At 40.7% G+C, this 63,095-nt stretch overlaps 1 protein-coding gene across 1 annotated transcript; it reads left to right on the top strand.

Annotated features, from left to right (window-relative positions):
• Positions 1 to 11,975: 11,975 nt before the first annotated feature.
• On the top strand, positions 11,976 to 50,974 carry Rheb (Ras homolog enriched in brain). The gene is made up of 5 exons (XM_068363844.1): positions 11,976 to 12,444; positions 26,524 to 26,615; positions 30,599 to 30,786; positions 42,052 to 42,181; positions 46,326 to 50,974. Exons 1-5 carry the CDS (start codon positions 12,396 to 12,398, stop codon positions 46,413 to 46,415), a joined length of 549 nt encoding a protein of 182 aa, XP_068219945.1. The 5' UTR covers positions 11,976 to 12,395; the 3' UTR covers positions 46,416 to 50,974.
• The last annotated feature ends 12,121 nt before the right edge of the window (positions 50,975 to 63,095 follow it).

Below are 63,095 nucleotides of genomic sequence, written 5' to 3'. Positions count from 1 at the left end.
CCTGGTACCTTGCCAGCTTCATTTGCTCAGTGGCTTACCTCTTCTGCCATTCTATGCCAGTCCCTAACAGTTATTTCCAATGTATATACGAGTTCCCTCCCTGCACTTTCCATGCTGACAATAATTTCTTTACCTTCCATTTCTGTTTTCATTGACTGACTTACTCATATTAATATCATGTTCAACCTTTCTTCTCTCACAACTCCCATAACATTAGAGTTGTTGTGGCCGATGTTGTAACGTCCCTTACTGGTGAACGCCAGACTGGGGATAGAGTTCCGCTCAAACTCGTTAGTTCCTTTGGTCGCAATACCTCACCATCCTTATGAGCTAAGGATGGGGGGTTTGGATCAGCAGCCATTACCTGGCCCTCCTTAGTCCTAGCTTGGGTGGATAGGGGCCTTGGGCGCTGATCATATGTGTATATGGTCAGTCTCTAAGGCATTGTCCTGCTTGATAGGGCAATGTCACTGTCCCCTGCCTCTGCCATTCACGAGTGGCCTTTAAAACCTTTAAACTACCTTTGCACTCTTTTACCAGCCTTTGCAGCTTCTGTTTACTGTCATAGAGTAACCTTGTATCTTTAGCAAACTTCAACCACTCTTCAGTATCAACAACCCTTTATTTTTATCCCATAGCTTTGCTCATACAACTAGTCTTTAATTTCTCTCATATTTTAAACATCAAGATATTTTCGCTAACTGGATGTAGTTTGTGAAAATAAATGACAGTGATCACAGGCACTTTCATGCTTATTCATTTAAATCATGGATGTAACTCCTGTGCAGAAAACTTCCATAAACTTAGCCATTTCAAGCAGTTAAACAGAATATTCCTTTATGGGAATTCCTCTCCTCCTCCTAACACTTCGATATTGCATATTCTTGACTCTACATCTTCAATCCTTTTCAAATGTACAAACCATCACAAAAGACTCTTATCTATTCTCTCACCATCTTGACATATCTTAACATTTCTTAGACTTTCAACTCTCATCTTGCCACATATAAAAATCCTCTCTCAAACTTCTAACTTTTATTTTACTTTTCGCGTCCAACATACCCAAAAATCCAAACCATTGTTTTCTAGGCATGGGTAGTGCCATAGCCTGTGTACCATGCTCTTCCACTGTTTTTGGGTTAGGCTTCTATTTGTTTCCTTATTTCATTTCCTCACTGGGGTAATCCCGTTTGGAGTCCTTTGGTTTATAGCCCCCTGCTTCTCCAACTATGGTTGTAAGCTTAGCAAGAATTAATAATAATAGAATGGTGTTGGGGCAATAATCTTTTTGTACATTCCAGTCTTGGCTCTCAGAGATGCTCAAAGTTCCATCTTATTCATTTGCACATAATCTTCTGCCCTCAAAATATGTACTTCCAAGTACCTGTACAAATCTGTTTATTCTGTTCTTCCTTCTATATTGACAATTGTTGCTTTCTCTTCCTATGTCTCAATTACCGTAATTTACTTCCAACTTCTCCTATAAGAAAGTTTAAAAGCTCTTTCACTACTATCTGCAGTTTCTCTTCACTATCCCCTGTTAGTTCATTCTTGCATCACACTCATCAATATAGATATTGAGTAACCTTACAGACATAAGCATATCTTTGTCGCAGCCCTATTTCTTATACCAATCCAATCCCTCTGCCTTCTTTCAAATCTTAAAGTAGCTTCAATTCTGGCATTAAAGCCTTTTATTGCACTCTGCAACCTATCCTCCATGCCATACATTTTCAAAAAAAAAAAAAAAAGAAAAAGAAAAAGAAACACTATCATTTCAACCATAAACTTTCTCTAGGTTCATTTGTCACATGCAACTTTTTTCATTTACGTTAAAACTTTCAAGATATTTTTTTTTTATTACAAACATTTGAGCCACACAATTTCATTTTGAAAAATCATCTAATCTTCCACTATCAATTCTTATATCATCTATTCTAGCTTCATAATCTAAATGATTTTATATTAAGTAATATTGTGCCCTTACTGTTGTTACAATCTCCTCTATCAGCATTACTCTTGTACATTGAACAATTACTCGTCATGTTCATTCCTTCAGAACACCTACCCCATCAAACTATACTGCACAAATTATGATTGGTCACTCAATCACACCTTCATTTTTATATCACTGCATAGGTAGTAGGTTGGGCAAGGCACCAACCACCCCTTGTGATACTACCACTGGAGAGTTATTGGGTCCTTTGACTGGCCAGACAGTATTACATTGGATCCCTCTCTCTAGTTACGGCTCATTTTGTCTTTGCCTACGTATACGCTGAATAGTCTGGCCTATTCTTTACATATTCTCCTCTATCCTCATACATTTGACGACACTGAAATTACCAAACAATTCTTCTTTGCTCAAGTGGTTAGCTACTTTCCTTTTGGTAAGGGTAGAAGAGATTCTTTAGCTATGGTAAGCAGCTCTTTTAGAAGGACACTCCAAAATCAAACCACAGTTCTCTAATCTTGGATAGTGCCATAGCCTTTGTACCATGGTCTTCCACTGTCTTTGGGTAGCTTCATGCTAAGAGCACACTCGAACACACTATTCTATCTCCTTTCTCTTCCTCTTGTTATTTTGAAGTTTTTATAGTTTATATATGAAATATTTAATTTTAATGTTATTGTTCTAAAACTTCTCTTGTAGTTTATTTCCTTATTTCCTTTCCTCACTGGGCTATTTTCTCAGTTGGAGCCATAGTATCTTGCTTTTACAACTAGGGTTGTAGCTTAGCAAGTAATAATAATAATAATAATAATAATAATGATAATAATAATAATAATAATAATAATAACAACACCTACCCCATCAAACTATACCATAATCATAGTCACTCACTCACACCACTATTAAACCACTGCATCTCACTCGTAATCCCATCAACCCCTGGTGTCTTTCCAAGCTTAACCCATCAAGAAACCTCCTTATGTCATCATCAGTAACCCTCAGATGAATTCTGAAACTTACAACAACCCTTTCCAATCCTTTACCACTTTACTTCGTCTTCTTCTTTTTTCCATATTCAACACATTTTCTAAATACTCACTTGATCGATCCCAGATATTATTGCATTGAAAGGGCCTCTCTCCATTCATATGTTTCATTTTGAATTATATTTGCCTAATATTTTCATGTTGAATCACTAAAATATCCAAATTGAAGTCCTTTCTCGCCTTCTTTATGCTTTTCATATGACATCCTTGGTTAGGTTAGGTTAGGTTTTAACCCTTTTACCCCCAACACTATTTGGAACTTTCCATCCTTTAACCCCCAGGCTCTTTTCTTAAAGCACATTTTGTAATATATTTATTTTTTCAAATTGCTCTAACAGCTTTAATTTTCGTCATAGAGAGGTCAGGTTGGTCTCATTATTTTGGAAAATGACTGATGTTTCTCGTAAAGTTATAAAAAATATGCAAAAAAAAAAGTAAAAAAAAAAACGTTTTTTTGCAAGGACGTACCGGTACATCCTTGTGGGTAAAGGGATGAGTTTTTTTTTAAACGTACCAGTACGTCCATTGGGGATAAAAGGGTTAAGTTTCGTTTTTGACTCTCTGGGCCACCATAATCTTCTTTTGTTTCCTACAATTTTACCTCATATTATATAAATCTTACTTCACAAAAGATCTCATATCCTTCTCCCACCATCTCTGGTTCCATTTCATAAAACCACAAACATTCTTAGCTGACGTGGAGACCAATCCTGGAGATCTAACGTAGGCCTACTCATAGAATTTTTTGGTTTTTTAAACCTAACCATTTTCTCCTCCACTTCATGTTTATCTGTTATTCATATTTGCTACTTCTCATTCAAGCTTTTCTCTCTGGTCCTCCATCTATAATGGTCAGATAAATCTCCTTTTACTCCTTCGCTTTTTATAGTTATAAACTGACTCCACCGTCTTGGCAGATCTAAGCACAGTTTGTAAACTCTTTTTCCACACCATTTTCTTTTTCATAAGAATCTTTCAGTTTTTTATTTAGAAACAGTTTTCATTTATCAAGCTCCTTTCTCAACACAACTTTCACCATTTTTATTCAAATAACTATCTCTGCTCACTGTATATCTCTCTGTCATCTATATTTGCCTTTAAATCGCCTTATTATTGAGTTTGGAGACCTAGGGATCACAATCAAACAAAAGTTAACATATTTATACTATCTACAGACACACATACAATTCCATACATTGACTTATAGTAAAACTCAAACCTGATATTATTATTTATTTTCTATTTAGCTTTTATGAGATTGGAAACACCATAGCGAAATCACAAATTGAAATCTACATTTCTCAATTTCTATGAAGCTAATCCTCTTTTCTAATCAACTTTAATATTAAATTCCGCGTGTTATTGCAAACAAAAGCTGACACCTATACTTCTTGCTTGAGGGTACACTTGGGCACACTGTTCTATCGTATTTCTCTGCCTCTTGTTTTTTAAAGTTTTTATAATTCATATATGAAAATTTTTTTTTTATATTGTTATTGTTCTTAAGATATTTTATTTTAATTTCTAATACTTCTCGAGATTATTATTTCCTTATTTTCTTTCCTCACGGGGTTATTATTCCCTGTTGGAGTCCTTGGGCATATAGCATCCTGCTTTTCCAGCAGGTTATAATAATAATAAGTATTATTAACATTAGTACTATACTCAATTATTTTTATTGAGGCACATTTGCACCGACTCACAGCGGGGCCCTTCTAGCTCGGAAAAGTTTCCCGCTCTCTGATTGGTTAGAATTATCTTGTTCAACCAATCAGCGATCGGGAAAATTTTTCGAGCTAAAAGGGCACCCCTGCAAGTCGTTGCAAATCTGCCTCACTAAAAAAAATTGACTATAGTTATGTTACAACCCTAGTTGGAAAAACGGGATGCTATAAGCCCAAGACTCCAACAGGGGAAAATAGTCCACTAAGAAAAGGAAACAGATGGAGTAGTGTGTCCGAATGTATTCTCAAGCAAGAGAACTCTAACCCAAGACAGTGAAAGACCTTGATACAGAGGCTAGAGAGCAATGGTTTGATTTTGGAGTGTCCTCCAAGAAGAGCTGCTTACCATAGCTAAAGAGTCTCTAACCTTACCAAAAGGAAAGTTGCCACTGAACAATCTTAGTTCAGTAGTTAACCCCTTGAGTGAAGAAGAATTTTTCACTTATCTTAGTGTTATCAGATGTATGAGGACAGAGGAGAATGCGGAAAGAGTAGGGAAGACTATTCAGTGCATGTGTATACTAAAGAAATATGGGACATAACCAGAGTGGGATACAATGTAGTACTATCTTTCCAGTCAAAGGACCCAATAACTCTCTTGCGGTAGTATCTAAACTGGTGGATAGTGCTTTTGTATCAAGTATATGCACGTTCCGAACCAAAGATGAGTTATTTTGCATCTATAGTTTTTTTTTTTTTTTTTTTTTTTTTTTTTTTTTTTTTTTTTTTTTTTTTTTTGCAAGTAAAGGCTGGTTATGTACAGTAGCTGGTAACCACATGCACTAACACATTTGGTGGCTTCCACGTCATGCTGGAGTTTGTATGTACTTGCCAGTGGTCTGACATGAAAAGGCTCGCCTACTAAGTGAAGATTTCATCCTACCATTGGGTTCACAAGCTTTTCACAATCCCTTATTAGTTCCGGAAGTTTTCTGGAACTATTTTGACAAGGAGCACCTCTTGCATAACATCAAGGGAGGATGTATGTTAAAAATGGCAATATCCTGAACTTGAAAAAAATTATACAGAGTATTGGTTTATATCATGAACTTTAAATAATTTTATTCATTTATCTGTTAAATCCTTTTAATCCCTCCTTATTTTGCATTCAGATATTATTGTATGAAAGTTGTGTGATTGGGTTTAGATGTTAAAATGATGCCAAATGTAAGAGTACGGGTATGGTTGATTAATTTGCATTATACAGCGCTGAATTGCCTTTGATGCCACAATGCTTGGTTTAAGGCATCTATTTTATATTCCATTCAATTCAATGTAATATAAGTGAGCTTCTAAGAATGCGAACGCAGTACTAAGTCTGAGGGTGTTGAGTAAATCTATGGGAGTTATTACGTCCTGGAAGGGTGGTCTGGTGTTCTTGTTTCCTAGATAAAGCTTTTTGGCACAAGAACCCCATGGAAACATCAGGATCATCCCAATTTAATAGTGGGTTAATGGACTACTTTTGCCTTTTTGAATGCATTTTGCACACATTGGACTTAGTTATTTTGCACATGAGTCTGAAGGTTTTATTATTCGTATAGAATCCAGAGCTTATATTTAAATGTTTAAAGGCCTCTCATGAATGGCAGAGGCAAGGGACAGTGACATTGCCCTATCAAACAGGACAATGCCCTAGAGACTGACCATATATACATATGATCAGCACCCAAGCCCCCTCTCCATCCAAGCTAGGACCAAGGAGGGCCAGGCAGTGGCTGCTGGTGACTCAACAGATAGACCTCTTGGCTCGCCAAACCCACATCCTTAGCTCACAAAGATGGTGAGGTTGCAGCGACTAAAGGTTCGGACAAGTTTGAGCGGGACTCGATCACCAGTCAAGGACGCTACCCCCGGCCACCACAACGTTTGCTTAGCATTAGATCTTATTTGTAGACAAAGGCCAGAGAGGTGTACCATTCCCTAATGGTCTTCAGGATTAGATTAATCAACATTGACTTTTACTTGGGTGCACCTATCTGGCTTATAAAGGGATGAATGCAATCCTATGAGGTGGTAACTCTCCATTCATATTATTATTATTATTATTATTATTATTATTATTATTATTATTATTATTATTATTATTATTATTATTATGTGAGCTATATCCCTTGTTGGAAAAGCAGAATGCTATAAGCCCAAGAGCTCCAACAGGGAAAATAGCCCCCGTAAGGAAAGGAAACAAGGAAAAACTACAAGAGAAGTTTGTGAACAGTAATATTAAAATAAATCTTCCATATATAAACTATAAAAACAAAGATAACGAGAGAAAGAGAAACAAGATAGAATAGTGTGCCAGAGTGTACCCTCAAGCAAGAGATCTCTAACCCAAGACAATGGAAGACCATGGTTCAAAGGCTATGGCACTAAGGCTACTCACTCTGACTATTGAGACAGAGGTTCAAGTTAGTTCTATTCATGTCCTCAATGTCTAAACAATTGTTATTTTGGAAAATAAAAACACCAAGGAAGGAAATTTTCCCAAAAGTGGCTGTCTTGCAGAACAGTGACTCAACGATTTTTTTTCCATATGGCATTTCCCTGGCTAGATTCATCAAAGGATAGCCAGTTCCTTGTGATACGCAGTGCCTATCTAACTAAGGCAAGTGACCCCTGCCGGTCCATACTAATTCCAGTAAGATCAACCACCAGGCATTAGAGGAGTAGAAGCCGAAGAGACATTTTGTTCATCGTCTTAAACCCAATCCATCCCCCTGCTACCAGTGACTTCCTCGAGATTTAGGGGGACATTTTCTCCACATCCAAAAACGACTGGCGAAATCTAATCAAGGCCTTTAGCGTCAATGGGCGTAGGAGAAGATGATGATGATAATGATGAATGTGTTATTTTTGTATCATCACACCAAATTAGTATATTTTACACTTGTGGGAAAGAGAACATTGCCTAATCTCATAACTAAAGCACAATCTCGAAAACGTTGGAATCATTTTGAATAAATAATCTCTCTGCACAGAGAGGATACGTAAAATTGGAATTATACGAAACTTCTACTTTTTACAACAATGGTCGTCAAAGAAAACTGGCTCAGATAAACAGGAGAGACTTATATAATTCATATTTTCACCTTTCAAAATTTTGTTACAATCTGTTTATTTCACCTAATCAGGTAGTTAAATCGGTAGAACTTCATAAGTTCAAGCTTGCAGCAAATATTTTGATGTTGAACAGGTTGACATAAGTCTTTTTATAGAATATTCTTACCTGCTGGAGCCTTTGGGCTTAAAGCACCCTGCTTTTCCAACTAGGGATATAACTTAGCTAGTAATAATAATAATAATAATAATAATAATAATAATAATAATAATAATAATAATAATAATAATAATAATAATAATAATAATAATAGCAGCAGCTACAGTGGCTTGGTAAAATAAAGCACACTTTAATTTTTTTTATTCCATTCTAGCAATGATATGCCTATCAAGCTAAATTAAATAGTTAGGATAGAAGAAAATTTTCTGAAAAAAAAAGAACAAGACATTGTGCCAGGAGTGCTGCACGATGTTTTAAAATTAAAAACACAAACTTGAATAGAGCTTAGAATATACCAACTTCTGCATTAGCTACAGAAATCAGGGTAGCTATGAAAGGCTGGTAGGGACACCAAAGTAACAGAACATATAGGTTTTGGGAGATTCAATGGAAATGATATTAGACCAGAGGTCAAATGGACGTGAGAAAACACTTGGGAAGACCTACTTAATGCGTTGGAAAAGAACAGATATTTGTGGAAAAGCAAGTAGCACTGTAGGATATGATGAGAAATGCAGGTTTTAGTTTAACACTGCCAAGTTACAGAGATCTTAGAACTGTGCAACTTCTGTGTTAGTTGCAGAAGAAAGTAACTTTTGCAAGTTATTGGGAGGAATAGGAAGAACACGAACAAAGCAGAATGCCTGGGGAGATGGTATTAGACACGGAATGATATTGAAATTAGTCAACAGTTATATAACAAATGCACAAAGACAATTGGGCACAAAAAAAACTTGTCAAATTTAGTGCAGGAGATGTTTTGACACTAGAGTTTGTGCATCACTATAAAGTTTGGCAGATATTTTAAACTGAACGAGGACATGAGTATCAATATGTATACTTACTCAATTACTATCTCTAAATTTGTTAGTTACATGATGGAAATGAGATCTTGCTGACATACTACCGCTAGAGAGTTAGTGGGTCTTTTGATTGGCAAAATATTACTACGTTGGATCCCTCTCTGGTTACAGCTTATTTTCACTTTGGTTACACATACACCGAATAGTCTTGCCTTTTCTTTAAATATTCTCCACTTTCCTCATACAACTGACAACAATAAAAAATTTCCTCTGCACTGTAATTGTCTAGTGGCTACTTTCCACTCGGTAAGTGTAGAACCAAGAGGCTCCTCAGCTATGGTAAGCAGCTTTTCTGGGAAGATGACACTCCTAAACCAAATCACTGTTCTCTAGTTTTGTTTAGTGCCATAGCCTCTGTACCATGGTCTTCTTCCACTGTCTTGGGTTACAAATCTCTTGTTAGAGGGTACACTCAGGCACACTATTCTATTTGTTTACTTGCTTTCCTTCCTGTGCTCTTTTCCCTGTTAGAGTCCTTGGGCTTTTAGTCTCCTGCTTTTCCAACTAGGCTTACAGCCCAGTTAGTAATATTAATAGTGTTGATCAACGAATTTAGAAAAAAACTGATTTAGAAAAGCTTTACAAAGAGTCAAGCAATTAGGCGTTTTAACAATATGAATGACTATCTCCTTTTTCACATTCCTCAGCAGCAATGTATTTCCCCCTGAAATTTGCTTTTAAATTGAGCATATTTAATCTTACCTTTATTATAAGGATTGCCTTATCCAGATCCATTTCTCTGATATAAGGCTGTGAACTATTTCCTTCTATTAGTCTTAATTTTTTCATCATTCTTTTTTTCTTCAATAGTTTCTTCTATTTTTTCCATAATTCTTTTCTTGATTTCTTTTTTTCAGGGTCCTTTCCCTCAAATTCTCATTTCTCCTATTTTCAACCCATATTTACAACAAATTTCTTCAATGCTGCTACTCCAGCACTTTCCATACGAGTTAGCAATTGATTTTTTATGATCTCTCTGATTAATCTCTTTTCTATCAGAGTTTATGGTGTTATGGAACAACATTATATTCTTAAAGTCTATTCTTCAAGACACTGGATATGTTCCTGTTTCTGCAAGGATGTCCTATACTTGGTGTTGTTCATCATCATCTCCTCCTACGCCTATTGACGCAAAGGCGTCAGTCGTCTCTATCATGAGCTTTTAATTCAATAAATCTCCATTCTTCATCTCGTACTTCACGCTTCATAGCACTCAGCCATGTAGGTCTGGGTCTTCCAACTCTTCTAGTACCACGTGGAGCCCAGCTGAACGTTTGGTGAACTAATCCCTCTTGGGGAGTGCGAAGAGCATGCCCAAACCATCTCCATCTACCCCTCATCATGATCTCATCCACATATGGCATTCGAGTAACTTGGAAATTGTTTCATTGTCATACCATGACTCATGTTCATAGAGTAACACCGATGTCACTAAACTGGTTGTTCATACATATTTCTTATTAATCTGTGTTGAAGGTTTTCCAGATCTTCCATATTTTTATCTCTTGTTTCACTCAAAGTCTCTACATTAGCAAACACTGATGGAACAATCGATATTTCATAAATTTTCTTTCTCACTTCCAATGCCATTTTCCTACTTATTCATTCATTCTTACGTCTCCACATTTTGGCATTTATTGTGTCATGTATCATATCCTGTATGATATAATCTACAATACCAATGATTCAATTTATGTGACCCCTATCAATGTCATACTTTTCTTACAGATGCTATTCACTTTGTCACTCACTATACTGCATAGCTTGGGTCAAAACGTAGTTCCTTGTCTTACCTTTCCTTCAATCTCAAATTTCTCAATGGTTTCTGTTGCCCCCGTGAGACAGTTAACGACTGCTATACTTTTTTTCATTAATGTTCTTCACTATCAGTACACCTTTCCATTCAATTATTTTCCAATCTTTTTATTACAACCATCCGTATCTGACTTATGGAAGCACTCGTATGCATCTCAAAACGAAATATACGTCGGTCCACCCTTAGAAGTATTAATTATAGTCGATTACTGCATTCAGAATTAGCAGATGATCTGTAGTCGACCTTCCTCAAATGCATCCACACTGGAACTTGCTAATCTCTTCCTTCAATATGTTCTTTGATTTTTTTCCTTCTTATTTTCTCAAATATCTTTCTAGCTGTACTTCTAATAAATATCCATCTTCTATTTTCCATCAAACAACACTTGGTCAGGTATACAGTAGATATCTTCCTGGTTGATTAGGTTTAGAAACACCCAAGTCCTAAAAAACCTGAGTCGTAATACATAAAATGAGGTGATAATAATAATAATAATAATAATAATAATAATAATAATAATAATAATAATAATAAGATATACTACACTGGAATTGGCATTTAATAACTGCAAATAATTACATTTATCATATTAGGTTTAGAGTTTCACAGCCATTGTCTGGTATGGAGGGAAAGTCCATGAGGCAATCGCTAAAAATAAACTCAAGAAAAACTCGCCCTAAGTCAGGATTGTTTGACCTTCAAACTACTTTTTAGATGAAGTAAAATACGAAGTTCAAATGGTATTCTGAATTACTTCTAGTTTCAACTGTTCTTGTTAAAAAAAAATGTAATGCGTAACATTACATCGTTTTGCTACTGCGCAATTCCAACATCGTTATTTGAGTATTATGATTTGTCATGATTAGGCCGTTTTCAAGTTAATCAAAATTTAAACAATGTAGACAGAGTAAGGTAACTATTATAATTTCCTTCAAAAATTCTACAATAGAGAGGATATAAATTTTGAAAATTAAGCATTGCAATTTATCATATAAAAGTCAAATTAGTTTTCTAAATATATCAAATTTGCCAACATTTTGATTGCTAGTTTTATTATATAAAAACGTAGCTTTGTTATTCACTGTAAATATGAAACATAATATTATATAATGGATGTTACTGTATTTATTATCATTAGATAACGAGTTACATAACAATTTTTTGAATTAACCGCTTCAGAAGAGCAGCTGGACGTCAGCTGATCTGGCGTTGAGTTGGAAAATATTAACAATTTTTATATTTATCAAAGTGAACTTATGTCATTCCATACAAAACAACGATCAAATGTTTAATTAACAAACGAGTTTAATCACAATATAGTTCATAATCACAAAGGATTTAAGGAAAAATAATGAAATGTCATATCGCAAAATAAGAATTATATATCAAATGGCCTCCGTCTGGTTATTACTAGTAAGCACAACATGAGATAACTACTGCCTCCCCAGCCTTCGTATTTAACTGTATACCGCCGTTATAAAGTGCTTCTTTACAAATATTTTTCTACAGTTGTAAAATAATGTTAAGTAGAAAGGCCAAGTAACATATATCAATAGGTGTAACACCGGCAAAAGTGCAAAAAAGGAGAAGAAAGAAAGAGAGAGAAAAAGAGTTGTGCAATTGTGGGCCAGATCTCTGTCTCGTCAAGTCTTGCAATTGGTGTGATAATATTTCCTTTTTCCTTTTTCTGGATGTGCCTCTGAAACAAGGTCAAAATGCCGTCGAAGAACAGGAAGGTGGCTGTTATGGGCTACAGGAGTGTTGGTAAGTTGACTACAGTGACTACAGAATCTTTTTTTTAGTATTAAGGTCAAGCTGCAGGATTTTGCCAACAGGAATAAAGAAGCCTGGGCGATTTATGTCTTACTATTTTAACATTCTTTTCTTTGATTAAACCACTACGTCTGACAATTATATTCTGGTAAATATATGATAATTTATTTTCTAGCCAAATACATAACCATATATATATATATATATATATATATATATATATATATATATATATATATATATATATATATATATTAATAGTATTTTATGCATTTCTCACCATTATTATTGGGGCAAATCACCCTGTTATGAGTTTTTGGACCCCCCTTATATAAAGACAATAGGTAAATTTATAGTTACGGACGGATCAACATAACAGAAAAACTAGTTTTCCTACTCTAATTAATGTACTTACACTGAAGTTGACCTTCATTTTCAAAGCGCATGAACCTTAAACCTGTTAGACTGTCTAAGAACAGGGATACCCTTTAGAAATTGTTTTTGTTTAGCTGTATGCACAGGGAAAAAGAAAAACGTTGAGTTCCTTTGTACTGGTAAGTGGTACAAGCAAGCTAACCCCATTGATTATTATTTCTTAGTTGATTAAGTTTTTCTTTGCAGTGAAAATAAGTCATTTTCGAAGAAAACGGACATTTTTCTACATGAAATACCGTATTTCCCGTGTCTTAAGACGCACCTTTTTTCCAGAAAAATGTCCTAATAAATTATCCTGCACCTCAACACTAAGATAAAGATGTATAGTGGAGTTTGGTACCCATCAAACACCCAGCTAATGACATACAAGCACTCACACTCACCAGACTTAAAAATATAAGCCTACAATTATTGTTTGTACGTAATAAATGAATTTATTTTATATGTTGCACCCTGTTTAATGAAGTACTGCAGCAAGTTATGCGTTTATTTTGGTAATCAGCTGATGACTTGCCAATCCCCTTCTACAAGCAAACATCCCAACTAGTGATCTCCTAGCAGACGACGCTGTGCCATATTAGTTGTTCATGCAGTATTTATCTATTTTCTCATATTTTGTGATACTTACTTACTTACTTGGTATACTTGGTCGAATTTAGAGGGTCTTCCTCACAGCTGTGGTGGTCCACCGCTGACGCCAGTCCGTGAGTCCTTCTTCATGAGGGTGATCTGGTCTGGCACAGAGTTTGAGGCTGCCCTGCAGCACGCTGTGTAGCCTGGCACAGGAGGCTCATCTGGCAGCGTCTGCAGGAAGGTGTCAAGTGCTTTCTTGAATTTGGCGACCGAGCAGCCTGTGGTGTCTCGGACATTCGGTAATATTTTGATAATGATTTTGTTGCCTGAGTTCCAAAATGATAAAAACCGACAGTTCTTGAATACGACCATGGTAAAAACATCTCGCCGTTAGCCGAGTGCAGTGTTACCAAGTTAGAAGAAAAGTAACTAGACCTAAAGTCCCATACATTAGCAAAAGAGGAATTTCTAGAGACTTCTTTTATCAATAATTAGTTTTTTGTGAAAATATGTGAGCTATATGAGGAATTTTGGAAATATTTCTGGAATTTTACATCTTTAATAAAAGTTGATTAAGAAGATTTGGAAACACTGCGATCATGTAAACAGCACTTGAAACACCAAACACTAATCGTGTAGTTGTGGTGGCAACTATGACAGGTTTAAAGGTTTCTTATATGAAAATGTAATAAATTTTGGATAACCTGCATGCATCTCATTAATATTAACTTAAACATTTCATAATACAACTAAAATATGAAAATGTACATTGCCAAACTAAAATCACACTGACTAGGAATTGCTGCTAGGATAGTTTGTAAAATTGGCAGTTTCTTTTTTTCCCAAAACTGCTTTACTAATTTAAGCTTGCGTCTTACCACTTGTAGCGTCTAATAACACAGGAAATACAGTACCTGTTTTTTAGTAGAAAAGCTTTTTACGTTCGTAATTATAATAAAACTAGACAATTATGTGGTACCCAAGTGGGAACCGTTTTTTTGGGGGAGGAAATGCCTAAAACGGACGATTTGCAGCAATAATGATAATGGTTAGAAATGTTGAATAAACACGGGTGATCTTGCTCCCTCGGCCAAGAGACATCTCTTCACCTCTTCGCCTCCTCAGTCTTCTTCTTCGGAAGAAACTGTCTATCCTGACTTTTGGGGTTACCGACCTTCCTCTCCATCTCTGATATCATCTCGACGTTATCCATCGCAATGCTCACCTGCTCGACAGTCTCACCATCGATAGGCAGAGCATGAATCGTCAACGCTTTCATCAGCTCATGAATTGCCTGATCATCGTTAACGATCGACAACTTTTGTACCGCCTAAGCATTGTGTTACGCGAGAATTGCCTATGCGTTCGACTTCTCGTCAAGCTTCTGGTATGCAAAAATATCCTATGCGTTCGACTTCTCGTCAAGCTGCTTCTATGCGAGAATCTCTGAGAACTGGAAAATCGCCTCCTCACCCACCACCTCGGAAATCGCCTGTTTGTCAGCGATCGGCTAAACGACAGCATTTACCTCAGCAACCACACCCGTCGTGTAGACCTTCGCCGTCTCTGGAATAGCTCATTCGTCTCTCAACTACCCAGCGTTCTGCCGTATCTCAGAGCGTTCCCAAACCATCGCATCGCTCTCCTTCGGAACACGTTCCCCCACCTATTTGTGAATCGCTGCAATGTGAATCATTGTGCATCCATCAGCCTTCACTCTCAGCTACGCGTGATTCGCCTAATCGAGAATCATCGACACACTGACCTACCTCTCGTGCAGCGGTAACGATTGATCCCGCAGTATCGCTTGTCAACGCGGGCACACTCGCTCTCATAGATCATTGAGTCATCGGTCTTCACGACAGCAATCATCAACGCATCTTGAGCAGGAGGTTTCTTGATTTTCTCCAATGCGTCAGTGGACGTCACATCCTCGTGCAAGCGAGTATCACCAACTGCAGCTGCCAAAGGCAGTGGTAGTGGCCGCTAGGAAAGGTAAGGTGGTTAACGATCGTTTGCTGCCGCCCCATTCCCCTCCCCACAAACGTGTAACGACGCAACAGTCGGGGAAGGAGGAAGGTCTCAAGTTTCAGGGTTTTAGAATTCTGAAACTTCCTGCGCACTGAAGGGAATCTACATCTACGGTTCCTAAGCCTTTAGTGTTAGGAACGAGATTCTGCGGAAGGACCATTCATCCTCTTTCCCTTCAAGGGATCTTTCAGAGAGTGCTTCAATGAGTAAGCAGCCGTGGTTCAGCACCTTGGTTAGAGCTGTAACACAGGCCTTCGTCCCGATGCTTTCTTCGTGGCCGACGGAAGTTCCCGGGACTTCCTTGGATTCGTCCTCTGTTTTAACTGATCCTGGACTACGGACCACGACTGCTGCTTCCCCCCTGAAGAGGATGCGGGGATCTCCTGATAAGCGCCCTTCAATAACGGTCAAACTGACTCCAGTCAGGGCTCAAAGGGTAGATGCCTCCCTTAGGGTTCCATCGTTGCTTCGGCCCTCTAATGCCTCCCACTGTATCGAGAGGCTCTGTGGAAAGTCAGTTTCAGGCTCTCCTCTCCCATCACTGACGGAAAGACCCCAGGAAGAGATCACCGTCGCACTTCCAGATCCTTGTTCTCTTCATTCTGAGAAGGTCGCTACTTCCAGATCTTCTGCCTTAGAACCTTTGTTTCCTCCTAGAAGGGAACCTAAAGACTCTTAGACAATTCCAAAGTCAGAGACCCTCTGAAGGGTTCAAGAGCCGAGTCAGCCTCCCCATTAACGACCGTGACCCACCCCGAGGCGAGACCACGGCGGTGGATGAAGATCATCTTGCTGCCAGCCTAGCTTCAGCCGGAGACCAGAGAGAGTTGAAGCATGCCTTTTGGCAGGTACTGACTATCATAAGGGCCTTCAACGGGTAACGGATCCAGAGATGGCCCCGCAAGAAGGCAAAAGTCTTAGGCACCCATAAGCCTCTGAAGACCAGTGCAGTCATGCTCTGGTCCTGGGGCTTAAAAAGTGTTCGGCGTAAGATTGCCTTCCAGCTTTCTACCCTCTCTGAGTCTTACCGCTCTACCTTGTCCATTACTTAGGATGTCAACCAGAGGAGGTATTATATCATAAACGAAACTTACTCGACGATATCTCTTCATTCTTTCCCTTGAAGAACAGACCAAGAGAGTCTCTCTAGCGAGGCTCGCTTCGCGTCAGGTCTCGTTCTCGACGTCAGAGATCTTGAACCAAGAGAAGGTTGCAAAGTATGCTATGCAGGCTACTTCGTGGCTGGATCATTGTTGGGATATGAGGGAATCCTGTTGCGAACTGAGGATTTCTCTAAGGAACGTACCAGGAAGGGTTTGGAGACCTTCCTTTTCTCTGGCAACCGCACCATAGAGTTTTTGGCCTACCAGGTAGTGACCCTGTGGGCTAACACCATTCTTAAACGAAGGGATGCGGTGGCTGAGAGACTCCACCAGCAGGTCCCTAATGCTGTTATTGCTAGGCTCCGAAACTCCTTCATGGAGGGTTTCTTTCTCTTTGGGCCAGGGGAGGACGTCAAGCAGGCTGCGGAGAGGTGGAGAAAGTCAAACACGGACTCCCTCCTTCATATGGCTCTAACATCACGGCCCTACAGAACTCCAGCCCCTTCATACACTAGCCAAACAAAACCATCATCAGGTAAAACGGCACCGGTTACGAATATGAAGGCATCTGAAAAGCCCTTTTCTGTCAAGGACGGGAAAGGCAACAAGTTCATTCGTAGGGGAAAACATCAGAGAGGAGACTGTGAAAACCGCAAACACTAGGATAGGCCATCTCCCTGCTCGATGCCTACAAAGCTGCTGGACCAGGTGGATGCAGCTCTGAGCTGAACCTTGGCCGATCTCCGTGATTCATTCAGGGTATCGCATCCCATTCATTTCATCTCTCCCTCCACTGACCAAGAATACAGTGCTTGTGAGCTCCTTTGCAATGGCATCAGCAAAGGGGCAGACCCTTCAGGCCAAAGTCCAGACCATGTTGGAGAAGGGCTCTCTCCAGGAGGTCCTCGATGGTTCCCCAGGATTCTTCAGTCAACTCTGGAGACCAGTCATTGATATCTCAGCTCTGTACAAGTTTGTTGAACAGACTTCGTTCAACATGGAGACAGCAGACGCGGTCAGACTAGCGATAAGACCACAGGACTTCATGTGTACACTGAATCTGAAGGACGCATACTTCCAGATCCCAATTCATCCATCTTCAAGGAAGTATCTGAGATTCAGCATCACAAAAAAATATACCAGTTCAAGGTGCTGTGTTTTGGCCTTTCCACAGCTCCTCAGGTCTTCACAAGAGTGTTTGCTTTACTGTATTGTCATCTCGGGCTCACAGGTTCGGCATCCGTCTCCTCATTACCTGGACGACTGGTTGATCTTAGCAGACCTGGGGGCAACCCTTCTTCAGCACCGAGACAAACTTCTGAGGCTTTGCCAAGAACTCGGGCTCATAGTAAACCTTGAGAAGTCTTCCCTGCTTCACATTCAAAGACTTGTATACCTGCGCATGGTATTAGACACCAAACAACACAATGCCTTCCCATTAGATGTCAGGATAGCAAGGCTAAGGAAAGTCGCAAGGCTTTTCCTCAAACGAGAAGAACTTCCAGCCCAGAAGTGGCTGTTTCTCCTTGGACACCTATCATCCTTGGCCCATCTAGTTCCTAGCTGTTGCCTCAGGATTTGATCTCTCCAGTAGCACCTGAAGTCCGATTGGAATCAGGCCTTCGATTCCCCGACACACTAATTCCTATGGAATCAGAGGAAAAGACAGACCTCTGATGGTGGTTGGCAGACGAAAACCTACTGAAGTGTGTCGATCTTCTTGTCCCTCCTCCCAATTTGATGCTGTTCTCAGATGCATCTGAAGAAGGGTGGGGGTCCCACGTGTTGCACCACACGGCCTCAGACCTTTGGTCAGCATTCGAAAAGTACCTTCACATAAATCTCCTAGAGATGAAGGCCGTATTTCTGGCCCTTCAAGGATTCCAATAGTTCCTGGTGGGTCACTCTGTGGTGGTGATTGAGCAACAACAACACAGTAGTGGCTTATGTAAAAAAGCTAGTTGGTACTTTTTCGCAGCCCCTATCCCATGTAGCAGTGATGATACTGAGATGAGAAGAAGTCCACTTGGTCTCACTATCAGTTTGCTTCATTCCAGGCAAGAAAGAGGAATGTGCTCGCCGACATTCTGAGAAGAGCATCGCAGATAGTGGGTTTCAAATGGTCTTTGGATCATCTAGTAGCCATCAAAGTTCTCCAACTGTGGATCTGTTTGCAACAGACCTGAACTTCAGGCTCCTGTTGTACTGCTCCCCAGTCCCAGATCCCAAGGCTCTCTGGCAAGATGCATTCCAACAACGGTGGGACAACAACGTATACGCATTCCCACTGTTTTGTCTGTTGAGAAGAGTACTCAAGAAGACCAGAACATCGTTCAATCTTTCAATGACCCTCATAGCTCCGCTATGGCATCACGTGGAATGGTTCCCAGACATTCCTCCGTGACACAATCTACTCAGACAACCACATTGCAACATCTACCACAAGGCAGTAGCTTCGCTACGTTTTCACGCCTGGAGACCTTGACTACTGGGAAAGACTGCAAATTTTAAAACTATACAGCCTAGAAAGGAGAAGAGAACGCTACATGATAATACAAGCATGGAAGCAAATAGAAGGAATTACTGAAAACATCATGGAGCTAAAAATATCAGAAAGAGCAAGCCGAGGTAGATTAATAGTGCCAAAAAATATACCAGGAAAACTAAGGAAGACGCACAGGACATTAATCCACTACGCACCAGCATCGATAATGCAGCGACTATTTAATGTGCTGCCAGCTCATCTAAGAAACATATCAGGAGTGTGCGTAGATGTGTTTAAGAATAAGCTCGATAAATACCTAAGATGGATCCCAGCCCATCCAAGACTGGAAGATGCAAAATACACCGGAAGATGCATTAGCAGCTCTCTGGTGGATATACGAGATGCCTCACACTGAGGGACCTGGGGGAACCCAAACAAAAAATAAGGCAATAAGCATCTCCTCACTCAGAGTGGATTTTTGCAACAAGTTGCAAAGAGGATGTCTGGATACCTTCGAAAATCATCAGCTTCAGTCTACCAGGCATAGTGGAATGTCTTCTGTGGTTGGTGTCGTGGAAGGGGTCTAGATCCACTCGATGCCTCTATTCCAGCTATAGCGGAGTTTTTCGTGTACATGCGGGAAGAAATGTGCCTTTCAGTTTCAGCAGTTAAGGGCTGTCGCTCAGCCTTAAGTCTCCCCTTGAAACGGAAAGGAATTAATATTTCCTCATCGCTAGAACTTTCTCTCATACAAAGTTATGAACTTACCTGTCTTCAGTAGGAAGTGAGACCCCCATGGAACGTGGTTCAAGTTCTTTGATCCCTGAAAAGGCCTCCATACGAACCGTTATGCCAGTCAACAGATCGCCACCTGACTTGAAAGACATTGTTCCTACTCGCCTTGGCTTCAGCCAAACGAGTTAGCGAACTTCATGGTCTCTCATGTGACGTCGCCCATTCAAGAGGATGGGGAAAGGTAAGCTTCAGCTTCGTCCCCGAGATTGATGCAAAGACTCGGAATCCGTGGGTTTTGGACACTAGATTTGAATCTTTCTGGATAACGAGTCTCTGCTCTGTTACTGATGACCCAGATCATCTGTTACTATGCCCAGTAAGGTGTTTGAGACACTACCTTAAGAGAACAGCAACAGCTCGGCCCAGAATGCCCTCACTCTTCGTCAGCACGGGCAGAAACAAAAGGAGGGTCACGAAGAACACAATCTCCGCATGGATTCGCAGGGCCATTGACTTTGCCCTGAATCGCGACCCTCCTGCAACACGTCGTCCCAGAGCTCATGATGTCAAGGGTGTTGCTATGTCCCTGGCCTTCAAAAAGAACTACTGTGATGCAAGTACTGCAAGCGGGTGTGTGGAAATGCCAAACTACGTTCACCGTCCACTACATGAAAGACTTCACCCACAGGAACCTCGATACGTTTTCTATCGGTCCTGTGGTGGCTGCACAACAGCTGGTTTAGTACCTCAAGCACCTTATTGGATGAGTAGCAGAAGGTTGAGGGCATTGGTTACCTGGGTTTTAATCTGAGTGAATAAAAAGAAATGTCTGTCTCTTTTTCTTTCTTCATCCTCCCCTCTCTTGGGGAAATCAGCATCCTGGATCCTCTGCAGAAGCTGACCTAAAACTTCTCCAGGTAAACCTTTGCTCCCTTAAGTAACTTAGTCTTGTTGTTGCATTCCCATCCCCTGGCGAGGTGGTATTGGGAATGTCTCGGTCTCTTCAGTTATTTCCTACAAGATTCTGAATAACTTTTACCTTGATTCTCACATTGCTAGTATATCACCACACACAGCTTGCGTAGGCTGCAGACCATGCTTAGCAGGTTTAGCGAGGCGTTAGGGTCTCATTATTGTCGCATTAATCTCTGCACAATAAGGGGTACCCCTGGTAAGGCCAAAAAGCCAGATTGGCATGTACATCCACCATCCTAATGGGTGAGTCACCTCTATTAATAGCGTTGGTTTGTATTCCAATTACGTAACAAATGAGAAATTCGTAGGTAATTTGTAATTTTCTTAACAATACAGACCTTAGCTATTTATACATACTTGCTGCCAATCCTGTCCCCCGTCGAAGTCCTACCTCCAAGCAAAGTGAAGCTCAGTCGCAGGTGTGCGAGCGAGGGGTGTAGCTAGCTACCCCCTGCTAACTAGCACATGGGTAGTTAACCCTCGTCAAATTCTAATAGCTCGTCCTTCGCCGAAAGTAATACCTGTATACCTGTAAATAGCTAAGGTTTGTAGCGTTAGGAAAAGTACAAATTTGTCATATTTGTGTGTTTCAGTCTTGGATTGAATCTTGTTGTAAAACAAAAAAATAATAATAAAATGTTTAGATAAAATACATTTGTCTACCTTGAACATATATTTGTTCCTTCACATCATACAAACCCTCGTCCTTTAATTAGGGAGATTGTTTCAGCATGACCTAGCTGGTGAGGGTGCAGGTTCAGAGCAAGGAGCCCGACCTATTTCCATCCGCAGAGCTATCACTTTGTTTTGGCCGCTTTCGTATAGTGTATAGCATGTTTGAATCACGTTGATATCAGGAGCCGATACATACAGGCCTTAAACAAGAAGTTTGTGGCCAATAGAGAATCCGAAGGTAGACCTTTTGATCTGCTTTGGAAGTTACCAATCGTAGTAGAGGGACCTTCACGAGGAGGTCTTCGGTTGATCAAAATTCCTTGTGTCCAACCTGCAGTGTGCATAATTGCTTGCAAGCTTGTCCCTGTGAGGAATGTTAACAGTGGCCATCCTCCCAGTGGCAGGCTTCTAGTAGAAGGAAAATGTCCAAACACAACTCCTCTCTTTCGGGGTCTCCCTCGAAGTCTAGAAAATCAGCCGGACCTCTTCCTCCTACCCCTGGTACTTTGCCCTTGTACCCTTCCTTGTCAACTTGTCTTGGGGTGGTGCAAAGAAGGGCAACGGTCTCAATTTAACATCATGGTAAGCATGGGAGGTGGAAGCCTGACCTGTTTTCCAAGGAGAAACAGATGGATTTCCTTCTCAGTGGGTCCTTTAGATCTGTTTCAGATGTTGATCCTAGTGATGATGCCTTGTTTATGTTATGACCATCTTTGCATTTAGAAGGTGTGTCTTCTATGAAGAGACTACTGTTAGCTCTTGCCAGCTTGTGTAGAGGGGTAGGTGCTGTAGTTGTACCTACGGTTGCTGACGTTGTATGCCTCTCCTTTGAAGCTTTCTGTCCTTCAGGACGGGAGAAGGATTTCCTTCCCTCTGTATAAAGTTCCAAGGTACTTGTAGGAGAACCTAGTTCTCTGAGGAATCCTTAGTCACCTGAACGGAAGATGTAGGCTGGTGTCTTCTGATAATAAACATGATCGTCAGTCTAAGTTCTCTTGCGGGAAGCTAAAAGCACCTGTTGAAATCGTCAATGTGCACACTTGCACTACTTCTGTGGACTTCTCCTTGGTGCTTGCATACCGGTGCCCATATAAGCTTGCTTATGGCGAACATTCGCGAGAGTTGGGTTGTTCTCTTCTTATTGCATATGCCATAGTACATCAGCGCTAGCTGGATTACAAGCATTCTATTTCTCGCCAATTCACATCATCAAAGACATGATCCGATAAATGGGGATCCTATCTACTCTTGTGCATGTAATTAGGTGCCAAAGTTTTAACACTCGCCTGTTCATTATCTCTCATGAGATATCGCTTTTATCGAACAAGCACAAGACTTGGATCTTTCGCCTGTCACTATGCATTGCATATCACGTCAGTTGCACAGGACTGGGTATTCTGTCTCTTGTCAGCACATGACATAACACCCAGACGCTAACCGCATGTAGTCTTGCATCAGCAGATGGCGATGGAGTGCTAGCTTACTCACTCCCAGGATAGAGCGAGCATGTGATCTTGGGTTCACCAAGGCAAAGTGGCCTCAATATCAGAAATTATTCTAATACGCTCATGCGCCACTGATGATGTGTGAGTTTTTATAAATACTGAAGAGAATTTCCAGTAAACTTGCTCGCTGCCAACAACAAGCTATCAGGAATGTTAGTGATAAAGCAATCACATGTGTTCACAGACAGCTTTGCGAGGAGATATCTCCTATGGATCCCTGCCAGTTTCAAGATAAGTGCTCTGCAAATAAGAAATGCTTTGGAATGCAGTCATATATGCTCTCTTTTATTGAGTTCCAGTCCCTGGAGAGCTCCAACTCGTGCTTATTTTAAGTGAATGTATTCTTCGGAAAGGGAATGGATTCCAGAGTCTTCTTGGACTCAGGTACAGGGACTTTTTCTCATGTTACAGACTGTTTATAGCTTGCGGCCAAGAAGGTGCAGGCAATCAATAACACTGGAACTATGACTTCGTGGGAGTACTTATCCCTTATGAAGTACAGTATGAGTTTTCTATGCTCTCCTTTCTCAGAGGGAGAGACATAGGCGTGATACTTGCATTAAGGAGAGCCCTTGCCATAACAGAGTTAAGCCCTCTTATGCTAAACTAAAGAGGCAAAGAGGTTATGTTCTTTGAGATTGTGTAAGGGCAACTTTGCCATCCTTTCAATGGCCCAAGATTCGCCCTTGTTGCCTAAAGATAGCATGGCAACCAGGTTGATATCCAGGATGAAGGATAAACCTAGGGAAGGGGAACCTTCCGATTACCACCCATATTCTGTTTTGGGTCGGAAAAGGGGTTCTGCCAGATTGCAGTAGCCAAATCATGAGCACAGCAATGAGTCTTCAGTTGCCAGATAAGAGGATACAATTGAGACCCTGGTTTTCTTGGTCTTCTCAGGACCAGATTTAGGTCCTATATTGACCAAAACCTAACATCCAAAGTGTGAATCCAGTTTCCTGAAAATATTAATTGATAAGACAAGTCAACAGGCTGGGAGACCCAATCAAAGCCCAGGAAAAGAGAAGGAACTCTTTCATTGAGAGACTCCAGGATGCTCTGCAGTGTGGAACCTAGTCTGGAGCTATCTTGGTCAAAGTTTCAGGTTGCAGGAATTCCAAAAAGGCAAGCTGGTTCTCAAAGATCAAGCCTCCCTATCTCCTTAAGAAGTAGAGGCCAACCCTTCTCCTCTGCTGATAGAGGCAACTCTTAAAACCTTAACTCTGTGGATTTAGGTTGAAAGGTTAGCGTCTCAATCCTTGATCTGCCAACAAGGACGCTACAGCAATGTCTACTCTTTAGGGCAACATCCTGGTTAGATCATTGATTGGAAACAATAGCCTACTTTGCCGCAACTCAGGATTTGGTGGACCCTAAGAAGAAGAGCTTGCTTATGTTTTCAGAGGTGTTTTCAGAGGCAAAGGATGTCACATATCTAGCACACGAGGCGGTGAACCAATGGATGAACTGAGTTCATTATCAAATGTAAGTTGTAGCCTCCAAGTTTGCCAAAATGTTTGCTTTGGCAGTAAGAAATGCTCCCATGAGTCAGAGTTCTGCCCTCTTCTGTACGAGAGATGTTGATTGAAGAGTGGTGAAGTAGAGAAAGTCCAGTGTTTTTTTTTTTTTTTTTTTTTCTTCTAATCAAGCTGTCTCCTTCAGTAACACTTCAACAACAACCTCCTAAGTAGATGACAATGGTTTTGAAATTCTCCCTCTAGAAGTTGGGGAGTATGTCAGAAGCAACAACTAATACCTCTTCTTTTACTAGAGGAAGTTTGTACCATGCTCTTTGTTTTCGGTCTCATTTTGGCTAGGACAGAAGAGGGAGAAATAGGATGGAAGTCAGATGTTGGCAGGGAGGGCAACCCCCTCTCCAACTTCCATGAGTGGGGGATGCCTGATAAGCCGGTGGGTGAGGGTCAGTACCCCGGCATGGGGGAATGGACGATGGGTGCCCTTTGTCAGTGGTACTGTACTTCATCTCAGCGGTTCTCCTCTTACTCTAAATCAAATTCCAAAGGGGTCATCATCCTATCAGATAAATTCACAGGGGGACCAGTTTCTATTGTTAGGGGTCCAGAAGATGCTTATACAAGGGCACTCAACAAGTAGTCCAATATAAGTCTCTAGACTTCTTCAGCTTTGGGGGTTTGAGACCGATGATCAATCTCTTTGACAAACACTTTAAGATGGAGATAGTGAGCGCAATAAAACAAGCCATCAGGAAGAATGAATTCATGATCCTAGTAGATCATGAAGATGTGTACTTTCATATGCCTGTTGTCCTTCAGTCACTGAGAAAATTCCTCCTCATTTCCATTAGCGAAAAGGTCTACCAATTCAAAGGTTTGTGCACTCAACTAGTGACCACACCTAACATATTCACTAGCCTTTGAGCTGGACCAGAGATTGCAGATGCAGATGAGTCTCATAACTGAGCATCTCTCTTTTCAAACAAGATTATTAAGAAGTATCTCCCCATCCTGCCGTACAAGGGGGAAGATGGATTGAATATTCAAACCCATTTATCAGATGTGCATATATTCAAACGACATATCTCGTACTTGGGTATACTGTAGTGGGGCTCCAAGCTAATGTTTCATCTCCATGCTGAGACTGTTGAAGAGGTTGGCAGGAGTCCTCGCCTCCTAATTAGGGCCAGGTGCTTTGACATTTCTCGGGAAAATTAAACCAGTCAATAATTTTGTTCGTAGGGACTTCGTACCCTTTAAGGATGAGTCTTGTATTGAAGGTTGAAGGTTTGTATTTGTGTATGAATAATTCATATATTTTTAAATAATTTGTATTTTCCCAAGTATATAACCGTGGTGCCTTTAAGTTACACATCTTGACTCGACCACCCTGCAATACCCAGACCTGAGGTCAACCTTCAAAAGCACTACTATCATCATTGATAGTCATAACGACCTTGTTATGTTTTGACTGCTGTTCCATTTTCACTGAAGTCCTACTCCTATTAAAGGACTTTGGGTTTTTATAGTTAAGAAAAATAAAAATTACTTTTCATATACAGTATGTGATTTTTCCTAAATCTTTCATCAAATTTCCACTTGTACTTCAATCAATTGTCTTGAGGCTAGTTAAGTGGCTGAATTATCTCAAGCAGGTGGGCGAAACCCTCAATTCACAGACCTGACAACTATTAATTGCTTTGTCTCGTTACTCAACTTCAACGGCTATTTCCAGCTTATGCCATATTTATATTAAATTGATATAGGGTTGGTTTGATCATTTCTAGATTGCAAGTTTCCTTTTTGATTGTTAAAATTATGGGTTGGTGACAAACTTTTGAAAGCATGAAAGAGCCAGCATAATTTCTTATTAATTAATTTCAGTATTTTTATTAATATATTTATACAAGATTAAGCACAATTGTTTTTCATCATACTGTATTTACATGTTATGAATAAAATTTATAGAGGGTTACAATTTGGAGATCAGTTTATACCCATTTGAATGTTTAGTGTGTGCATGAAAGTAGTTTTTGCAATGAGTGTTTAAATATTCATAATATTTTTTATGTCCCCAGGAAAGTCATCTTTGTGTATCCAGTTTGTGGATGGCCATTTTGTTGATAGCTATGATCCAACAATAGAGAATACTTTCACCAAGAAAATTAAAGTAAGTTACATTTTTCTAGTTGACATTGTCTTAATTTTTTCAATGCTAATAAAAGTGATTGGCATTTTATGTGCTTTAATATTTTTTATACTGTATGTAGAACACTACAAATTTTATGTAATTTGTATTATTCCTAGCTATACAAATTGGAGTCATTTACTGTATATGGGGTTACTACTAAACATGGCCTATCAAAAATTTGGTTGATTGCATCATGCTTCGTTGCTGGGTAAACACAGCACAAGCGCAAGGAGCAAGTGGACACTTGTTCACAATGCCTCCTCATAACACTCGCCGGGTCAAAGACCTGCTGGGTGGTTGAGGTGGGAACTTTGGTAAATGACTTAAGATTGTATAGCTACTAAATACAAATTATATAAAATTTGTAGTTTATTTCTACACGGGTACAAACATCTGAGTCATTTATATGGGGATTTTTCCTTATTATTATTATTGTTAGTTAAGCTACAGCCCTAGTAGAAAAAGCAAGATGCTATAAGCCCAGGGGCTCCAACAGGTAAAAATAGCCCAGTGAGGAAAAGAAATTAGGAAATAAATAAATGAAATGAGAAATAAACAATTTAAATGAAATATTTTATAGACAGTAACAACATCAAAACAGATATTTCATTTATAAACTATAAAAAGACTCTTGTCAGCCTGTTCAACATAAAAACATTTGCTGCAAGTTTGAACTTTTGAAGTTATACCGAATCAAATACCCGATTAGGAAGACCATTCCAAAACTTGGTCACAGCTGGAATAAAACTTCTAAGAGTACTGTGTAGAATTGAGCCTCATGATGGAGAAGGCCTAACTATTAGAATTAACTGCATTTTAAACACCCAACAATGATGACCAAATTCGGGCAGGTGTCGGCAGAGATGGAAAACCCGGAGACCGAGTGCTCATTCATTGACGACTCTACACTTATTCATGAGTGCAATGAAATTGTCTTCTGTGGTGGTGGGACCTATGGCCATTGATCGACCCTTTGTTGCCTTTAAAGGATCAAAACACCTCACTGGAGTTACCATGTTGTAAATGCTCTTGTAGCCTTGGTCAGGGTTGAGTTCTCAGACCTCTGGGCCTAGCAATTCATTATGATCTATTCAGTGGAGTAAGATCCTGCCTTTTACACACACTCTCGATAAAGATCATACGTACCTGAGGGTGTGAGCCCATCTGCTCTTCATGTCTATCCTATATTCTCTACTTCTGATGGCTGGATTACCTGTGAGGCGACTCATGGCGGAGGTAGTCTTTCTAGCCCTCGACTGGCATTTTCTCGAATTTAAGATTACCATTCTCCATTAGTCGCAATCTGGGGATCTTAGAAAATTGGAAAAGTCGTATTTTACGCCCGGGTAGAGGATGAAGTATCTAGGTATACAGAGTACAAAACCCTTTATATATTATTGGTGGTTTTTGGTGTAACACTATTTGTAAAACAGTCAGGGAATTTGTCATTATTTTAGCCTCTTAGGAACCTGGCAAGGATAAATTCTTAGCATGAAACTCCTGATACATTGCAGTGTCAATGCAGGGTGTGTATGGTACTTAGAGAAGAAAGGTGTTTTAAGGAAATACTCTTTATAGTTGATATTCTGATTAGACTTTAGTAGGTTGGTCAGGGCACCAGCCACTAGTTGAGATACTACCTCTAGAGAGTTATTGGGTCCTTTGACTGGCTAGACAGTAGTACATTGGATCCTTCTCTGGTTACGGTTCATTTTTCCTTTGCTTACACATACACCAAATAATCTGGCCTATTCTTTACATATTCTCCTCTGTCCTCGTACACTGGAAAACAGAGATTACCAAACAATTCTTCTTCAATCAAGGGGTCAACTTCTGCAATGTAATGGTTCAGTGGCTACTTTTAGCTATGGTAAGCAGCTTATCTAGGAGAAGGACAATCCAAAATCAAACTATTGTTCCCTATTCTTGGGTAGTGCCGTAGCCTCTCTACCATGGCCTTCCGCTATTTTGGATTAGAGTTCTCTTGCTTGAGGGTACACTCGGGCACACTATTCTATCTTATTTCTTTTCATCTTGTTTGTTGAAGTTTTTGTAGATTATATTTGAATTTATTTTATTGTTACTGTTTAATTTAATTGTTAATTACTTTTCTTATAGTTTATCTATTTCCTTATTTCCTTTCCTTACTGGGCTATTTCCCTGTTGGAGCTCGTGGGGTGAATCTTACTTTTCCAAGTGGGGTTATAACTTAGCAAGTAATAATGAGGATGATAATTGTGAGGCATTTACCTCAACGGTATTAAGTAACTTTTCTATCTCAAAAGCCCTCTTGATACTGCATGAAGACATAAAATTCTTAAAACTATTCATGATTGAGATGAAAATTGCCTTTATTAATTTAAGCATTTATAACTCACTGGTACTTCCTAGTTAGGAGATATTGTATCTGATAGGAGATGTCAATAAAAAGGAATACCCCAAGGAAGTGTGTTCAGTGTAATGTCATATGCTATAGCTGTAGATGGGATATGGAATATTCTCTATATCATCCCCTAAGGTATTATTTCCTTTCTTTGTGAAGTATCTTTCTATATCTTTTGCTGGAGCAGGAATGGTAATGATCTAAAGAAAACTACACCTTGTATGAGTAATTGACAAAATTATTCACTGGGCTGATCTGAATTGTTTACAGTTCTCCAAAAATAAAACAGGAAAATACATCTTGATCTGGAGCTAGGTATCAAAGATTGACGGATGCCATATATACAGATAGTGTGGTTCCTTAAGATTGCCTTTAGTTATAAGTTCATGAGGGTTCCATATTTAAAAGCCCTAAATGCCAAATTTGTTCCAACACAGAGACTTACCTCGAAACACTTTCTTAGGAGTTACCTGGAACCTCCTCTCAAACGACCAGAGTTTTGTGTAGTTTACCCTACTTCCATTTAAGAGAGATCTGACAGGAGTTGGAGAATCGCACATTAATTATGGATACCATTTTTATTAGAACAAATCCATAGTAGTAGTTCTCACCCATCCTCTCTTTACGAGAGGAAGGATGTTGAAATGAATACCTATCGGTCGTCCATCCTCTGCCTGGTATTTCATTCTAGATTGCATCTCCCCTTCGTAGAAGAAAGATTCCTTTTGCTGACTTAAGTACCAGGTACGAATCAAGTACAGTACTGATTAGGTTCTGTCAGCCACTCATCCTTATGATGAGCTGATAAGAGGTTGCTGGATTCATATCCTTTGCTTTTGTATTTAACCAATGAGACTGGCATTTCAGGGGATGAAAAAAAGAAAAACCAGTTAGGGTCTAGGGAGACTTCCTACCCACAAATAAGGGGACCTCTTCATTATAAAGGATGAAAAGTTTTTATACACATACGAAAATTAACTATGTTAAAAGTAATTTGTGTTTTTCTTTGCTATACAAACCAGAACTTTAAAGTTAAACTTCTCACTTCAGTCACCTACAGTAGTTCAGTTCAGAGCTGAAGGTCAGGAATGAAGTCTTTGGTAGGCGGGTGGGTAGGGCCATTCACCCGAACTCACCACTTGTTGTTAACTACCTCATTAACGATTTTGAATGCCGTTCCAAGAATGCTGATAAATTTCTTTTATGATTTGTTATATATTGAAAACATACATAAACTTGGTATCTGAAACATTTTATAGAAATACAGCACAGACAAAAACATATCTGCTACTTACAATGTTTTCTTGATACTTATGTTAAATGATTATAGATGTCTTGTACTGTACTGTAATAATAGTTTGGTACAGTACACTAGACTATATTGCAATATATTATGATTTTACAAAAGTAATCTCTCTCTCTCTCTCTCTCTCTCTCTCTCTCTCTCTCTCTCTCTCTCTCTCTCTCTCTCTCTCTCTCTCTCTCTCTCTCTCTCTCTCTCTCTCTCTCTCTTTTTTTTTTTTTTTTTTTATTGATATGCACTACAACCTTTTTAATGTGAACATTTTATCTTTCATAGGTAAAGGGGCAGGAATATGGTTTGGAATTAGTTGACACTGCTGGCCAGGATGAATATAGTATATTTCCTGCTCACTATTCCATAGATATACATGGCTATATCCTAGTGTATTCTATTACTTCTGAAAAGTCTTTCGAAGTGGTGCAAGTTATTTACGACAAGATTCTGGATATGATGGGGAAAGTCACGTAAGTGTTATTAACAGTACTTTTAGTTTCCTTCTGTAAAAACCATTATTTGTATTTAGCCCTCATTCATGGTCCCTCAATGCCGTTGACACTGTCTTTTGATCAACAAACAAAAAAAGAGTGGTAGCAGCCATGTGGATGTGGCTATGTATTCCTAGGTTTCCAGTAGTTAACTGCCACACTTTTTATGTCTATTGCTGTAAGAAATTCACAGAATTTCCCAGATCTTTACAAACTTCTCACTTGTTTCAATTAGTTTCTTTAGTCCATATAATTCATTACTGTAGTTGCTTCAAGGGGTTTGTACTCCTTGTGAATGGTAACTAGCAAAATTGGTTAATGCATTTTAATTGTTTTTATTTATCCTTTATGGGAGCAAAATGTTTCCGGTGTTTAGGCTAGTATTAACTTTCTGAAATTTACAGGTTTTAATTGAGTGTTTTTTGTATTTAGATTATTTTTTCATATATTTTAGCCAAATTTAAGTTCTGTATACTGTATAGTACTGCATCAGTATTTATGGGTAGTTCCTTCACGAATACAGGCCTCCGCTCTTTATATAGAAGATATGATTTAGCGCAAGCTAATTTTAGCCATAAAAACTTTTTACAAGTGTCAACGACCCTCTGCTAGATAGCGTGGGGCATAGCAGGGGAAATACCAACCATGCTGCTCACACACTCCTCTAGTGCCTACTTTTCACTTTTGATTTGGCTACTGTTGAATGCAGACATTCAAATTGTTGTCTCCTGTTTACCTTACCTTAAGTCCCTTACCATATTAATTTTGTTTTTTCTTTTCCTTTTCACATGTATTTTCTTGAGGAACTGCAATCATGCAGGCTTGTCCTGGCATATTGGGCTGCTCTTACGGTCCCTTTATGTTGGCTAAGGAGACGGATTCTTGCTGACTTTGCCCTGCGTGCAGACGACACTCCCACATGGAAGATTCTCCTTGCGAAGTGTTGGAAGTGGCCATCCTCCCAATGGGAGCTATACAATACATGTTAGAAGAAGTCTAAAGGAGATTCTTCATCTTCGAGTTCATCGTTGAAGTCAAAGAATTCCCAAATTCTTTCTCTTGTGAGTAGTACTCTCCCACCTGCCTCTTCCCGTTTGGCTTCTTCTGTGGGTCGTTTCGACAAGATAACCTTGGATAACCTTATGGTAAGAAAGACCCCGTCGCTTCCCCTAGCGAAGTGGCGATGGCAGCTTCTCCTTAAATGGAGTCTTATCTCTTTTGATCCTTTGCGTCAATTGTGACCTTCCTTTGGGGATGTCTGGTTCCCCTACTAAGGAAGGGCTCTTGGAGGTGTTGATGCTAGGAGCACAGCGGGAGTGCACATCTGTCTCCGCACGGGTTGCCCTTGGCCTTTCCCCTCCCTAAGATACTGGAGGAGAGTCACCTCCAGTGGGTCTCGTGTCGTTTGCAGAAACATCCTTCGCAGTTCCTCTCCCACCTGAGGATCTGCAGGTTAGTTCTCTCCCGAGTTCCAGCCTAGTTTGGGGTGAGTGATAGGTTTGGTTAGGTTAGCAGCTGTAAGCGTTTTCTACCAAACCAACCACCATCTGAGCACACGTGTTCTCGCCAGGACGAGCGCAAGGTACTGGTTGCTTGCAAACCTTCTGTGGGAGTTCTTGCGATTGCTTGTGCGCCAGCACACATAATTTATGTTCGCGAGCTAACTGTACACGTTGTAGTGGTTTGCGGACTGTAGCTAGATGTAGCACTCAAAGTGCCTAGTGTCCGAATGCCGACCACTCCAATGTTCACTACACAAAAAGGTAAAACGATGGAATACCCAAAAACATAGGTAACAGGTCAAGAGAACTGGGCACTGGGCACCACCCCTTGATTTTATATTGGGCAAGGGGACCCAGCTAGAACTAGTTGCTTAATATTATTCAGAGGTAAGCTATTTTCAGGTTAAGCACTAAATATTAGTAGAGAAAACAAAAATAAGGAAAAAACAATGATACTAAGGGAAAAAAAAAGTCAAAATTAGTGGCTGATAAAGGGACATTTACAGGGGAAGGAAACACTTCCAGTTTATAAGATGAAGGGAAACAAAATTTATTTCATTCCAGAGAGGAAAAAAATAGAATAAGGGTGACTTATTAGCAACCGATTTAATAAGAAAACAAAAAGACAAATAATGAGGTTGACATTAATACTTTTTGTCAAATTTTAATAAGCAATAATGTAAAGAAAACTAGTATCCCTTTACACTCCAGCGTCACTATAACAAGATAAAAAAAATATGATTTGAATAACCCCCCTAAAAAAAAACAAGAACTATTCACATGCTGGACACTCATATGGGTTCCATAGTGTACATGTGTGCAAATGTTCTGTACACTGTACATATGATTATAAACTGTTGTAGAAACCAAATTAAAACTATTAGGCTGTATATACTGTGTTAATCATCAGCTCGGGCACCTGCTTGTGGCAAGGGGCAGTGACTTTTTAGGTTAGGAGCTAGCCCATCCTAGTGTAACATTTATTCGCAAATTTTTGCTTATCGTGACTGTGACTGTAACCTCACTATCCGAATGATGAGGCTTGACTGTACATACCATCGTACAATTGGAACCCTGTCATAATACATGTAAATCATTAGATCTCTTTTCTAATTCCATGGTTCTATTCCTTGGGAAAAGTCAGGTTATGCGTGACCCTCCAACCTTACGTAACCAAACATAGATAGTCTACCCTCAAGTAGACTTCTTTCATTCCCTAACATTTGGATCGGCCATCTAAGTATTGAAATTACTTAGACTCCGAAACTTTGCACAAGTGAGTTGTTCCCTTGTACGAAACTTTTAGAACTTATGCCAGTTTTACCATTCATAAACCATTTGTAAACAGAGTATTGTAATACAAAATGTATTCATCATTTCTAAGGGATTTCGGTCATAGGAAGAAGGAGGTCTCGATTGCGAACGTTGATCACTGTTCTCCAATTGAATTCCGGACACAACGAATCATTCGGGGTGCGCCAGGAAATTCGTCCTGCCTTGGCATTTCTGTCATCAAATCAGAAAAAATTGCCTGCGAGAGGAATTTGCCGGTGATTGTTAATGATCCCTAGCTGGACTTCTGCATACAATTACCTATCTGACAATGGATTGAAGATACATCTTACTCTTGCCTTTCAGAAGTAGTTGCGTGTGATCGCTAACAACTGATCCCTTGCTTGAGCGATCGGCGATTACTAGGGAGAATCACTGTAATGCCGTCTTACTGGCTACTCTGGTATTACTGATCCGTAAGCATACATACACGACCAACTCCCATTGGATTGAAGGTAGGTAGAGGGCAGGATTTACCATTCCCATACAGAACAGTTGCTTGCATGACTCGACAGCAATCGACTTGAGATGTTTACTTGCTGATCAATCTCTTGGCTCCTCGAGCTCTACCAATGAGAATTGATCTTTTGCTGGAGATTCAAGGTCGTTGTTCTTCTTAATTGATCTTGCTAACCCTTCGGGGAGGAGCAACAGATCCAAGTCTTCCGGGGGTCTTGCGCAACGTTGCACACACATTCATCAAGCCCTAGCAAAATGGGTGGGCGAGCTCCTCCACCTGAAGGAAGTATGTGCATGATCCAGGTTGCTCGCCAACTTCATAGCGAGTTTGTAAGAGCCGACTCATCCACACGTCTTGCTTCGGCATCCCATTCGCCACAGGTGCGCAATACCTCGGTAGCCTGCACGTACTCACCACCACAGTATGCACTAGCAGTGAGACAGGAGGTGTGGGTGCCCGCCACCTTACCTGCGCACTCCTATACAAGTGCTTGCCGATCCTCGCCTCATAACATTCACATCGGCAATATTCCCCTTTCCATTTGGTGGTTCAGTAATCGTGCTCGGTGAGGATCACCGCCTTTGGGGACACACTCCCCCACTTCCTTTTCCCACTACTTCGGTAGTAGGCGAGAGCACGTTGGTTCACAATGCTCGCATAGAGCGTACATGCCTCCTTATGGAGAACTGGTATATCTAGGAATGAAGAGTGATACCATACTAGGCAAAGTCTCTCCATTCAAAGAAAGAATAGAGACAAAATGGGCTGGATGCCTGTTTGCTGCCAGTATAGCAGTGGCAAAGGGGGTTGGGGCAGCTGGCTTCCTTGGAGAAATTGGTACCCAACAGTAGCCTGCACATATGCTCTTCACAGTGGCAGCTAAAGACCTCTTGGTCTCAGCATTTAGACCCTTCGAACATTATGATTCAAATAGGGGGAGAGCAAAAGAGAGTCCTGAGCTGGTGGGTGTCCGACTCCAATCTACTTGGGGGATTAGACCTTCTCTCTCCTCCCCCCAGAATTTATGCTCTTCACAGATGCCTCAAAAGAAGTTAGTGCTTCTTTTGTACCACACAGCTTCCGGTCTCTGGTCTGAGTCTGAGCGACAGTGCCACATAAAAACTCCGGGAAATGAGGGCAACATTCCTAGCCCTCGAGCAATTCCATCAGCTCCGTTCAGGGCACTCCGTGGTGCGGGGAAAATGACAACGCCACAGTAGGGACATACATAAACAGCCAAGGAGGTACTTTTCACAGTCCCTATGCCATCTATCTGTGGGAATCTGGAGATGGGTGGAAGACATCTTGGAATCCATATCAGCCTGTTTCATCCCAGACAAGAAGAATGTGCTGGTGTACAATTTGAGTTGCAAAACTCAGATTGTAGGCTCCAAATGGTCTTTGAATAACAGATAGCCAACAAAGTCTCGACTTTGTTGGGTTCGCCAGCAATCGACCTGATTGCGACGTCCCTTACCGGAGATTTCCGGTGTACTGCCTCCATTACCAGATCCCCATGCAGTCTGACAGGACACCTCCCAACATCTGTGGGACAACTTGGACATTTCTGCATTCCCCTTCATCTGCCTAGTAAGAAGGTTTTTGAACAAGGTAGGGGCATCGCAAAACTTCACGATGACCATACGTGAAGATCTTCCACCGAGCAATAGCTTCACCACGACTTCACGCCGGGGGGTTCTCCAGCATCTCCTCACAGGACAATGATTTTCGCAACCGGTTGCGAGGAGGAGGGCAGGAGACTTCTGCGAGTCATTTTCCGCCTTATACTAGGCAAAGTGGTCCGTCTTTTGTGGTTTGTGTCATGGATGGGGTATCGCTTCCCTCGGTGCTATCATCCCAACAATAGTAAAGATTTTCTTGTAGTACTTGAGAGAGGGAAAACCTGTGCTCAGTCTCAGCAGTAAAAGGCTACCACTCAACCTTGAGCCTTGCCCTTAGATTGAACAGAGTTAACATTTCCTCCTCAAAAGAATTAGCTCTCCTCATACGAAGTTTCAAGCTCACTTGCCCTTAGTCAGACGTCAGACCTACGCCTTGGCATGTAGTTCACGTACTGCATTCTCTGAGAGGGATACTTTTCAAACTGCGTAGTCAGTCATCAGACCATGATTTGACCTTGAAGACGGTTTTTCTGGTAGCCCTGGCCTCTGCAGAGAGAGTCGGCAAGCTACATGGTCTGTCCTACAATGTCGTCCATTTAGGGGTATGGCGACGAGTGACACTCAACTCAGTCCTTGAGTTTGTGGGTAAGACTCAAGATCCGGTGTTAACAGATCCAAAATTCAGACCCTTCCGGATTGAAAGTCTCTGTTATGTAACAGATGTCCCAGAGCAGCTATTACTCTGCCTTTCAAGGGCTCTTAGGAAATACCTCCAGAGCTCACCCTCATTTCAGCAGACTCTTCGTGAGCACAGGAAGGATCAAAGGGAAGAGAATGAAGAACTCATTGGCTTCCTGGATTAGGTAAGTGATTGAGCAAGCCATACAACCAGACTCCTCGCATTTTGGTCGTCGACTCTGAGCTCACAATGTCTAGGGTGCCAGCACGCCCCTGGCATTCTAGGAGAACTTCTATGTGACGCAGGCACTACATGCGGGCATGGGGAAAAGGCAAACCACGTCCACCGCACAATCCCTGCAGGACAAAACGCACAGTAACCTAGATACTTTTAATTTAGGGCCTGTGGTCGCTACACAAAACGTGGTCGATAACACCTCAGCTCCCTGTAGGACAAGTAGCAGTCGGTTGAGGGTAGATGTTACTCGTGAGTAAGTCTAGAATGGATGTGTGAAAGACTGACCACTTAAATTTCACTCTCCCCTCCCTTGTGGTGGGGTCCAGCATCCATGGAACTCTGCAAGCTGACCTCCTCTAACTGCTGGTGGGTACGGTCATCTCTTGTGTAGCCTGGTATGTGTATATATTTGTTATGTCCCCGATCTTCAAGGGAAGTAGAGTCGAGCAATATCCAGGTTAAGTACAAAGTTTAAATCAATTTTATACTTACCTGGTCAAGTCACATAGCTAAATTCTTAAACCTGACATGGATTGCCAAGGCTGTTAACCCTCAGGGGTTAATGAGGTGTCAGGGTGTCTCTAAACAGTTTGTGCGAAGCACAATTGTAACTCCCTGGGTCATTCACCACCCAGTTGGTTTTAGGATTTCACCCGCCATGGAGTTATTATCTACTGTAAAAAGCATAAGGGCTTATATATAGTGTTGAAACAAATGTCAAATTTGGAAAAAATTTTCATTTTTCCAACTATACAAACCTGGAGCTCTTTTACACACACACTGGTCTTGCCATCACCTTCCCCCGTTAGCCTAGTTCTGCTGCAATTGTAAAGTGATGGTTTGTTACCTGTGCAGTTGTGAGCAGGGTGGCTGGTCTAACCCCTGCTTCCCTTCCGCTAACTAATGAAGAGTAATTACGCCTTGTAAAAAAATTTAACGGCTTGTTTCTGCCGTCTCCGAATTATATCGCACTGGTAAAAAGCTCCAGGATTGACTAGTTAGGAAAAATACAAATTATTTCCAAATTTGTCATTTTTTGTCAAAGCTCCTCTGTTTATCATCATGTTAGTAACAGTCTTCTTAGTGATGCAGGTGGACTGTGTAGGATTTAAGCTTTATAGTCAGTTCTTACTTGCAAGCTTAAATTTTCCCACTGCCCCCTATGTAAAGCAAATTTCACGGATAATAAGCGATACTAAACTCTACAGATAGTGAAATGAGTTTTGGCTAAAGGATTTAGTAGTGTTAATAGTATGCTTGCCCTGTGGTAGGGGTGTAAGAATACTCCCATTGTACGTCTTGCGTGTCATAGAAAGTGACCAAAAGGATAGCTACTGCCTTCCAGTTTTGTTTTTCAGTAAAACTGCCAATAACTGTGGAAACTGCAACCTTGCAGTTGTACTATGTAGTCAAATGTTAGTCCCACCGCCTATAACTATGGTTGATGACTGCAAGGGCATGTGATCGTAAAAACCTTCTGCCAAATTATTGACCATGTTTGATGTACTGTACAGTGAACCCTCGTTTATCGCGGTAGATAGGTTCCAGACCCGGCCGCGATAGGTGAAAATCCGCGAAGTAGTGACACCATATTTACCTATTTATTTAACATGTATATTCAGACTTTTAAAACCTTCCCTTGTACGTAGTACTGTTAACAAACTACCCTTTAATGTACAGAACACTTAATGCATGTACTAACGTACCCTAAACTAAAACAGGCACAAATATTAAGGGCGACTTTATATCATGCGTTTCCTAAACACGCCAAAAAGCATGATAAAAAATGGCAACCAATGTTTTGTTTACGCTTATCTCTGATTATAATGAAGAAACAAACGCATTTACACATCTGTGTATAGGTTAGTTTCTGCATCGATTATATTGATTATTCAGTACAGTATGTTGATTTGGTTATTACTAATGTTTTACTTAATTTTCCTTAGGACTTCCAAATGAAATGTTTTTCTTTATGACGCCGCCTGAAACGACGGCGTCATAAAGTAAGCTCAGTAAACAAACTAAGGAATTTAACGCGCATGATGAAAGTGATAAATAATGATATTACAGTAAAAGCTTTAATAAAATATGTTATTATAAATATTATTTACCGTATCTATATAAAATCATACATACGTAGCAAAGCAGGAAAACAATCTACGAGAGAGAGAGAGAGAGAGAGAGAGAGAGAGAGAGAGAGAGAGAGAGAGAGAGAGAGAGAGAGAGAGTTGTTTTACATACGTAAATGTAAATCTAAAAAAAAAAAAATAGCCCCATTTCATATAAAATAGATTACAAATATTTTACTTTATCATATTACAGTAGTCTGTATAATACTGTAAAGTTCAGTACAGTATGTTGTTGTTAAAGTCGTGGCGATGAAATTCTCACGAAACAAAAACACGCCATTTGAGTACAACAGCTGATCTCTCTCTCTCTCTCTCTCTCTCTCTCTCTCTCTCTCTCTCTCTCTCTCTCTCTCTCTCTCTCTTCGTGTTATACAATACTTGCATTTAGATGAAGAAACTAAAATTAGTTTTCTTAGTGTCAATTAAATACGAAACAAAATAATTAGGCCGAGTCTACATCCATTTCAATCATAGCTAAAAATACGGCATCCGATTTCATCAGCAAACCACTATTTTTTTGGGAAATATCATTTTATTCTAGAAAATTGCCACTCTTTAAATAGTTAATTGCACATTAAGAAAGCGTGTACTTTTGTTTTTAAATTTCGGGTTTGTTTTAAAAATCGAGTATTGTTGACTTCTTTTTTTTTTTTTTACTTTTGGCTGTGATTAGATCAGCTGTCATCTAGCTGCCGCTCTTGAGTGTGTACGAATACACTAACAAAGTATCATTTATACCATTTCTTAACTTATTCAAACCGTCTACAGTATACAGTTGATATTACATAAGCACCAATGTGTTATAACCTATCAAATTTTTTTGTTTATTACATTTAAACCCCCCCCCCTCTCTCTCTCTCTCTCTCTCTCTCTCTCTCTCTCTCTCTCTCTCTCTCTGTGGGATACTTTTCACTACCTCCCATTCCTTACCTCTCTCTATCTCTCTAACAAATGATATGTTTGTTGCTCCTCAAAGTTTCATTTATATTGAAAATCAATCACGATTCAATTTTCCTTACTTTCTCCAATCTCGCACCATCGGTCACATCGCGGTATTTTCGATATTTCTGGAAAATCCGCGATATATGTATATACACGGGTTATGAAAAAAATCCGCGAAGTGGTGAATCCGCGAAGTGGTGAATCCGCGATGGTCGAACCGCGAAGTAGCGAGGGTTCACTGTAATTAGAAATGTGGGTGTGGCCAGGACATTCCTTGTAAGTGATGCATGTCAGGATTCCGTTAAACGGTATTGGCGTGATAAATGGACGAGGGCAACCGCAAGGTTCACGACTGCGGCCAAAGAAGCTAGTGACAGAATGGAAGATCAGAGCAGGTACTTGGAATGTCAGTACTCTAACAGGAAGATTGAGGCAGATAGTGGATGTGATGGAGAGGAGGAGGAGATATATCAATAGAAAGGAAGTAAACTAGAGAGACAGGAAATGGTATAAACTCTATATTATAGCGGATCATGACAGGGAAGAAATGGATTTGAGGTCATAGTAGGTAATAACTGGAAGGAAAAAGTGGTAGAAGTAAAGAGAGTAAATGATAGTCTTAAAGATTCCAATAATTATATGAGATCTTATGGTAAATATAATTTCAACATATCCCCCTCAGATTGGTTGCCAAGAACAAGAATTATTTATGCAAGAATTTGAAGCAGCTATTAGAACAGTGAAAGAGGAGGAGAAGCTAATCATAGTAGCAGATATGAATGGCAATGTATGGGAAAGAAGAGATGGATACGAGGTACATGGATGTCATGGGTTTGGAATTAGAAATAAAAAGGGGCAGTATGGTATATATTAGAGATGGCTCAGAGTTTTGAATTATTGGTGTGTAATGAACACCTGGTTTCAGAAGTTGGATAACCACCTGATAACCTATGAAAGAGGAATGGAAAACCAAATAGATTACATCCTGGTTTGATGAGTTAGAATCAATGTGATGAACTGTAAAGTGATTTTGGGTGAAGAGGCATGTGTTAAACAACAGACTAGTAGGGATAGATTTTAGAATAAGGGGTAGAAAACCCAAGAAGAGAAAGAGGAGATCTAGAATTAAGGTTTAAGACCTGGAAGTAGAAAAGGTAAAGCTGAGCAGTTTAGGAGTGTTGTGAGAGAGAGAGACAATTAGAAAGGTTGAACATAGAGATTGGATAGGGTAACAGAGGGGACAATATCTGGGGGGTGTGAAAGAAATATGTGTTGGGAAAACAAGAGGAATTATTGGGAAGAAGCCGTGGATATGTAGTGTTGAAAGGAGAAAAGTGTTGGTAGGAGAGAAAGGTGCAAGAGTCAGTTAAAAGCAAATCAAAGGCATTTAAGGATTAGAAAGTAAGGCATGCTTAGGGTGCAGAGAGGAGGAAAGTAGGTATAGCTAATCGGAGAGTGGTAGGGCAGTTGGATGAAAGTCTAGGAACAAGGGAAGTAGATGATGATATCTATAAGATCTCAAACTTGAGGAAAAGGCAAAAACACCATTTGGGGCAACAGAGACTCATCAAGGATAGAGATGAACATATATTGTATAGGGATGAAGACACTTGATAGAGGAAATGGAGAGAATATTTTGAGCACTATTAAGTTATATTGTTAGAAAAAAAAGAGTGTAGTATTACAAAAGGACTTGAAAATTCAACTTTACCATTTTACATGGTTGAGTATTATTTGCTGCATTTGGTTTTAAAGTAAATGCATACAGTACTGTACTCATTTATTTAACAGGATAGGGTGAGTTGCAACTGATACCTTTATAAGTGAATTTTCAAGCCTTAGGTAATAATGTTTATTTTCTCTTATTAGGTGTTATAGAACCGAATGCTTTCCTCTATTTGGCTTAATGCAACTTTGAATACTTTAGCATTTTCTCTGTTTATTTTTCTATTTAGATGAAGGAATAGGGTATATGGTATTATCCTTGAAGATGCATCTATTATCCTGGGGCAGGTGTCTGTTACCTAGTCCACAAGAATGGTGCGATCTGGCTTTACTTCTGTTTTTGTTTAATTAACAACATTTTTCAAATGTACTTTTGAAAATCTAATTGTATTATAACCCTAGGTATCCACATGCTATTTTTCTAGGGCAAAGATTAATGAGTTTGGAACCCTATTGCTCTTTTCTAATTAAGGCAAAACACAAAAGGGCTGAAAAGCCATAAATACAGGAGCAGGAAGGAAACTCAAAAACTGACAGAAGGAAAGTCATTATAATTTTGTGATTGTTGTGCTGTATCATTTTATTTGAATATCTCAGATGATATTTTGATTTTCAGAGTGCCAATAGTGTTAGTGGGTAACAAGAATGATCTTCACATGGAACGAGTAGTCAGTTCTGATGAAGGCCGTAAGGTGGCAGAAAACTGGAAGGCTGTATTTCTGGAGACTAGTGCCAAGCAACACGAGGTAATTACACTATTGCCTTTCATGTTTTTTCATTGACTTGTTACTTTTCATGATTGTGCCTATGTTCCTATAGTTGGTATATAGATTTTTGTCAGATTTGGATAAGGTTTCCATTTAGAAAGGCTCTATTTGTGGGTTCATCATAAATTTTAGCTTTAAGTTGTGAAACTTTCTCTCTCACTAAGTTCAGAAGTACTACTTATAAATTCATAATGGGTGTATGAGATACCTTGAGATGTCATTTACAAATAAAAGCCATATGGAAATTAAAATAATTCTTTTATCCTACCAAAGAGTATAACACATGGTTGTATCTCACACTTGAGAGTATTGTGCTAAAATTAGCTGCTCCTCTTAATTTTAGCTTCCCCTACTTTCCTCAGCCAGGCAATAAAGACTTCTGGATTTTAGCCTTTATTACTGAATTGTGTAAAGGCTATTTGTTCCGTAACTGGAATACAAACCATGCTATTTAAAGTGGGTATTACTTTCGGCGTAGCTGAAAGGACGAGCCATTAAAATTTTAACGAGGGTTTACTACCCCACCGCTAGTTACGGGGGGGGTAGGGAGGGTAGTTAGCTACCCTCCCCCCTCACACACCTGTGTGGTAAGCCCACTTTTACTTTGGCTCGGGTGGTGATCGGACGTGTCCGCTTTCACCCTCGCCTCTTTGACAGCCATTAATGCTTTTTGTCTTTTTATTTACTTTTTCTTATACTTGTGATATATATAAACATTCTTATGTTTATGTATATATTTGTGTATAGAAATGTAGTAAGTTTTTGTTTCAGTGTTTGTGCTGTGTGTGTAGTGTACGACAACATCACCGGCATAGTGCTAGGCCACCTCGGTTCCACGTTGTGGGGTACGGCCTCTCCCTCTTGGTCCATCGGCTTTTCCGTTAACTTGGCCGCCGTGGGGAATCGTCATCGCTCGACTTTCTTCATTCATCTATTATCTTCGCTGTTCCTCCTTCCCTACGGGGAACTTGGATTCTCAGCGAAGGGAATGTGGGAGTTTAATTTACCTACGGTCTCTCTCTCTACTCGAGGTCGTTCACACCTTACTACTACTACTACTACGTACTATTACGGAAGCTCCTTTCCCGTTGCGGGTTGGGTTGCTATTCCGTTTATTTGTTTCAATTATTTTTAATGAAATCTAATTGTATTTTTAACTTTTCGGCTTCTCTGTGAAGAATACTTTCCTTCGGGGGTCAGTGGTTCCTACTATTTGTGATCATTCTTAGATGAATTACATAATTATAATTCTGTTTTTGTTACAGTTTTCCGCCCTCCCCCTACTCCTGTGAATGTCATTGGGGGAGGAGGGCGCATACTTAATTTTTAATTCTTATGTTTTGCTTTTCCCTCGGGGTTACTCTTCGGAGTTCCTACCGGGGGAATTTCAGTTAAATAATTATTTAACTTTATTTTCCCAGTTAACTATGCAGTTTTTCTTCGTTTGACTAAAGTGTGCCAACGAAGCAGAGCTGTCCTGTTTGTGCCTGGGGAGTCTGCTGTCGCTGCTGTTTCTCTAGAACATCGTCATGGGCGTTATCCCTTCTCTTAGAAGTCCTCCCGTGACAACTGTTAGCTCTTCAGTTCATTTAGAACACTTAGGAGGTTCGCCTCCAGGGGTAGGTAACTTCCCTTCCGAGGGAGGTTCCCTTCCCAGGTGTGAGAGCTTCCCTCTGCAGAGGGGGAACTTCTCATACCTTAATATTCCTGGTGGGTTTTCCTGGTCCTCAGCCGGTTATGCTCTTGGTGCTGAGCGACTGCATTTGTAACCATGCTCAAGGAGCTGAGCGGTTGCAAAGCTGGGCGCATGAAAACTTCAGGTGGCTATGCTCTTGGGGCTGAGCGGTCGCGCCTGCAGCTTTGCTCAAGGGGCTGAGCAGCTGCAGGATCAGTCTGGTCATCTCTCTCGTTCGCGAGGGAGGCCACTCTTAAGGACTCCTCTTCGGAGGATTGCTCCTTATAGGTCAGCTCGCTGATCCAACGGCCCTAAGGGGCGCCATCACCAGTGTCTTCAAGTCTCTTCTTCTACGAAGTGTTCACCTCTCTTGTTCGCGAGAGAGGTCACTCATAGAGACCCCTCTTTGGAGGATTGTTCCTGATTAGACCTGCTGTCTTGCCAACTCCGTTCCTGGCTGCTGACTCTGTGGGCGCCCTCGCATCCCGTTATCCAACGGGCACTGGTCCCTTCGGGACAAAAGGGGCTTTCTCACATTGTGAGTAAGTCCCTTAAGCGCCAGGTATCCCCTGCGCGCCAACGTTCTCCTGTGCGCTCATTGCGCGCAAGTGCTCGCCTGCTGTTCCTGAGACTGCCATCCAGAGACATCCTGTTCCAGGGACTGCGCGCCAACGTTCACCTGCGCATCAGCGCACATCGTTGGAGTTTCCTGAGATAGCGCACAGGCACTCACCAGTGATTCAGCCTGCGAGTGTCTCCTAGTCTCTTCTACGAAGGGCTCCTCTCCCGTTCTCGGGAAAGGTCTCTCATAGAGACCCTTCCTCGGAGTATCAAGCAAATCTTCCAGCTCTACCTTGCACTGCAACGAAGGACTTCGGCTCTGGACTCTGAAGTAGTCCTGCCTACGGTCCTCATCGAAGGATGACCACCCCTTTTTAAGGACACATCCGAGTTCCTGATCGTCCTGTCAGCTGACTCTGCATCCTAGCGCACTAGCGCGCGCGTGCATGCTCGCCAACGATCTTCGTACGCGCATAAGCGCCGACGATCTCATAAAAAGCTGATCCTTGCTCCATCCTATAAAGCCTTAAAGGCCACTCATTAATGGCAGAGGCAAGGGACAGTGATGTTGCCCTATCAAGCAGGACAATGCCCAAGTCCCTTCTCCACTCAAACTAGGACCAAGGAGGGCCAGGCAATGGCTGCTGATGACTAAGCAGATAGACTTACAGGCCTCCCCAAACCCCCTCATAATGTGAAAAGATTGCTTTCTTATTACCATTTTTTGTTGATATTCAATTTCAGGACAATTAGAGCCTTACAGGTTGGTCTGGTCAAATGAGACACCACCTGAAGTAAATCCAAGCCGTACAACATGCGTGTTTGGTGCTCAGCTTGTTCAGGGCACCTTAGGAGGTGTAAATACATTAGAAAAGAAGGATCCTCAACCAATTCCATCCACAGAGATTTCTTCTTGTAAAGTAATTGGGTTGACTTGCTAATCTTTTCCTTTCACACATGAGGCGTGTACAATATGAAGGGTATTTTGTAATTTTTCTAAAAATACAAATAATGCCAGAAATCTTTAGAAATTCACCATTTTTAAACACCAATTATTTTGTGAAACTTTTTCTTGATGAAAACTTTGGAATAGGAAAGATTACACTTCCAAACGGAAGGCTTAAGATAAAGCTCCCACGTCTTAGCCTCACACCTCTCAACGGATTGTTACGACTATATAAAAAGCAATAAGCTGGCAGGTAAGCACTGGGATCCTGTGCATATGGTGCTCCTGCTATTCATATTGCCAGATTTGTTACAGTAACAAGTGTCTCTTAAGGGGACCGTCTGCCATGGTGTTAACTTGCTTAAGCAGTATGAGTAGGGAAGCTAAAATTTACTACTGGAATGACGGAGAGATCAGGGCTACTGTCGTTAGAGGGGAAGTTTCTGTTTTTTTTTTTCCAGAAAATCTTAAGTTACTAAAACTGATAGCATTATGATTTATGGTTATACATTGAAGTAACTTTTTTTTTTTTTTTTTTTTGTTCCAACACTGAGTACTTGCTCAGGTCTCGATCTTCAGTATGTTTTTGGTCACGTCGGCGTTAACACCCTGGCGCTCTCTCTTAACCCAGTGCGATCCTTTGTGTCCCCAACCCCTTTGTGTCTCACGCGGTCCCCACGTGGTCCCTTTGTGTGCTTCCCTATCCTTTCCCACTGTGTTCCTGTGTCTCATAGAAAACGGGAGTAGGGTAAACTTCACAAAATTCTGGTCGGATGGGAGGGGATCCCAGATACTCCTAAGAAAGTAGTTCGAGGTAAGTACTGTTAGGAAAAATACAAATTACTTAAAATTTGTGATATTTCATATTTTTAGAGACTTGAGAAAGTATTTAGGATACAACAGCATTACAAATAAAAATGTATGAATTTAATCTTTTGCAGGCTGTGAATGACATCTTTACTCGTGTAATCCTAGAGATTGAAAAAGCTGATGGGAACATAAGCCCTGAAGGAAAATGCCATATTTCGTGAAAATCATTTGCAATAGGACGGATTCTCAACCCCTTACTAGACTCGAAGCCCTAGATCAGTTACTATATCTCTGGATGTCTGTTGTGTATAAACTAATTTGTTGTTTGATTGTTTAGGTAAGCAACCATACCTGGTTTCTTGAAAATGGTTAATTGATTTTTTGTATGAATTGCATTATTTTTAAATGAACCATACCATATAACTTTTCTTCCTTTTCTTTTGTGATTTGATACTGTTAGATTTAAGCAACAGAAGTTTTTTCTGGCACATCAATTTGTACATAAGTTTTACTGGTACTAATGATGTATGGAAATGCACTGCTGGTACCTTTGTATAGGGAGTTGCTAATTATTCTTTAGGTGATTTTTTTCTTAGGACTAGAAGTGACTGATAAGTCTTTTGTTAATTTTAGTTTTTACTTATTACTTTATTATATTTTTGGTCGTTTTGTATTAGTGTTGCTCGTAAACAGTGGCTCAGGTACAGCAGGGGTCCTGAGAGCCCCCATTGGTTCACTGCCTTTCAACAGCTACATTAAGGAGAAATTCCTAAGACATATTTTGTTTTGCGTACTGTACATCTTTTGTGGTCGTGAGGTAAGTGAGAAATTTCGTGTTTGCCTTGTAGAGATAACCACCATACTCCTAAATTTTGTTAGTTGGAGGCCAAACTATTCATGATATATTTTGTACTCTTGGATTTCTGTGGTATGGAAAGAATTTCTGCTACAATGTAGCCTTGTAATGTGTGATACAATGTATTGTAATTTTAAAGCAAGACTTATGGACTCCTTTGGACAGTAAAGCTGTTTAGTTATATAGCCCCTCAACTAAAGCTTTTGACATCTGGCATAAAAAAGATGCTTATATTTTTTTCTTTTCAGGTTTGCAAAGTCAGTTTTTGTTGTTGCAAGAGATGAACAACTATAGTAGTTTGATATATCTTGTGTTGGTTGGGTTACTTTACTAGTATTTTCATACTAAAAGAATGATTTAAATTACATTATATTGATGATCTAGTGTAGTAAAGAAAAGGATTGTTTTTTGGGAAAACATAAATTCAGTACCCTTGAACATTCCTATTCATTGATTTAAAATTGTGCAGCAGGTCAAAAATATGTACTGTAGAGGGAAGTTGTCTTTTGTGCCTTGAAAAATCAGTGTTTGGTTTCAAGCTCCCAAGAGAGTGAGCTATGGTCATGATTTTAGTCCACTGTAGGCTTTCATTAAGTCAAAATTAAAGGATCATCTATTTATATGAGTACATGTTATTTGCTATCAGAGTGGCACTTTAAACAGCTCTCTGTCCATTTACCAGTATACTTTGTAGGGGTAACTCACTTGTAAAATATTTTAGTGTTTGGTTTTATGAATCGTGAAACTTGCGGCAAAGAAAAGAGGTATTGTAATGATGATTTTTTAAGTGCCATTTTGATGTCTTAGTGATGGGTTTGAATAACATGGTGGATTCAAGTGAATAACTTTGATAAAGGAAATAATGCCCCCATCACATTTCCAGTTTAAACATATGATAGCGTTGAATAATACCAAACTATATTTCTATTACATTGCATATAGGTTGCTATTGAATAATGCATTTGAATATTGCATCCTGTGTAGTCACTGTAAAGTGAAATTGAGGGTTGTTTTTGCTGTATTGAATTTTTCACTTGCAAGACAATGCCCTTTTTTATGCAATATGCATATATTCATCGTAAATTTCAAGCTCTTGCTTTTATTGTTAAAAGATGATTTAGCAGCCTAGTGAATCTAGTAAATATCCTTCTGTTGTTAATAAAAGCAAGAACTTGAAATTCTTGCTGCCCATCTCCAAAACCCCTCATGCTGTTGATGAGAAATACTGTTAACCCTCGGTAAGTAAGGTCAGTGCCAATTATTTTTTGTTTAGTAGGCCAACTTTTTATACAAAGATTGCCAGAGTTACAACTCGATCTTTTTTGTTTTATTTATGTTCTTTAGATTAGCTAAACATATACACACAAACTCTCTCTCTCTCTCTCTCTCTCTCTCTCTCTCTCTCTCTCTCTCTCTCTCTCTCTCTCTCTCTCTCTCTCTCTCACATTGTCGTGGTAAATAGTTTTTTTGTACTTTTGATGCATTGGTATCAGTTTTTCTTCAGCTCATACAGTAGACAATACTATAGAATTTGATTCCTGAATGTTAGGGCAGTATTTATGGCCTTTTCTACAAAAGAAAAAAAAATATTTTTTATATTTTACGAAGTATATAGGCGAACCAATATGAATAGTTTAATGTATTTATATTGTTCAGATAAACTGGCATTATAAATGGAGTGTTTGCTAGTAAGCCGTCTGATTGTACCTTTCTTTTTGTCGTTACTTCTATTACAATGTTGTTTGAGACCAACAAGTAACATTTCAAAACCCTCATTTACGGCTCACTGATAGGATTTTTTTCTCAATGAAAAGTTTAAAATATAGAAGTTAGACAGGTATAAGGGGAGAGAATAAAGGGAATTGTTGAAATGTGAAGAGGAGAAAGCAGTGTAGCCAGAAACGGGGAGACGTTGCACAGAACGTTAAGTACCCTCTACAGTGTGGAGTGCGAGGCAACCTGTATGCAATACCCCCCCCCCCCCCCCCCCCACCCCCCTGTGGTTTTTATTGTTCCAGCTACACTAGGTCCTTGAGGAAAAAACATCTAAGCATATTGCTTTTAAAATCAAAACTTCTGATCTTTGCCCAATATTTTCTTTTGTTTTCTCTATGTAATTGCAGAATAAAGAAAGATTACTTTTTTACTAATGTCAGTAGAATACCATTCTCTCTCCTCGCAATTTTTCATTCTAGCCGTCAGTGTCTTACTTTTTTTTATGCTCATTTTAAGGTTTTCATTTGGCAAATGATTAAGAAATGTGTTTAATATTAGTGTTTTATCTCTTTAATCTTGTTTAGGATATGATTGAGGTTTCCACTTGGCATAGTTTTCATGAAAATCTTTTGATGAATCGATTTATTTGATAATTGAATCACCTTTACTTTCATTGTGGTTGTCATGCTGGAACTCTTTAATCATATAGATTTACAGTAATTGCTACTAGATTATTTAGAGCATTTAAAAGGGTAATTTTCATTAATGTTTCTTTAGCAGCAGTACAATATCAATTGTAAAAGGAAGGGGATAAATCTTTTATTTCTTAGTCAATCCATATTGAATTTTATTGCAAATGGATTTTTGGATCAAAGAATCTTCTTGGTTTTGGAAGCATTATTTTTTTCCCTAAACTTGACTTGGTGAAATGTAGGGTTTTTAGTATACTTGTCTCTTCATTGAAAATCTTAATTCAGCTCAAAAATATTTCTTTTCCAAAGGTTATTTCATCCTGCAGCAGCCAGAAGAATGCTTTTTGGGGTAACTATTCTGTTTAATAATTTTTGTACTGCATTTCCTTCCCTTATTAATGGAGTATGGAGTAATGTGTTTTCTAATGGTTGATATACAATGTGAAATTATGCCAGTCGGACAAACTTAGCTTACCTCATTTTTGGAGGGTATTTTTTATATGAACAGTGTAATTGATATGGTAGGGTGTAAACACCTGAAGTAACTTTCAATTCCATAAGTAGATTATCGTGTGGAGGGCATTAAGGACTCTTTCAACGCATAGCAAGCATTCTCTTGTGATTTTCTGCTGATGCCATTCTGAAAAAAAATATCCCATGATGCATGAGTGGTACCAGTGTATAATTGAGTGCAGCTTTTGACTGGCTGAAGTAGTGGGGTTTGTCCAGTCAGGCATATTTCTAACTGCAGAGATTTTGGTGCTTGTGGAAACACCTGGTGTTTAACTTTTGATATATAACAAAAATGCATTAGCTGCTATGTTTTGATGTGGGGAATTTCTCTCATGGCCTGTGTTATAGAGTCTGTGACAATTTACAGAATTTGTTCAATTAGATATATTTTTTTTTTCATTTGAAGTCAAAAGTGTTTGGTATGATTTTTAACCAAACTAAAGTAAATCTAGTGGGTATTGAAAGTTGTGCAGCAGGCTTATTGAGCCAAGAGTTAAAATTCTGCAAATGATATCCTTTAGTTTTATTAGAACTTACCTATGTTTTGTATATTTAAGGAGCCTCGTCATCCTTATTGATTAGGAATTGCACTTTGAGGGGCCATATCTTTTTAAGTAGTGTTACTTGTGTATTCTCTTGAGTAAGTTTGGAATAAGTCATTGTGATGTGGAAAATGGGAATGATTTGAGGAGTAATTTGTATCATCTGCTCTTTTAGAAATTTAAGCAAACTACAAAAAAGTGTAGTAATTATTTAAAAGTTTGCTCACCCATGGAAAAATAAGGTAGAATTTAAGCAGTTATTTGCTTTCTGAATTTCAGCCATTTCCACTTTACCGTTTTATTGAGATTTCGATAGAGAAGCACCTTTGCTTTTTCATCAGTTCTATGTGCGTTTTATGCGTCCAATATCCATAGGATTGTCAGGATTTTTGGGAACCACCATGGAAGTTACAGTAAGTTTTCATAGTTTAAGAAATGTAATAAGATTTTTAGAAAATTAATTGCTTGTTTATTTTCACCTTCAAGAGAGATTTATTGTCATTGTTATTTAGCACTGAATTGTACAGCACATACTGGTTGTTCCGACGCTAAATACAAACCTTTCCACTATTTATACGTATTATACTTTCGGCGAAGCTGGAAGATTAGGCAAAAGACTTTATACAGAGGTATAACTATCCGCCCGATAGCGGGGGGTGTAGCCCATTACCCCAGTCACTTGCACACTAAAGTTGTCTCGCCACTTGCTTTTGGCTTGGCAGAGAACAGACGTTATGACTTTTTGCCTCTCCAACTGTTTTGACTTGCCATTTTGACTAATTTTTTTTTTTCTTTTTTTTTATATATATACAGGAAAGGTTGAAAATGGCATATGACGAGGTGAGAGTAAGAGAAACTGGTAATTTAGAGGAGGAGTAGAAGTTAGCAAAAGAAAACTTTGTTGGGATTGCAAGTGATGTATGTGGCAAGAAGGTTGTTGGAGGCAGCATGAGGAAGGGCAGTGAATGGTGGAATGAAGGAGTGAAGGTAAAAGTGGAAGAGAAAAAGAGGGCTTTTGAAGAATGGCTGCAGAGTAATAGTATAGAGAAGTATGAAAAATATAGAGAGCAAAAGGTGGAAGTAAAGCGCAAGGTACGTGAGGCAAAGAGGGCAGCTGACCTGAGGTGGGGTCAGGGACTGGGTCAGTCATATGAAGAGAATAAGAAGTTTTGGAAAGAAGTGAAGAGAGTAAGGAAGGCCGGCGCAAGAATTGAAGAAACAGTGAAAGATGGAAATGGAAGGTTGCTAAAAGGAGAGGAGGCAAGGAAAAGGTGGGCGGAATATTTTGAAAGTTTGCTGAATGTGGAGGATGATAGGGAGGCAGATATAATTGCTGTTCCAGGTGTTGAGGTGCCAGTGATGGGAGATGAGAATGAGAGAGAGATTACAATAGAGGAAGTGAGGAGAGCACTAGATGAAACGAGAGTAGGAAAAGCATCGGGTATGGATGGTGTGAAAGCTGAGATGTTGAAGGAAGGGGGTGTGACTGTACTTGAATGGTTGGTGAGATTGTTTAATGTGTGTTTTGTGTTGTCATTGGTACCAGTAGATTGGGTCTGTGCATGTATTGTACCACTATATAAGGGTAAGGGAGATCTGCATGAGTGTTGTAATTCAAGAGGTATTAGTTTGTCGAGTGTAGTTGGAAAAGTGTATGGTAGAGTACTGATTAATAGGATTAAGGATAAAACAGAGAATGCAATCTTGAAAGTACAGGGTGGTTTTAGAAGAGGTAGGGGTTGTATGAATCAGATTTTTACAGTTAGGCAGATATGCGAGAAATATTTAGCAAAAGGTAAGGAGGTGTATGTTGCGTTTATGGATCTGGAGAAAGCATATGATAGAGTTGACAGGGAAGCAATGTGGAATGTGATGAGGTTATATGGAGTTGGTGGAAGGTTGTTGCAAGCAGTGAAAAGTTTCTACAAAGGTAGTAAAGCATGTGTTAGAATAGGAAATGAAGTGAGCGATTGGTTTCCGGTGAGAGTGGGGCTGAGACAGGGATGTGTAATGTCGCCGTGGTTGTTTAACTTGTATGTTGATGGAGTGGTGAGAGAGGTGAATGCTCGAGTGCTTGGACGAGGATTAAAACTGGTAGGCGAGAATGGTCATGAATGGGAGGTAAATCAGTTGTTGTTTGCGGATGATACTGTACTGGTAGCAGACACAGAAGAGAAGCTTGACCGACTAGTGACAGAATTTGGAAAGGTGTGTGAGAGAAGGGAGTTGAGAGTTAATGTGGGTAAGAGTAAGGTTATGAGATGTACGAGAAGGGAAGGTGGTGCAAGGTTGAATGTCATGTTGAATGGAGAGTTACTTGAGGAGGTGGATCAGTTTAAGTACTTGGGGTCTGTTGTTGCAGCAAATGGTAGAGTGGAAGCAGATGTACGTCAGAGAGTGAATGAAGGTTGCAAAGTGTTGAGGGCAGTTAAGGGAGTAGTAAAAAATAGAGGGTTGGGCATGAATGTAAAGAGAGTTCTATATGAGAAAGTGATTGTACCAACTGTGATGTATGGATCGGAGTTGTGGGGAATAAAAGTGATGGAGAGACAGAAATTGAATGTGTTTGAGATGAAGTGTCTGAGGAGTATGGATGGTGTATCTCGAGTAGATAGGGTTAGGAACGAAGTGGTGAGGGTGAGAACGGGTGTAAGAAATGAGTTAGCGGCTAGAGTGGATATGAATGTGTCGAGGTGGTTTGGCCATGTTGAGAGAATGGAAAATGGCTGTCTGCTAAAAAAGGTGATGAATGCAAGAGTTGATGGGAGAAGTACAAGAGGAAGGCCAAGGTTTAGGTGGATGGATGGTGTGAAGAAAGCTCTGGGTGATAGGAGGATAGATGTGAGAGAGGCAAAAGAGCGTGCGAGAAATAGGAATGAATGGCGAGCGATTGTGACGCAGTTCCGGTAGGCCCTGCTGCTTCCTCCGGTGCCTTAGATGACCGCGGAGGTAGCAGCAGTAGGGGACTCAGCAGTATGAAGCTTCATTTGTGGTGGAAATGTGGGAGGTTGGGCTGTGGCACCCTAGCAGTACCAGCTGAACTCGGCTGAGTCCCTGGTTAGGCTGGAGGAACGTAGAGAGTAGAGGTCCCCTTTTTTTTGTTTTGTTTCTTGTTGTCAGCTATCCCCCAAAGTTGGGGGAAGTGCCTTTGGTATATGGATGGATATATACAGATGTACATGTTTATCCTCGATGTCCATCATGCAGACCTGTCCGGGGCCTGAAGTATGTACCTGTGGGACCTTGATGTCCTCAGCCAAGACCCACCCACATTCTTTGTGTCTGGCCTGCCGAGAATGGCGTTGTGACACCTGCGATGAATGCCGGCAGTGGTCTTCCTCCCAGTGGGAGAGATTTGGGGACGCTAGCAGAAGAAGTCCAAGAAGTCTTCCTTGAAGTTGAAGAAACCTCAGACTTATTCCTTGACCCCCCAATCTATTCCCGAAGAACCCGCTCGATTTGTCATTTCTGGAGAACAATTGAACAGAAATGTAGACTAATTAACATCGGATAAACCTCGGGGTTCGAGAGACAGTGTTGCTTCCTCTAGAGAAGCAGCTTTGCCCATTCCCCTAGGGGGATCCTTTTCTGTTTCTGATGTTTTTCAGATCTAGCCTTCTTTTGGTGTAACCGGTCCCCCTTTGGAGGAGGCATTAATGGAACTTCTCCAGCTGGGTACTGAGAGGAGGACTCGACTTCCTTGGAGGTTGAAGCCCTTTCTCTGAGGAGTGCTCATTTTCTTGCCCTTGGAGTGTCTGCCACTTACCAACACCTGATCCTCTCTCACCAGCTGATGATCGTCACTTGCCACCTCGCGATCACCATTTTTCTTTTTTCTTTCAGGATTTACTCACTCTTGCTATCACCGTCCAGCTCGTGATCGCCGCAGAGACGAGGACTTTCCTTCGCACGAGATCTGACCAGCTTATATTTCACCCTCTTATGATCCTTGCCTACCTGATCGCCGTAAGGAATTCCACCCTTCTGCTAGAGTTCTTCAACCCATTTGTCAGCCTCAACGCTTGCCACGTCATCCCATTGAACTCCCCAGGACCTTGACGAATAGCACAGCTCCTACGCGGGTGCGTTCAATACTCTCGCCTAGATCTAGGCCTCGGCTTCCTCCTACTATTCCAATCTATCCAGGACTTAACCGAGCCTCTTCCCCCGGGGCATGACGGCATTCGTCACCTTCCAGCGGAGTTCCAACATGGCATATATCCAATACCTTTTCCTACCACCTGGCAGGAATCTTCAAAGGCTCAGATAGCTTCCGCTTTTACTTGCTCTTCCAAGCCAGAGAGAGAGGCCATGCCAGTGCCTATTGCAGGTAAGAGATCTCACTCCCCTTATTTCCAGGTACCAAGGCCACGGTCTCCTAGGAGGTTATTTCCATCTCTTAGCTTTCGCATCAAGACCCCTGTCCTTCTTAGGTCAGGAAAGCAACCCGTATGGTGAAGACAGTACATCGAGCGGTCTCGGACGAGCGCTCTCCTAAATCGGCCTAGATTGTTGTAAGTACTCGAGGTTCCTGTTGGAGAACTCTTTCTCCAGTTCTGACCCCAGATGCAAAGCATCCGGCCTAGGCCCTTCCAAGGCTCCATACCCATATATGTTTCTCTCTCCCCTCAAGAAGATGAAATGAGCTGCGAAAGGGGAACTCTGCTCCAACAGGATCTCTTGCAGGTCCAATTGACACTGTTACATATGACCATATCAGAAAAGGAGAATGAAGAACCTGACTCCCCTTCTGGGAGATACCTTCCATCCTCGTTTGAGATCTCCCGAGGATGCCCGTTTTTCATCCATCACCAATGGAGGTTTTTCCTCCAAAGTTTCACCTCATCTCTAAGGAGACAGAGCAATTGGTGGTAGTCCCTTCGTCCAGAGAAGGTCAGCCCTCTTTTAGGGGGGAGGGGAGTTCTCTTGACCATTACTTCGAGAGGAATTCCATCTGCCTCTAAAAGAGGCGAAGGTCTTGAAGACGATGCCTAAGAACAACGCAGCCAATGCGGCATGATTTCTTCAAGAGAGGTCACGAGGCACCTCCCCAGCACCAACAGGGATGACAGCAAGCGACATTCCTGTAGCCTTTACAGTTAATTAACCCCGACCCACCAGGGACTCCTATGGGTGAGAGCTCGTGGGTGGAAGATGATCTTGATAGTGATGATGACCATCTCCCTAGGGCTGCTAGACTTGAATACACGAAGTCAGATTATGCCTTCTGGTAAGTCTTGGCCTGATGAGGACCATCAATGGGTTAGCTGACCCTACCACGGCTTTTGAAGATGGCAAGGACATTGTCCTTGACCATGTTTACGGCACTCCGTGACCTTCCAAGGCCAGCGTAGCTTTGCTTTCCTCTAAGGGGTTGAAGAGTGCCCGGAAGAGGGCGTTTGCCCAGATCGCCATCTCTTCCAGTTCCCTCCGTACAGGCTCCTCCTCTAAGATCCTACTGCCGCCGTTCGTGCAGCAGAGGCGATACAAGGTCTTGGACGAGTCCTTCCAGCCTTGCCTCTTGATACATTTATAGAGGCACTCTCTAGGGCAGTCTCTTTTGAGAGGTTACTTAGGCTCAGTCTCTTTCTCCGTGTCTCGATGTCCTGTACATGGAGAAGGTAGCTAAGTATGCCATGCAGGCTACTTCGTTGCTGGATCTGTGGTTAGGATCCCTGGGACATCTTGTTAGAACCCAAGATTGGTATAAGGATTCGATGGAAACTTTCCTCTTATCTTGTCCAATAGGTGGTCAATCTGTGGGTGAATGCCACTCTCAGGTATATAGACTCGATAATTGAGCGGTTCCATCGACAGGTCCCTCAGGCAGAAGTGACGAGACTCAGAAACTTCACTTTTGATAACTCCTCCCTTTTCAGAGTAGAAGAGGTCGAGCGTGTGGCGGAGCATTGGAGGAAATTAAACCAAGACTCCCTTCTCCATAGGACCTTGACATCTCGGTCCTACCGCACAACTCCGCAGCAGAAGACAGACAGACCACCAAACCATCGACATCTAGGACATGGACTTCTTCTATGAAGCCCTTTCCTGCCAAGAAACAAAAGGGCTCTTAAGTCCTGTCCTGGATGAAGAGGGAGTAGGAGTGGCTGAGTCTGCTCCCGCTAGGATGGGCAATCCTCCTTGCACACCACTGGCAGAGGTGGTTACAGCACGGGGCCTAACCCTTGACAATCTCTGTGTTTCGTTCAGGGTATCACGTCCCATTCATTCAATCTCTCCCTCCATTGACTTGGAATCCAGTTCCATCGAGTTCTTATGTAAGGTGATCCACAAAGGAGCAGGCTGAAGTCCAGACCATGTTGGAAAAGGGCGCTCTCCAAAGGGTCCCCGATGGATCCCTAAGCTTCTTCAGGCGACTTTCTTGTGGAAAAAGGTGTCTGGAGGCTGGAGACCTGTCATCGACACCTCAGCCCTGAACAAGTCTGTTCTACAAATTTCGTTCAGCATGGAGACGGCAGACACTGTCAGATAAATGTTGAGACCTTAGGACTTTGAATTTCAAAGACGCATACTTCCAGGTCCCATTCCATCCATCTTTAAGGAAGTATCTAAGGATCATATACAACAGCACTCAATACCAGTTGGTACTGTGTTTCGGTCTTTCCGCAGCTCCCCAGGTTATCATGAGTGTGTTCACATTAGTGACAGCTTGGTCTCACAGGATCAGCATCCGCCTCCGGAGATACCTTGACGATTGGCTGATCCTAGCGGACTCGACGGCATCCCTTTTTCATCACCGAGGTAGACTCCTCTATTTTCCCCAAGGTCTGGGGATTCTGGTAAATCTCGAGAAGTCATCCCTGCTTCCATCTCAGAGACTAGTATATGTATGAACTTAGACTCCAACCTCCAAAAATTTTTTCCATCAGAAGACAGGATACAGAAGCTAAGGAAGGTAGCAAACCCCTTCCTCAGAGGAGAAGAGCTTCCGGCCCAACAGTGGTTGAATCTCCTAGGTCACCTATCGTCCCTGACCCATCTGGCGCTCAACGGCAGTATTCGATCTCTTCAGTGGCAGCTGAAATCCTGGTGGAATCAGCACAGCAACTCTCCGGAAGCGTTAGTACCCATGGGACTTGAGCAGTAGACGGACCTAATATGTTGGGTGGCAGATGAGAACCTCCGCAGAAAGACCTCCCCCGGGAATTGATTCTATATTTAGATGCATGGAAAGGAGGGGGGGGGGCCTACATGCTGCACCACATGGCCTTCAGGCTCTGGTCTGAGTCCAAAAGGTACCAGCATATAAATCTCCTAGAGATGAGGGCAGCTTTCCTAGCCCTCCAAATGTTCCAGCAGTTCCTGGTGGGTCACTCTGGTATTGATGAACGACAACACCATGTTAGTGGCTTACGCTTTAAAAGCCCCTATGCCATTTAGCAGTGGAGATGCAAAGATGGTCAGAAGATAACTCTGTGTCCCTATCAGCCCGCTTCATTCCAGGCAAATAGATTGTGCTCGCAGACAATCTGAGCAGAGTTGTATACAGTTGTGGGCTCCAGTGGTTTTTTAATTATGTAGTAGCCAACAAAGTCCTGACCTTGTGGGGTTCCCCGACAGTGGATATGCTTGTAACGTCCCTGAATTTTTGGGCTTCCGCTTTGCTGGCCCCCAGTCCCAGATCCTCTGGCAAGATGCATTCCAACAATGGTGGGACAGCATCGATGTATACGTCTTTTCCCTGTTCTGTCTGATGAGAAGGGTTCTCAACAAGACCAGAGAATCCGATGACCCTCATAGCTCGGCTATGGCATCGTGCAGTATTGTTTTCTGACCTGCACTTCCTTAGGGAGGTTCCAAGAGAATTCCCTCCTCGACATAACCTATTCAAACAGCCACATGTGAACATCTTTCACAAAGCCATAGCTTGGCTATGACTTCACGCTTAAAGACTATCCAGCACCTCCTCACTCAGAGAGGCTTTTTGTAACAAGTTAAGAAGAGGATGTCTGGATACCTGCAAAGATCTCACGCTTCAGTCTACCAGGCCTAGTGGGCTGTCTTCTGTGGTTTGTCGTGGAAAATGTATCTCTCCCCTTGATACCACAATTCCAACAGTAGCGCAGTTCCTTATTTTCTTTCAAGAGGAAAAGCTTCTCTTGGTCTCGGCAGTGAAAGGCTACATCTCGGCCTCAAGTCTTGCCTTTAGACTGAAAGGAATTAATATTTCCTCTTCGTTTGAATTCTCTTTCCTCATATGGAGTTAAGAGGTAACCTGCTGCCAATTGAAAGTTAGACCACCTCTATGGGATGTGGTTCGAGTTATACTAGCCCTGAAAGGGGCTCCCTACGAACCATTATGCCTGGCAACAGACTGCCATCTCACTTTGAAGACAGTGTTCCTACTTGCCTTGGCTTAGGCCATAAGGGTTAGTGAAATTCATGTTCTTTCCTATGGTGTCGCTCATTCGGGGGGATTTGGGGAGGTATTACTCCGCTTCATTTTTTAGTTTATTGCCAAGACTCAAAGTCTTGGAGTAGTGGATTCTAGATTCGGGAGATTTGGGCCCTTCCAGATTGAGAGGCTTCGTTCTGTAACCGATGGTCCAGATCGACTGTTACTTTGCCCAGTTAGGAGTTTGAGGTATTACCTCAAAAGAACTGTATCAGCTTGCCCTTGAGTGTTGGCACTCTTATTCAGCACGGAAGGTCAAGAGAAGGATCACAATGAATACCATCTCTCAGAAGAATAGATATTCTTCTGCCGCCTAGGATGTCGCCGCTACTGAAACATTGTTTCACTCTTGTGTGGAAGTGGCGGCAATCCTGCCGCCGCCTTCTACTCTTGATATATTCGGCAGACCCTCGGCTGAAGAATAGATATTCTTCTGCCGCCTAGGATGGCGCTGATACTGAAACAGTTTCACTCTTGTGTGGAAGTGGCGGCAATCCTGCCGCCTTCTACACTTTGTGGCGGGATGTTGCAAAACAACCCCCACACCCTTGAATCTTACTTACTGACAAATGCCTCCTCAATACAACCTTTCCCCTTACGTTATCAGCAGCGGGACTCTTGGAAAAAAGGACAACAAACAAAACAAAACATAACCTTACAACTATATTTCTTAAAACTACAATACTTAACATCCACAAACCATCCACAACCAAAATAAGCACTTAAAACTAATTGTAAACTTGAATACTAAAGATAAATAAAATGTAATACCATCCAATTAAACACAAAAAAAAAAAACCCTAACAAACTTAAAACTAAAACAGACCGCAATCAATTTTTGATAATTATATATATATATGATTCTGAGTGGACACGTTCGTCCACACAAGGGCCAACAGTCTTTAATAGCAAAAAACACAACTCAGCAGCAACCGGAACACTGATAGATATACACAATTGTATTAATTGGTCTGGTTTGTGTGCGGTATCATCATCATCATAATCCTCATAAACATCGTCGTCGTCATGAATCGTAGGTTCATTCAGTCCGGGTCATCAACGTTATTTAAATCTGAGCAGTCGTATCAATATTAAGTACAGGCTAGATCATCAACAAGCGATCAATCCAAAGAGCAGTCTAAATATAATCAATTCCAGGCCAGGTCATCAACAGTAAATCCACTTTCTTAAAGTAACTCTCCAAAGGAGTTAGCCTCACCAAGGAGGAATCACGGCTCAGAAAATCAATGAACACTTCCAACGCTGGTAAGAAAAAATATATAAATAGTTATCCAGCACTCACACAACTGCCTTTAGCTTTGTCATTAGAGAGAGAGAGTGTTTATTTACTTAGTTTTGTCAAATCGCAAGAGAGAAAGTGTTTATTTGTTTTAGTTTTGTCAAATAGAGAGAGAGAGAGAGAGAATTTCATTTGCTTTGGTTTTGCTAGATCGCGCGTGGGCGAGAGATTGTGTGTATGTGCGTTTGTGTGTGTGTGTTTTGTGTGTCCGCGGTGCGCGCCGAAGAACGGGTAATTAGCGAATGATTGTTTGTAGTGGGAAAGACTGTCGGTATATTTGAGGTTGTTTGTTTACATTTTTTTTTAGCTAGGATAGGGCGGTGATGAATGTCTTGGGCGAAAGCATTGGATATTTGACTGTAGCAGGAGTCGGTTATGTTTTTTTTGTTCTTTGAAAGCCGGCTGTGAAGTGATTTTATATTCGGAGTAAGTACTGTTTTTATTTATTTTTGTTAGGCGCGTTCATGAATGATAGAAAGTTTATTGTTTATCTTTGATTATAGTGCGATAGTTTAGTTAGTTAGGAGTTTTCATAAGCGTTTTTTCTTTTTTTATTGCAGTCTGTAATTCCTCCTTTAGGCTCCATTAGACTCCTTGGAGTTTTAGGTTGGCCTTGAAGGTGTTGCTTGCCTACCTGCTTTGTATGAATAGCTTGATGATGACGACCTGGACCGTATAATATGAACATAGGAATAGACTGCAGATATATATATTTACATAGAATTTTGAGCGTTGACGACCCGGCTGGAAATAGATTTATTCCTTACGATGATGATGATGACATTATGATGATGAACAGACAGTCGAATTGACTCTAGTTATTGTTTGCCTGGAAGTTGTGGCAATTGGCTACAAGGACTGTTGCCAGTGTGTGGAGTCTGTAGACGACGGTTACCACACAACTTATATATTGAATATTTTAGCGTTTTCGCTTATGTTGGTGTTAATGTGATTTATTTCTGGGTTGTGGTATACGATTAGGTTTAGTATTAAGTGATTCATTTTAGTGCTCAAGTGTTTTTCGTTTCTGTGTGGGGACTGATGGTGTTGAATTCGTAAAGGTTTTGTGATTGGTGAGTTCTGTGTACCCACACACACTGATATTATTTACATATAAGTCTGTTATTTTTGTCTGTTTTAGTGTTAAGTTTGTTTAATGATGTGTGATTTTTGTTTTTCATAACCCAGTCGCAGTCGGGAACGGGACCTCTACTCCGAGTAACTGGGCCCTCATATACTCTCTCATTCACTTCTTCCTTATCACAATCATTCGCTACATTAACACTTCCTATCTAAATCCCTATCATCTAATATATCATGTACAATCATATCTACCTCGTTCTCATCTGGCCCTAAAATTACACTCATTTCTGTAAACAGTTCATCCATTTCATCAAAAACATTCTCAACATTAGCAAAAGATTCATTCATACTACTAATCATTCTCCTATCTCTCACTCTCGCATTCGTCATCCTTTCTTTTACATCACCTAAGGAAAAGCCACACTCTCTCTCTCTCTCTGGATTTGGCAACAGAAAAACAAAAAAATAAAACAAAAATTAATCCTCCACATTCCTCCCCCCTTACTTTGCCAAATCCTACTCACACAAAACTTACATTATTTTTCTCATTACCCAGTCGCAATCAGGAACAGGGCCTCGGCTTCGAGTAACTGGGCCTTCATATACCTGCACTCTCTCATTCACTTCTTCCATGTCGTTTTCATTCAACGTACTATTACGATTCCCGTCTATGTTCTGCTCGTCTAATATATCATGTACAATCATATCTACCTCGTTCTCATCTGGCCCTAAAATTACACTCATTTCTGTTAACAGTTCATCCATTTCATCAAAAACATTCTCAACTTTAGCAAAAGATTCATTCATACTACTAATCATTCTCTTATCTCTCACTCTCGCATTCGTCATCCTTTCTTTTACATCACCTAAGGAAAAGCCACACTCTCTCTCTCTCTCTCTCTCTCTCTGGATTTGGCAACAGAAAAACAAAAAAATAAAACAAAAATTAATCCTCCACAACTTGATACAGGACCCTTTTTCCTTCCCCTCTCTGTCCTTTAGCGATGGCTTAGCTATCACAATCCTGTAGCTGTTGTCCTGCAATCTCACCGCTTACAGGGTAGGTTGCGGTGCCGGCCGGGCTCCTACATAAGCAGCTGTTTAGTCACTCAGTCTTTCCCTTATGGACACAAGGCTCCGGGAAAGGTTGTGCCAGCTATGACGGCTGCCGGTGGGAGACCCTTCTGCTGCTGAGGGTTCTTCAGTCCTCGCTTGGACTGCCATCCACATCCCTGAAACTGGCAATGCCGGCAACAGATCTTGTGGGTGGTTGGAAGCTTGAATGATGCATTCTCCCCTTCCATTTGAACCCTCATTCTGGAGGAAGGCAGTAAGGTTATATCCCTTATTTATTGTAAACATACATTTTAATAAGGCAGCCCTTCACTCCATGCTTTCTCTCTCTCTGTCAGCTAGTGCTGCTAAGTACTAAACCAGCCAGCAGCATGTCGGCTGGGCCGGTGCCGTCAGGTACTTACTCGGTCGGCGCCATGCTGGCTGGACCAGTACCGCCAGATACTACTCAGCCAGCCGGACTGTGCCGCCAGGTGCTAGCCCTACAGTATATGATTATACAGTAGCCAGTATATTTACATTATCGTATATACTGCAGACAAAAAACTATAGTATGTATTATACAGTAGTTATTTTCCATACCGCAGACAAAAAACTATAGTATGTATTATACAGTAGTTATTTTCCAACATACCTTGTGTATCCTTGCACAGTCTTTTGCTGAGACCAATCCTATATTAAAGAATAGAATTCCTTCAATACTCTGATT

This window comes from Palaemon carinicauda, chromosome 40, assembly GCF_036898095.1.
Source record: "Palaemon carinicauda isolate YSFRI2023 chromosome 40, ASM3689809v2, whole genome shotgun sequence".
NCBI classification, from domain to species: domain Eukaryota; kingdom Metazoa; phylum Arthropoda; class Malacostraca; order Decapoda; family Palaemonidae; genus Palaemon; species Palaemon carinicauda.
The sequence above is the reverse complement of the archived record's forward strand: the minus strand, read 5'-3'. Positions and strand labels throughout refer to the sequence as shown.

What these genes read in the sequence shown, in the direction of transcription:
- Rheb (XM_068363844.1), top strand. Translation starts at nt 12,396, where the DNA reads ATGCCGTCGAAGAACAGGAAGGTGGCTGTTATGGGCTACAGGAGTGTT. An exon ending in CTTTCACCAAGAAAATTAAA is followed by an intron (nt 26,616 to 30,598) that starts GTAAGTTACATT and finishes TATCTTTCATAG; the next exon opens with GTAAAGGGGCAGGAATATGG. An exon ending in CTAGTGCCAAGCAACACGAG is followed by an intron (nt 42,182 to 46,325) that starts GTAATTACACTA and finishes AATCTTTTGCAG; the next exon opens with GCTGTGAATGACATCTTTAC.